This window comes from Citrus sinensis, chromosome 9 (genome assembly GCF_022201045.2).
Source record: "Citrus sinensis cultivar Valencia sweet orange chromosome 9, DVS_A1.0, whole genome shotgun sequence".
Lineage (NCBI taxonomy): Eukaryota > Viridiplantae > Streptophyta > Magnoliopsida > Sapindales > Rutaceae > Citrus > Citrus sinensis.
Window position 1 is genome coordinate 9,336,880 of NC_068564.1, and position 60,968 is coordinate 9,397,847.

The following is a 60,968-nucleotide window of genomic DNA, read 5'->3' on the forward strand; positions in this document are numbered from 1 at the left end:
AATATACCAATAAAGAGAGGTTATGCTTTATTGAGTTTCTACTAGAGGGCAGTGCATATCATTAGTGGATGTCTGTGTTAAGCCGATATGAGGGACATGAAGTTATTGCCTAAACAAACTTTTAGACAGAGTTCACTAACAAATTCTTTCCCATTATTTATCAAGAGTACAAGATGAATGAGTTTTTAACACTTCTACAAAGATCTATGCAATAGAGGAGTTTAAGCGTAAATTTTCTAAGCTATTGAAATTTGCTCCATTTGTCATGCTGAATGAGAGAAAAAAATGTAGAAGGCTCAAATAGGCCTTCGAGAGGATATATGGACTATAGTAAATCAGAATAAAATGCACAGATTTCGACACACTAGTTAGAGTTAATATAAGAATTAAGAGAAGTTGTAGAGATGCACGAAGGGCTGAGCTACAATAGCACAAATGACACCGTAACTGGCCAGTTGGCGACATAGTAGTAGAAATCAGAGGATAGAAATGGGTTACAAAGATTACTTAACTAGTCAGTAGTATAATCAAGTGACCAAAGTTTTCTAAAGGGAAGAGACACCACAGTAGCTATCAAAGTGGTGGCAGATCATAGTGTTGGTAGAGGCTATTGCCCTTAATGTAATATTTGTGGCAGATATCATGGGGGACAATGTTTGACCAGTTCTTCATGTTGCTTTCATTGTGGATAGCCAGAACACTTAAAGAAGGATTATCTGACCTTGACATCGAGTAGTAGTTTTGTGCCAGGTCAAGACCCTCATCACTTTCAGAGTGGTACTCATCAGTTTTGAAGAAAAGAGGTCCCTATAGAGGAGCATTCACATTTACCAACAGGGCTCAGTTTAGTGTAAGATAAAGGTGGCAAAGAGTTGAGATTCATTTATTCAATTTGATTCAGTACGAATTGAATGGGTTTGGATTTTAAAAAAATTGATTCATTCAATAAATTGGTGAATTCGATTCAATTTGCTAATTAAACGAATCAAATCTAGATTTGAGGATATTGATTCATTTATTCATTCAAGATTCATTTATTAAATGGGTCATGAACAAATTGAATACAATCCATTCATTTAATGTTTTTTATTATTTGTTTAATTAAATTACTTATTTATTGTTAAATATGTATGAAAAAAATTAAAGTTTGATTGCTTTTATAGTAGTTATAAATGATAATAAATTTGTATTTTGTAGGACGTTAAATTTATGGTCTTTTTATATTTCATTTTGCTTAATTTTTGTTTATTAATTATATTTTTATAAACGAATTCATATGTAATTCGATTTGTTATGGATACATTATAGGATAAATGAATAATAAACCAATCCACATTCGATTTGATTCATTTATTAATTCTGCTATATGAATTAAACGAATCGAATCGAATATTCATTTAATAAATGAATCGAATCCAAATCCTGAGATCTCAACTCGTTTAATAAACGAGTTAAATTTGAATTAGCTGAGTTTGACCTAATTCATTACCATTCAATTCAAATTTGATTCGTTTATTCATTTTACCATCATTAGTGTAAGAAAGACTGATGGTTGTCAATAGAGGAGTTAATTGTCTAAAGCACTTATACAAGCACTTATATCTGCTCTAACATAATAGGAGGCCCATGCCACTCTGGATGTTGTGATAGAAAGATAAGGTGACTAGATTGTACTTTAGTCGTAGTTATACTGGTTGGTGACTCTTTGTTGGCTAAGAGTATATCAGGAGATTGTACGATAAGAGTGGGTAATAATAACACGGTAGCAGACCTAATTGTATTAGACATTCATGATTTTGATGTTATATTGAGGATGGATTGGCTTGTGAACCTAATGCTATAGTAGACTATTTTCATAAAGAAATGACTTTCAAGAAATTTGGAGAATCTAATATTATTTTTTGTGGAGAACAAGAATCCTTCCTTCATGCGTGATATTTGTTATTTTTGCTAGATGATTACTCACAACTGCTTATTTAGTTTACATTGTTTACACCCAAATCAATGATGTGAAAGTAGAAGATATTCCTATAGTGAAAAAGTATCTGGATGTGTTTCCTAATGACATTTTTCGTTTGCCACTAGATAAAAATGTAGAGTTCACTATTGATTTCATTCTAGGCATAACCCTTATTTCTATAGCCCTATATAGGATGATCCATTAGAGCTATGAGAATAGAAAGTACAGTTACGAGAATTAGTTGATAAGGGCTTCTTCAAACCTAATGTATCTTCGTGGAGTGTACCAATATTATTTATGAAGAAAAGAGATAAGATTATGGATTATATATAGACTATAGGTAGCTAAACAAAGTCACTATCCACAATAAGTACCCACTTCCTAGGATTGATAGCCTATTTGACTTATTTCAAGGTGTGACAGTTTCTCGAAGATAGATTTGTGCTTGAGGTTACTCCCAGTTAAAGATTAGAGATCTAGATGTATCTAAAACTGCATTTAGGCCTTGTTATAGGCACTATGAGTTTCTATTGATGTCATTTGAATTTACTAATGCTCCGACATCATTTATAGATCTCATGAACATGATGCTTTATTTTTATTTGGATCAGCTTGTTATTGTAGTTATCGACTGTTGCTGATATATTCACGTAACAGAGAGGAATATACAGAGCACTTGAGGATTGTTTTACAAATCTTGAGGCATTGGTAGCTTTATGCTAAATTCAATAAATGTCAGTTTTGGCTGGACCAAGTTGCATTCTTGGGCCATGTGGTTTTGGTTGAGGATATTTACTAAATCCCTAGGAAATAGAAGCTGTAGTCGATTGAGAGTGCCCACTAATATAACAAACGTCAAGAGTTTTCTTGCTTTGGTAGGTTATTATCATATATTTGTTGACGGCTTTTTTAAAATAGCTTTACCTATAACAGAGTTGATAAGGAAGAAAGAAAGTTTTAATGGATAGCTGATTGTGAATAGAGTTCCCAAGAACTCAAGATAAAATTGACTTCAGCTCCAATTCTTACACTTTTCATCAGGTACTGAGTAATTCATAATTTATATTGATGTGTCGAGACAAGGATTAGGTTGTGTATTGGTGCCGCATGGAAAGGTAATTTCTTAGGCTTCTAATAATGAAAACAACATGAATTAAACTATCTAACACATGATCTAGAGCTCACAATAATGGTATTTACATTGGAGATTTATAGGCATTATTTACACAGATCACAAAAGCTTGAAGTACTTACCTACACGGAAGAAATTGAATTTGAGACAACGTTGGTGGGTTAAGTTGATTGCAGATTATAACTGTATCATTGATTATCATCTACACAAATCGAATATGGTAGCTGATGCTCTCAGTGGGAAGTCTTTGAGTTTGATATCACAAATGAAAATGTTGTATCTTCCGTTGTCGATTGATTTCAGATCTCTATGTGTAACGTATGCACTTTAATTTTTCTAATTAAGTGTATTATTTAATTTTTCCCCTTCGATATTAATTTTAGATTTGTCATGACATAAAATTAAGACAATTCAAAAACGATTCAATGGTTGTGTAGTTGGATTTTATTTCAACACGGGTCTGACATTAGCTTAATTAGTAGTAATCTTTTTAAAAAAAAAAGATGGTTTCTATAAATGGAAAGGAGGGAACTGGTTTCCAAAAGAGGAAAGAGAGAGGGGCACACGAGAGAGAAGGAGAGAGAGAGAAGTTGACCCGTTTAGCCCGACCCGACCGACGAGACTGACCCAGCTCCAACACCTGTTTCCGGCCACCGTTCCGGTCAAGGTTGGTACCGATTTGAAGCTTGAGCGACGCCGATCATATCCCTGCTGTCATCATCACCAGAAAACAGCCAGAACGCCGACAATCGAAGCTTGAAAGACTGCGACTCAACCCGTTTTTGTCGCCATCAATCTCGCCGGAATTAGGTTGCACCACCGGCTGGGTTCAACTCCTCACGTCACCAACTTTCATTTTCGACCAACTTCGCCACCCGAAACCTCTGTTTTGGTCGTGAACGACCGCTGAAAAGCTCATGGCTTTGGGAGCACAATCCGCCGCCATCGCCGCGCGTGGGAGGTCCCCACCGACACCATTGGACTCACCGAGGTCAGAACTATCAGACTTGAGGTTTCCATCGCCGTTGACTGAAGTCCGGTCACCGTTGACCTGTGAGGGCAATTCAATAATTTCACAAGACTTTAGGGTGAATTTGTAATTTATGAAAATGGTGGATAATTTGGTAATTTTTTATTAGGACAGAGAGGTAATTTGAGATTTCGAGGGTAATTTCATAAATTCAAAACTTGTGATTAATTTTGTTATCCGAATTGAGGACAATTTGGTAATTTAAGATATTGAGGATGATTTGTTAAATTATGATTCCAATGGTAATTCGGTAAATTTCAGTGTCAAGGGCATTTTGGTAATTTTTGGAGATAGGGGTAATTTTGAAATTTTATGTATCCGGGAGTTTGGTTTTGAGCTTTGTTTCGTACTGTTAGTCGTATTTCATGATACGGATAATAATTATGTCGTTTATTTAATTAGGAGGATTCGCGAGCGAGAATCAACCTGCGGACGTTGGTGATACCGAGTTTGGATATCGTCATTGTGAGTGGAATATACAAAACCTATTTTCATCGTATATTCTGATTTTACCATACAGTATAACATGTTTTGATAATAAGTATTTGATGCTTCGATTTAATGATTTTCTAGAAAATTAACTTTTATTCTGCGTGCTGATATTTATTATTATTGAAAATGAGTTTGATTAATGATTTTATTATCATTTTTTGAGTAAATGCATGATATTATAATTGAGTGAATTTGAGATATGTTGAATAAAAAGGAAATGAGATTTCAGATGTGATTATATATTTATGTACATGTGTATAAAAGGTTGTTTGGAAAATCATTGGACAATACCCTTCCCCTTCAGATACAGAGATACAGATAATATGAGATGAATATAATGATACAGATGATATGAGATGAGAGACCTTTGGGGCCCGTCTAAACACACACAGAGGCTTTGAGCCGTGTGTTTGGGCGCTTATGCCTTTTGGGGGCTTATGTATGCAGTATGATTATTACAGAGATACAGATGTTGAGATACATGAGATATGAGATGACATTTCCCCGTCTATCCGTTGTAGCTCCGGGGCATGATGGTTCCTTAATTGCCCGTCCGTCGAGGTCTGGATATGATGAGATTATTCCCCTGGGTACGTGTTTGGTGATAGTTTTTGGTATTCAATATTTGATATTATAAGTATTATGATTTCATTGATTTTATGCAAATTTATGTAATATTGTTATTTCAGTGCATGATTTGAATTAAATAAGTTTTTGTAAGTTCTTATGATATTTTGATGAAATTAATTTGGAAAAGATTAAATCATTTTAAATACATTTATTTTTCCAAAAACTACTATCCACTCACTGAGCTCACTGAATTTTATACTCACCTCGTTTTTATTATATCCCCCCCCCCCCCACAAGAGATTTACAGGTACATCAGTCGACCCAGCAACGATAATTAGATTGAAATTATGGTCACGTGATGGTGTTAGGAATCATGGATGTTTTGTTGGGACATTTTGAATTGTATAATTTATTACTTATTTGTGATTAAGGATAAATCATTATATTCTTAACATTATATGTTTGAAGGATACTGATATTTAAATTGAGGAAGTTGGTTGTGGAGGATGATTAAATATTGTATTTTTTTTGGAGTATTAATTGTATAAATTGCAGGTTTGGGGATGTTATAATTATATAGGAGACTCCGTCGAATTTTTGGTAGAATTCTTAGATATCAAAATTATTATTAATTCGATTAGGCGAGATTAGATAGATTCGTCCTGGGGATTCGAGGCGGGTTGTTTCACTATGAGTAGGCTTAGCAGTGGGTGAGTCTGGAGAAGTTTTAGATCATTTTCAAGATTTTTCCTTATTCACAGTAGGCTAATGGTACTAGATTAAATTTTAGAATAACTGTTAATCGACATACATATAGATATTACTAAGGGTTATTTAAATTTTAGAAAGATATGCTTCGAGCATGTGCCATGTAGTTTTGAGGTAATTAAGGTACATACCTGTCTTTGGAGTTTACTTATAATAATATTTATCAATTTAATATTCAGATGGAACCATTTAAGGCTCTATAAAGATAAAAATACAGGACTCCAATCCATTGGACTAAAGTTGAGGAAAGGTAGTGGTTAGGTCTAGAATTTTTTCAGAATACTAATAAGAAGATTAGTGTCATAAAAAAAGGCAGTGCAAAACAGACTGAAGATTTATGCAAATAAGCATCAAAGACTACTTGAGTTTATAGTGTATAATACAATTTTCTTATGGATTTCTTCTTGGAAAGGTATACATCGATTTGGAAACCATAAGAAGTTAAGTCTTGGTATATAAGCCTATACGAGATTAATCAAAATGTTGGTTTAGGTACTTGCCATTTGGCTTTACCTCTATAGTTATCACGAGTTCATGATGTTTTCAAGCTACAGAAGTATATTTCTTATCCTTCTCGTGTTTTAGATACAGAACCAATTTGAATTACAGTGGATTTGACTTATAGAGTGGAACTAGTTCAGATAGTTGATCAAAAACCAATCCAAATGACTTCAGAGTGTGAGGAATGGATGCAGTTGCAGTACCCATATTTATTTCAGTCAGGTATATAACTTTTAAGGATGAAACTTTTGTAAGCTGTTAGGAATTCTAACGTACAAATAATGCCACACATGGCTTGTTAAGTTGGAAGCAGCAAGCTGCTTATTTCAGTATGGCCTTATTGTTGCGGACCGCCCAATTCGCTAGCCCATTTGCCCACCATTTTGGGCTAGAGAGCCAACACAAGGGAAAGAGTGCTAGCTTGGTCAATTCCGGAAAGTTCTAGGCAACTTTAGCACATGTGAGCTTGTAAATACTCTAGAATTCTCTATACAATTCCACCACATGTAAATAGCTAGGAAGTGGTAGAATTCTCTAGAATCTCTAGAGATTGGCAAGCCTCCCCTATAAATATGGGATGGCATTAGGCATTTAAACAACAACAAGCATTGAGCAAGCAACTCAAGCATTGTAATCTCTCTTTTGTGCAACACAAGTTTTCTTATTCGGCTTCATTGCTCTCTTCTCTAGTTCGAGAAGCTCAGGGCTTACTTAGCAACATTCGGCAAAATTTTCTAAGTGCCGCATGGGTTTGCTGCGCAAAATACTTATCCCGTGACACTATGCTTGGTTCTCCTGCTATATATATATATATATATATATACACACACACATATATTGAGAGCTACTAACTAATAGCAACCACAGGAAAAGCTGAGATAGAAAATTTGAAAGAAAATGAAAGAAAGAATGGTCCCTTCCTCATTTAGCTAGCTACTCACCAGCCCTGCTCGCCAGCACTCTTTAGACTGCTTAGAATGGCGAGGCAAACAGAGTCAGGTTTCAAGGAAAACCTGATTTTGGTATCCTTATTTTATCACCCAAACGCAAATAATAGCAGCACTTAGCAAAGTAACATCAAATATAGACAGAATCCCAACAGGCTACAATCTTAAAATTGGTGAAGTCAAATTTGAGTTAATAGTTGAATTCAATCCATTAGTAACATAAGAACACAATCATTCCACTTCAAACTCAAATTCCCTGAGTTGAGTTGAGTAAAAGAATAATACCGAAGATTGCAAATTCTTGCCAAAAGTTAAATTCTGTGGGGGAACGATGATATCAATAGGTTATCAAACGAGGACCAAGCAAAAACGCCGTCGTTTTCGTCAAGTACGAGGTTGCCAGAAGTCATGAAGACAGGTAGAAGAGACATTGACGTTGAGTGTTAGTATCCCAAATGACAGAGCCGGAGCCGTTGATGAGGCGGATGAGGCCGGTGGGATGAAACTGAAAGGACTCAGATGAGTCGACGGGGGTTTTGCCGGCGGTCGAGACGGGAGCCCCTCCGGAATGAGTAATGACGGGAATGAAAGAAAGGGGCGTTTGTTTAGTTAATGAAAGTGAAAACGTGCTGTTCGGTAAAGGCCAAGATTGGTTAAAATTTGAAGCGTAAAGAGTTGAGTTTAATGGTATGTCAGCAAATGAAGTGATGATGTGAAGACTTAAAGATACAGAGAGCTGTATTAAAAGAAAAAGAACAGAAGATTTGAGGTCCATTTTGTAAAAATATTGCTTTTGTGGTTTAGTTTTTGGACATTTTAAGAGATTGGTGATTTGTTGATGAAAGTGAAGGAGTACGAGGAAGACTATCAAAGGAAACTTTCTGTCGGCTGATGGTCATGTGCGGAATAGCAGATTTTCTCTCTCCTGCAATCTCCTTCTCATTTGAACAATGGAGGATTTTACAGTTAACAGTTGACAGTTGATGAGTTGACACATTACTTAGTTTTATTGTATGATTCTCGTAGTTAAGTTTTGAACTTCAAAGCTTTAAAAATCTATCAGCATGCTACATGCACAGAATGTTATTCATGTCTGGTCAAATTGACGGAATAATTTTGGAACCTACTGATCTAGGGTGAAAAAAATGGTTCAAATGTTTATATTCAAAAGAAATTCAAGTTGAAAAAAAAAAAGAAAAAGAAGAAGAAGAAGAAAAAGGAAATACAAAAGAAATTACAACAGTTTCTTATTTTATGGTAGTTACCTAAAAAGTAAATATGGTACACTTCAGCCGTCAACTTAAGCTTTTTTTTTTTTTTTTTTTTTGTAAACCATCCGGTGTCTCACGACCGCAGTCAACTTAAGCTTTTGCCGCAGTGCACATGAGCCTAATAATGATACCAGAGCCGATTCAAGTAAGTGGCTCCTCGTAGTGGAAATTTATCATGAAAGGACTATGAGACCTGGCGGGGGCTTCTTTGAGACTGACTCGTGGACAATTATGGAGCTCGAACAGCTACTTGCAATGTATTTTATTCCATGAATGGTTGTGGCTTGAGCAGATTCCATTACAAGTAACATGAGCCACCTATACAGTACTCGAAATTGGAAAATTTACATATATGCTGCTGTTGCATATATTAAGTCGCTTATCATTCATTTTGCCTTGTTTTAAGGACACTAGAATCGATGAAAAAAAACATGCAACAAAGTTATGATTTAATACAATTTAGAATAAAAAGTACAAGGTAACTAAGAACACTTCCGACAAAAAAAAACCAGAATGACAAAAAAAATTTTGCTTCAAAGTAACCAAAATGCAGAATTTTGTTCCTTCATAGCCAAGTCAAAAAATTTACTAGCAATGCCTGGTTATCCACTGATTCCAAATGATTTCTCTTATCAGTATTCTCAACTCAATCTTAGTATTAATTTGCATAAATCAATACAATGTAATTTTCTGGCGCGGGATGGAACTGCAATAGGTTTACAAGAATTTCTAAAGATGAAAAAATATCCCTTCTTTGTTTCTTCCTATTTCTCGTTCTCAATATGCAGTTTTATTTCAGGGACTTTTACCGTCGAAAAAATATGTATCACTACCTACGCACCAAGTACTTGAAGTAATTGTGTAACAAATGACACAGCAACAACATGAGCTGGTATGAATTAAAGAGAGCTTGGTCTCCATTTACTGAACAGATCAATATGCCGAAGGAAAGCCTTTGTATGGATTGCTGAATGCAGCAACGTTGCCAGGACGCGAAAACACAATCTGCATTGCAGGGATTTTTTTTTTTTTTTTTTCATATCAATTTACAATTTCAAGGAGCATAACAATTTAGTTGCATATTGCAAAAGGCTAAGGCTTACCTGATAGTTTCCAAGTGTATAAGACCTAAAACCGGCAGCACAATAATCAAAGTAATATTCCCATGTTCGAATGAACTTGTCATTGAAGCCCAGAGCAAGAATTTTGCTGAGAAAAGATTAATCACGTCAGGATATATAAATTTATTTTGTGTTCTTTCATGTTATGTAGAGCGGAAATTCCATATAAGAGAACTAAAACATGACATGCCAAATACATTAATTTATATTATTATTATTGATACCTCTGTTTCTCCATGAAATTCTTTCGCCAACATCTGAGTGTTTGGTAGTAATGGATTCCTATATTTTCCACTTGCTCCACGCTGCATTAGCAGAAAGTTCGGTTAATTTTGGGGAGTCCACAAAGAGAAAAGGAAACATAATTGCGCATGAACATAAGACTAAATGTTAAACTGTGCTAACTGCTAAGTTATACCAGAGTCTGGATGCCACAGACATGGCGGATGTTATCCTGCTTAATGAAGGCAAGCATCCACCAGGGAAAATATATTCCTTTATAAAATCTGAACTTAGCCTGTACTCATTATAACGCTCATCCGGTATTGATATAAACTGAAAAGGTTACCATTAGAAAAAATTAGAGATATAGTGGCCAAACGCTGAATATCCAGGCAATTCAAACAAACTGGCCAAAAGACATTACTTGAAGAACAAGAAGCCCATCTTCCGCTAGCAGTGATTCGCAGCAACCAAAAAACTCCTCCATGAATTCATGACCAACAGCTTCTATCATCTCACTAAGAAAAGCCGTTGAAAAGCTTGTCACTTCGGCATGTACGTTGATGTCATATTCATAATTTGATGTGGTGAGAGTACTTACCAAGAAATAATTCTGTCATATTTGTTGGCTTTAGCCAGTTGACGATAGTCACAGAGATATAATCTGATGAGGTCCTGATAGCATTGATGGTTAAGGTTCTAAGTAATGTGATTCTGATAGTAACAAATTTCAACTAGTTTTGCCAGTTCTTTTTTTCTGATTACTTGAACGACATTCTCAAGATTGTTACCTGAAGGCCGGCTTCCTTCACTTTCATCTCTGCATATTTCAGTTGCTCCTCAGACAAGGTTATACCGGTGTACTTGCATCCAGTTCGCTTGACTATTTCAATGGCCAAGGTTCCCCACCCACATCCTATCTCAAGAACTTCTTGCCCCTTACTAACTCTTGCCTAGACAAGTTTAGGCACGTCAGGTTAAAAATTTATTTTAAAAAAAAAGCATTAAGTAGATTAAAATTTGATAAAACATTTAATAGTTTTGAATAGACTCACTTTCTCAATCAAAAGAGAAACTTTTCGCATTTGTGCAGCTTTCAAGTCTTCATCTTCGCTCTTTAAAGAAATGGACGCAAGCATCATCAATACATGGTAAGTCAATTTTTCATTGGAGGTGAAAGTACATATATATATAGGAAATGAAAGCCACGGAATACTGACAAAGAAGATCACTTCTCTAACCTTAAATACGGCACATGAGTAAGTCATTGACTCGTCCAAGAACAGAGAAAAAAGTTCATTGCTCTGGAATCAAAGATCAAATAAGAGTTCTGAGATTCCACTTGTAATACTACAAGGAACATGGGTTGTGAAAGAATTTACCAGATCATAATGACGAGAGATGTTCCTACGAGCTTGTGTGAGAGTATTTTGCCTTGAAATGTGCCGAAAGAAATACTTTGCAGACGCAATACCAGCAGTGAATAACATTGGTGACCACCAACCCCTGAAGCCGACAAAGAGTGAATTACTTAATATGTAATGAGATTGAAAAAACAAAAAAAAAACAACTATCAATATTATATTCCAAGAGTCCAAACAATCACAATATACCTCTTCTGTTTTAACTTGGAGACTGAAGAATCCAAATCTCTGTTGGCAATCAGAATCTGAAATTTAAATCAGCAAGGAAAAAATCTAGATGCAGATACTGATAAAACAAAGCTGGCTTTCGACTCAATCTTACCATAAATAGATTTAGAAGACCTTCATCTTTATCAACAAAAGAAAAATCTCCATTGATATATGCATCTGCAAGGCCTAAATCTGCCTGTGTCATAACCTGATAACCACTTCTAGCACTCATCAGTTTGTTTGAATTTTGTGCATTACAAATACATGAACAAGATTGTAAAACTAAAACCACGCTACTGTATGGCTTATAGTTTCCATAGAGAAATTTTCCAGTATTTCAATCTCTCTTAATATAATTTCAAACAAAAATTAAAATTGCGTTACCTTCCAGTAAAACTGGGGACTGTGAATTCTCAAAACAGTTTTTAAATGACAATTTTTCCGAGTTCCCTCAAAAGTAAATATGGTGCCTCCTTCCTCAAGCAAACTGTGAAGCCAGAAAGCACATTGTATCAGTATTTCTAAAATATGACACATTTTGTTATTTTATTTCTATGTTTGTGAGTTTGTAGAAGCGAAAACAGGCAAACTGACATGGGAATAAGAATGAACTCACATCATACTGCCTGTAGATATATACTGTCCAAGAAATCTAGCAACAAAAAGACGAGCCCCAGTTTCCTTCAGAGATGGTATCATGTGTCTTGGGTTGCTCGAAAGAGTACAACTTTTTCCGAGCACACCATGCGCCGCAGTCATGCCTGCCTACAAAAATGCACCATTCACTTGTAAGTCGTACATGACTTAATTGATAGATCCTATATTGTAATTGATAGATCCTATATTGACGTGATGAACAAGTAACTTGTAAACTCTCATTGGATTCTAAAATTTAATGAGTACTTCATTGCAGAAATGATATGTATGAGTAGTAAATTTAAGGGGCAGTAATTGCTACCTTTAGTCCATCCTCATGGAAGCCATAACCTGAAACAGATGCAAAAGAAATTACTGAGATGACCCAAAAGTGTTAAGCTCACCAGATATTCTAAGACATAGTACTATTGGAGAGAACGTAACGTCTGTGAACAATGGAGAGGAAAATGACGTGGCAATTAACATTGAAAAGTAACGTCTGCCATTCAAATTTAGCTGCTGTGTCGTAATATGAAGAAATGCTTCTAAATGTAACTAAATGTAATGAAAAAAGTTATTGATGGTGTCTAATCTCCATGCATTGAAATGCTCACCCTGATATGCTCCGCAAAACCAAATTCCTCTCTTCCCTTGAATATGGTCAAGCTCAAGCGAAGCTTTTGAAGCAGCAACAGAGGGAACTGGATGGCCTGTTGACCACTTGAGCAAAGTATGTTCTGGTACATGATCAGGATTCAGAGTTACAAGAAAAGGTAAACTCGTTTCACCAAGATTCTGCAAGGTTAAGATTTAGAGTGCAATTAATTCCCTCAGGAGACAGCCTATTAATTTGCAAAATTAACATTTCAGACTACACAGTGCAATCTTGTCGCCAAATCATTTAATGCACATCTCAATTATTTCAGGTTTTGCTCCATTCGTTGGAACAATTATATTGCATACCTGAAGCACATTAAGCCAGTATGTCAGACAAACTTTACTGTCAAAACTCTCAAGAAAGTTCCATGCACTCCATGCTGCTGGGTTTTGGGGCATAAATCTTTTATCACGATGAAGGAAAATATCACTGCCAATAGAAAGTAAATGAATGATCGCCCATTTCTATATAGTAGACTACAGAAATTCATCATTCTATCAATTTCACTATGAATACCAGTTCACTGTCTAAGTTGATTTGCCAAACACTGTAGACCTTTTACAATCACCCTTCAAATAAACTAGTACCAAATGGATGAATAATGAAAGGATGTTAATAACTAGTGGGAGACAGTACCTGTAGACATACTGGAATGCACCAAGTATCCTAGTTTCATCAAATGTTGCTTGGTTTCCAAGTATTTTTAAAGCATCTGGAGCATGAAGAGCCATTACACAGCTATTGTAAAATTCTCGGGAACCATCTCCACAGACTATAGTGCAACCTGCAAGAAATTATTATCAATGGCTACAATGATTTCATGTCTCTTCTTCTGCTGCTTTTGTATGTAGCATATCTCACAATAGATATAGTATCTGCAGAAAATGGATTTGTTTATACAATGAATTTAACTACATGCTAACCTTTATCAGCTGGCAAAACAGAACACACCTCAGAACTGGTTCTTATTTGACAGCCCCAGCTCTCAAGTTGTTTTCTGACCTGATTTTTTATTGAAACCAAATCAATGGCTAGAAATTATGAACTTTGCATACATCCATTGAACCTTAGCATGAAAAATCTTTCAGAAAAATAAATAAATAAATAAACAATTTGTAGCGCTAAAAGCACTAACAAATCACCTTATTGACATAAGAATGTGAACGCCATCTGACAGTAAGCCATTGTGGACGGCCAAAGAGCTGCATAAACAATCAAACCAAAATCATGAAACGATAGAAATACTGGGAAATTTAACTTTGGACAACATATTACTCCTGGAAGGACAATGTACCTGAAGCAGATGATGGTTGCGGCAAAATGACAGAACAGAGAAAGCAGAAAAGCTCGTTACACCTTCTGAAGGGCAGGACCATATTGAACCACATATTGGAATCTATAACATGACAGTATAATTACCGCTAGTAAGCAACAAAATCAATGATCACTACCATGGACCGTAAAAGCTAAAGGATATGACAGAGTACAATGCTTCAGCAATCTTACAAGATAAGCCTTCTGAAACAATTCGGAGTAGCCTCTTGAATTTACAAACTGCCCCAAGGTCTCACTGCGGTCAATGTCTGGGTTGCTTTCGAGCTCTTCAAGATAACTGAAATAACAATTCTGATAACCTTCGAGTTTGAAATTTAAAGAAACAAAATTTTGTTAAAAGTGAAGGGAGAAGAGCAAACCCGAGGACATCATCTTTGAACTTGATAATTTCCCGAAGCATTTGCCAAAAGTAAGGATTGAGAACATTTTTCTTCTGTGCAAACAAACTGGACAAGCCATTTCTGCTACCCCATTCACAGCCATGGCCTTTTTCTAAGCTCACTGAAAATGACATATCAGACATCTCCATATCAACCCCAAGACTCTCAAAGAACTCCATCATATTTGGATATGTTACCTGTCAGATCATTCAGAATCCACAATCAACAACTCGGCGTTACTTGTAACCACTATATTTCACGAATGAAATAGGCTCACAATCAAATGTGTTAAGCCGCAAGATCTTTTTTGGTGGGAGCCAGTTAATTGAACTATATTTTTCTATTATTTTTATAAATATGTTCACAATACAATATATTATACTTATATATCTTAGAACTTAGAAATGAATTGATATCTTAAATAACATATTTTGCCCGTCTCGATTTGTTGCCAAATGCTAAATTATAATTTTATTAATTAAAATATTCACTTATTAATAATTTTTTATTACTTTCAAATTTATGTTGTTAATTTATAGAGATTTTATCATAATTTTATTTAAACTAAATATAATAGGAAAAAAATATTAGGGGTTCTTAACAGTTAACAGGGATCGCATTGACAGCAATCCTGATTACAATGACAGAGAAACTTACAACGCAAGTATGTATAGCCAACTAATAGAATCATCACGATATGTGTATAAATGTCATAATTTTATTAGTTGGTTGTTTGCACAATGGAAATACAGGAGACTTTCCATGTAAAATGACCAACAGAGAACGTTCAAATTGAGCATTAGCAGTGGCAAGCTTGTTTAATATTGAGATGCGGTAGTTTTTAAGTTAAGTGGCAAAAAATTATAATTATGAAATAAAAGTAATAATATATAGTAAATATGATTTTTAAATAATAATTTTAATAAATATATTATAATTTTTTCATAATATAAAATATGAAATCAAATCATCTTAACTTTTAAATCACAATAGTAAGTGTTTACAAAATACTTTAATAAATAACTTGAAAGTTATAGTTGTCCAAATATCAATACCAAAAAGGGCATAGTGTCATGGTGCACCACAACCTCCTTCAGCATCAACCATCAATGATATAGATAATGGAGATCTAGTCACCGTTTGGTAATGAGTTTTCAGTAGAAACCACTATTGATTTGGGGTTTAGGCTTTCTTTTTATAATACTAAGTGCCTCTGACTTATTTAATGGTTATAAATGTTTATTTAATTGATTTATTTAATGGTTATAAGTGCTTATTTAATCCCATAAGCTCTTATCATAAATTTTTTTGTTGTTTGGTTTTTTTTAATAGAGCTTTTGAAGCTTAAATAAGCTATTTTGTCTCTATTAGTAAAAACTCAAATTTTGGGTTTTTCGGAGTAAAGGTTGAAAAGCTTTTTTAAATGTTAAAATATCTAAAATATCCTCATTTGATTTGATAATCTTATTTTATTCTTTTCATAACATAACTTTAAAAAACTTGCCTATTAAAGTAATTTCATAATTTTTTAATAAAAACTCTTAGTGCCTGCTTGGTATGACTTATTTAATGGCCATAGTGCTTATTTAATCCTATAAGCTCTTATCATAATTTTTTTTGTTTGATTATTTTTCTAATAGAGCTTTTGAAGCTTAAATAAGCTATTTTACCTTTACCAGTAAAAGCTCAAATTTTGAGTTTTTGGGAGTAGACATTGAAAAACTTTTTTTAAATATCAAAATATTTAAAATATTCTCGACTTATTTAACAATCTTATTTATTATTTTCATAATAGAACTTTAAAAAATTTGTCTATTAAAGTAATTTTATAAATTTTTAATAAAAATTCTTATGGACAACCAAACTACTAAATTTTTTTAGTAAAAACTCTATTTCAAAAGCTCTACTAAAAAAAAAACTCTACTTAAATAAGTTCTACTTGAAAAGTTATACCAAACAGAGCCTTATTGACAATCAAATAACTAAAATTTTATAGTAAAATCTCTATTTATAAAAGTTCTACTAACCAAAACTCTACTTAAATAAATTATACTTGACAAGATGTACCAAACAGATCCTAAGTTGACAAAACGAGCCCACCTCACTACTAAACATAGAGTTACAGTTCCTTAACACCCAGGGGTAAGTGATATGCCACAATTGCCTAGCATTGGCAAAAACAACAGATTTATTTTCCATTTTTTTGTTCTATATAAAAAAAATCCTTTAATTAAAAAAAAGAAAAGAAAATGTACGTAACAGCATTGAACCACTTACAGTGGACCACATTGCTCTTGTTGTCATCTAAACACTTAACTGATGAAATCAAGTAGTTAAGTTCTCTTTATGTATTATGAAGTTGATGGATTATAAGTACATTAGACAATTTTAAAGAGTGTCTTTTGTTTTTCATAGGACATAACACTCTTTTAATTTTACATAAAATTATTTCTAAGTTAATTGCAGTTAATTTTGGTCTTAAATGTACGTATTTAAATCAACACTAAAACTCACACAACCATTTTACATAAATGAGGAGAGAATTAAATTGTTATTAGAATATAACTTATTACTTGTTTAAAAAAAAAAATCAACACTAAAACTCTACCGGTCACGTGTTACCCGTTTCTTTCGTTTACCAAAATGAAAACGGAGGGAGAAAAATGCCTAAAGCAATAAAGTTCCCAGAGTGTAGCATGGACCTAAAAAGCTAATAATTAATTCTTTCGGTGGGATCACATCGGTACTCACGTTATCATCAACAATTTAATAGTAAAATGGTCCTCTCTCAAAAAGTCTCACCGGGGTCCATACGCCAATCACATAATCTTAAAAAATGTAATTTTCTTTTTTTTTTTTCAAATCCCAAGCCAAGAACAAAATGACAACACTCCGGTGGAGGAGCTTCACATAGCTTTCCTCAACTTGCAGCATAATTTTGATTTCAGACTTGAGAAGAATCTATATGGCTTTTGTTTGGGCTTGTCTTCTTAAATATGAATTTAGAGAAAAAGTGGAAGATTTATGGTCAGAGCTATTTTATATATATATACATATTCTTAAGTAATGTGGTTTAAGAAAGTGAAAAATTAAGTCTTTAATTATTTAAAAACATTCATATATATATATATATTCAGCATATTCACATTAAAAAGATTAAGGGTGACAAGAGTAGATTTCTCTCTCACAAATTTATGGATAAAATAGATATGTCTCTCTAAATGTAGAAAATTAAGTTGTGCCACAATAGAATTAATCTAAATGTAGAAATTTAGGTTATGCCGCTATAGAATTAATATAGATTAGTCCCAATAAATATTGATTGTAAATATATTAATGGAATTCTGATTCTAACATATTTATATTTCAAAAATAAAATCTGGACCACTCAATGGGTCGTTGCATCCATCGGTATCAACAGTTCAGAATTACGGATAAATTCTATGTGGATGCATGTGCTTCATACGTTCATAACACGACAGAAAATTGCAGAAGATTAGATACATAAGCAAAGTCGCTATTAATTCATCAGTTAATTAATTTCCTCCTCAAAAATCCTAAGATTTATAACATAATATATAATTGAAGTAACAAACAAGACGTACTAACTACTGCAATAATAATATATATATATATATATATATATATATATATATATATCCTTTGACATTAATTTCTTTTTCTGTTATTGCTATTCTTTCTTTCCCTAAAAGATTAAATTTTAAATTTCTCTATCATCAATAGCCTTTGTAGCCTACAAAAGGACATAAGGGATCCACGCCAAAGTTTCTCTATAATACGTAATAATGAAGAAGTTTTTCTATATGTCGGTAGACTTCTGCAGATCGTAAAAATATCGAATTAATAAAAAAAAAACTTGGAATTACATACTTAATTTGTTTTATAAAAAAAATTACATTTAATCTTTACTGAACGAGGTTATTATAGTGGTATATTTGAAGAAGATGAAAATGAAGAAAATTAAACTTACACGATTGAAGACCATGAAACCAAGGTCTAAGTCAACGCCGTCGAAGGTGACAGTCTTGGCATGGCCGCCGAGATAATCATCCTTCTCGTATAACACAACCTCGACGCCGGCTTTTGCGAGAACGTAAGCTGAAACCAGTCCACTAATCCCAGCTCCAATCACCGCCACTCTCATTTTTGTCGACATTTTGTTTACACCTTCCAAAAAAAATCTTTTATGTATTCTGCATTATTCACTCAAACATGAGTGTTGGTTGGTTGGTATAGGTGAACAAAAAAACAAAAGAAAAACTTTAAAGAGAAGATATTTTCAAAAAAAAAAATATTATCCACATCCTAAAATCTCTCAATGAGGATCTTTTTTTCCCCCCCAAAATTTCAATATAATATCTTAAGGCTATGGCTCTGACCTTGAGGCTTCTTCAAGGTGCGAGTGACTGAGAGATCCAAGATAACTCCAGAATAAAAATCAAATAACAAGTGGCATTGTGTTAGTCAATGATTATGCAGGCTGGCTAGCTAGTATTTTGCGGGATAGAAAAGAAAGCAAAGATTAAATAGAAAAGGAAGAAACAGAATGGGCTCAGCTAATTAGTCCTCTTCCGTTCTATATTAGACATTAGATTTACCCCCAGCCACCATTTATTTATAGCCTCTTAGATTCTTAAAAAAATAATAATTTACTTAGATTGCTGTAAACCTTTTACCCTTTTTCTTAAAATAAATTCGTATATATTACTATATTTGAGGGATTCTGTAAACAAAAAAGATAAACGTTAGAGAACAGTTTTACCCATAGGCAAAATATAAAAGATATAGACAAAGTATACTTGTTTTTATATTTTTTATTGTATGACACAGCTGAATAGTTTGGTAACCATGAACGTATGTGTTTGGGCTCAGCAACAGTCAGCTCTACTTCCAAATAGTAATAACAACACTAATGAAGTTGGGACGATGTGTTTACGCGTGATTCTCATACAATTTAACATGTGGCATCTGATAATAAATACATATGCCAGTTTATATTACTGCGACATCATATGGTACACTTCGATTGAAATACACACTTGTAAGCATACCATTATTAATTTTAAATATGCAGAGGATAATTTTTCTCCTATGCACATAAGGGACTTATTAGCTTCACATATGAGTAAGTTTTATTTTCGCTTCATTTTATTTTTATTTTTAAATGATTGAATTGAATGAGAAGTAACAATTAATTGATATATGTGACTTGTTGATAAAGTTTGAATTGTTTGAATTTTTAATATTTCCTAATGTTATGTCCCATGTGAGACACATGGATACGCCAGAGTAAAGGGCAAGAAGACAAATAAAAAATTAAAAACGAGCAAGATGTGATTAACAGAAAATTACGAGCTCTGACTTATCGGATATGATCATAAAAAAATGACCCAGATAAATTAATTAGTCATGTGAAAGGAGAGTTATTAGCATATCATTTTCTATTGAGAGAAGATCGTAATGAACTATCAAGCTTAATACAAAACTATTATTATATATATATATTTTTAAGAAGGTAAGAAAATGTGCAGAAGTACAAATACAACTGTTTTAAACAGTTGCGTTGTCGGAGTTGAACTCGAATGACTACCTAAACAAAGATACTACAAGTCTATAAGCCACCTACCGGGCCATTAAGAGTATATCTTTTGTAATTATTTTAAGAAAAAAAAATGTAACGACAAACGAAACATACATTATTGTGTATGGACGTCTGCTATGTCTTTATCCGAAATGTTAATTTTCTAAGCACATGACCATAAGATGACAATCACCGCAGTTTTGATTTACATTTAGTGGGTGGGTATTTATTTTTATGCGCCATGTAATTTAATAAAATCATTATTTAATGTATTATAAAGTCATATAATATAATTTAATAGTATTTATATTCATCAAAGAAGGACTCATATATCTATATATTCATCAAATTCATAAATACAGGCGATGTCATCACCTACTTGAAGTACAATCCCAATATTTACAATCTTTACTTCTCTATTATATTTGCTCAATATGTTCGCATATAATATTACTAATTTGTTCATCTTTAATTATTGCCATGAGTATTTCTTAATTCTTTTTTTTCCAAAAAAATAATAGAGAGTGGATTCAAGGGACATAATTTTAAACACTAATTTAAACACAATTAATCTAATCATTAAATTAAAAAAATGGACGGTTAACATTAGATGACATGACTTATTAATTTCACTACTATTTTTCTCTCTCTTTTCTTTAATGTTTAATTCTCTTTCTTCTTTTATTTTTAATTTTCTAGTTATCACTACTATAAATATATAAATGGAATAATTAAAACCATCAAAACTAATTTAATTACGTAATTATAAACTGCCATTTGTTTGAAAAATTCTCGTTTGCATAATCTAGCTTTTTTTTTCATTTTAATTTTTATTGTTATCGAGAAAAATAACTGAAAGACATTTTGATGAAAACTATTGTAGATTCAAAGAAATTCAAAGTACTGTCTTCTCAGTTGTTAAAAAGTAAAGAACTTGGTATAAATGAGTACAAAAAATTTCAAATACTTATTTTTTGTCCATCATCTTTTAGGATTTTTTTATAGCTTTTCGGTATAAATGTTCCACTTTCTTAAATACTGTAATTCTAATGTCATTAATCTTGTATGCACTAAGACGCTTTTCTTGGCTACTCAACAAGAATACATATCTTTGTTTTAGGATATTGACTTTATGGCTGTGTTCTAGAGCGTTCTCTTAGTATCTTAATAGTTCCTGAAAGCTTCTATAATATATAAAAATATTCTTTAAAAAACTTATTTTGAGTGAAATTATCCAAATTTTGTAATGACAATTGTAGTGGTTTAAAAATAAAGATAGATTAAACAAATATAAATAGATGAAAATTTTGGTTGAAATAGAAGAGAGAATGGAGATAGATATTAAAGAGGAGAGAGGAGAAAGTTAGAGTATTAATAATAATAATATTAATGAAGTTAATAACACAAATTCATTTAATCTTGACCTTTCATTTTTTTAATCTAATAATTAGAAATTTATATTTTTTAACTTGTGTAAAAAATTGTGTCCCTCAAACTTATCTTCATACATATCTATAGTATTTATAAGTCATGGTGTTATTTATTATTTTATGAAACATATCATATCTGTAAGCTTGTCGAAGGAAAGAAAATTGGAGATACATGGGTTGTTGAATTCGTCTCTATGCTTGATCGTTTTGGTGCTTCTTAACAATGTGTCCACAAGCTTTAGTCGGCAACGTGGTTCATGGGAGACCGGTGAAATGGAGAAAATTATTTGCGAAAGGAAAATTGAAACGTGTCCTCACCCTCATCGCTCTTTAGCTTTCCATTTTTCAAGTTTAAAAATTGATCCATTGAAGTAAACGTTTAACAAAGTCTTTATTTATAAAAAGTATATATGGTAAATGATAGTATTTCATATAAAACAGAATCATCACATTTAACAATTCATATCTTAATTTGACCAATCCTCAAGTGACAATTAGTACATAAGGCCCAAAATTTTATAAAGGTTATCTGTCCAGAATTTAGCGTTATCTCCAAAGGACAATTATTAGAAACCTCCCCTGAGGTTTGGCATATTATCAGTTTGATAGGTTGTATTTGTTTATTCTCAATCACTTCCTCTGCCGTTTGCACACATTTAGTATAAGTTGGGATGGTGAGGATAAAATCGTAAAAGAACCCGTTAATGATATGATTTATATTATTTTTAGTTTTATCTTTACTTTTATTAGTGTTGGTATCCTTTAATTTATTTTCTTTTTATAGTTCTTTTATTAGTCAATAGAATTTAATTTGGAGCATTTATTTTCTCTTTTCTTTATTTTTATAAATTTCTTTTTTGATTATTGTTTTTGCGTGATTGCATGCATCATCGTAGATATCTATTATGTGATTTAGAACTTATAGTGAAATTGAGAGAGAACGTTTCATTAAAAAAAAAGTTGCATGAAAAGAAAAAGTTGAACAAATTAAGGAAAATATAATTGAAGATAAAATAGTTACAGAACCATAAGAAAAGCCTTTTAAAGATAATTTTAGTGCATTACCTAATCTAAGCACCTCATGCGTTGGATATCCGGATGTTGTTGTTAGGAGTTTTAAAATAAACTCCAATGTCCTTAATTGTCTCCCATCTTTTTATGGCTTAGATAACAAAGATCCCTATAATCATTTAAATGATTTTGATGCTATGTGCTAAACTTTGAAATATGAAAACTTTTCTATTGATAGTGTTAAGCTTCGTTTATTTACTTTCTCATTGAAAGATAGAGCTAGATCATGATTCAACACATTGCCAACTAATAACATTACATCTTAAGACATAATGGTTGAAATTTTTTTTAATAAATATTTTCCTGTTTATTAGACTAATCACATGGAGATTTCAGAGTTTATGCAAAAAGAGGATGAACAATTCTTTAAGGCATGGGAGAAATTTAAAGGCTTACTCTTGTAATGTCTTCATCATGGGTTTGAAAAATGGCATCAATGCCAACATCTTCTAGACGGATTATCGCCACATATTCAAGAGTGGTTCATGGCAGCTAATAGAAGCGAAATTATGTCCAAGAGTGCAATAGAAATTTGTGACTTCTTTCAAAGATAAGCTAATAATTCCTAGTACAGGAGTCACTCTTTAAGAAATACTAGAAGAATAAGAGGATTAAATGAATTCTTTAGTGGTGAATCTAATTATGATATTAAAGGGATCAAAGTTATGGTTGAAAGACTTTCTCGTCAGTTCGTGGTCGAAGGACTTTTTCATCAGTTCGCCTCATTTGCAGGTGTTAATTCTATTGGACCACAAGCTTACAGCCAGTCTGAACAGGATTGTTACCTTGATTAAATCAAATTTATTAATATGATAAGAAGGCAACTTGTCTATAATCCTTACTCCAACACCTATAATTCAGGAGGAGGGATCACCTCAACCTTTTATGGTTACAAGGTTTCCAATAGAATGAGACAGCAGCTCAAGCTCCTCAACCTTCTCAGCCTGCCTTTAGATAGTTTAACCAGAGCTTCTCATAGCCTAAACCATGGGAAGAAGCAATCCAAAAGTTATCAAAATCTACAAAGGATGCTATGACAGGATTGAGGAATGAGGTAAAGGCCACTCAAAATCCACAAGCACAACAAATGCAATCCATATCTAACCTTGAGAGGATGATGGAACAATTATATATATATATATATATATATATATATATATATATATTCTTAAGAACTTATGAGAAACTAATTTTGATTGATTTGTTACATAGCACAAGAAGATGAAATTATAGCATGATACGAGTCAAACATCAATTCATTATTTTCTAAAACAACAATGCAAATTACGGTGGTACTGCACTTTGCCATCTTTTAATAATATTTATATTCTTAAGGACTTGGGAGAAACTAATTTTGATTGATCTGTTACATAGCACGAGAAGACAAAATTATTGCATGGTATGCAAGCATTTTAAATGAAATAGTTATTGCAGTTCCTTAGTTTTAGTTAGTAATCAGAAATTTCAAACATGAATATCACTAAAGAGAGTTTACTCATCATTGAGTAATAAATTCTTAATATGGCAATTTAAATTGTATACATGTGTTCATGTGTATGTTAAAATGTAAGGAGAATGTTACCCTGTTCCTCTTTAAAATAGTTTCTACTGTTTGGGCTCCTTGTAAATGTTTTGGCAAATAATTAATACAATGGGCCCTAGATTATATTATGAGCACTGATATTTAGCTATCATGGTGAGACACCATGGCAACAGAAACAATAGATTGGTGTTCCTATGCTAGTATGCTGCCGTTTCAATGTCCTTTTTTCTTTTTCCAAAAAAATAAAATAATAAGTAAAACGACAATATGAAGACATTATTTCAGATTTTCAGTCAATATTACGGTGGGTACGGTTTGGTTTGATTCAACTTTTTATCAAACTGAATTAAACTAGATAAATTCTATTAGAATTATGTGTGACTGTTCAACTTTTCAGTTTTTAACTTTTAAAATCATAATTTTATCTGATTATTCGAATTTTCAATTTGATTTTTATTTATTCAATTAAACTGGTTAGTTTTTTTTTTTCTATTAAATTTTAATCAAATCGAACAGTGGGTTCAAGTTCATTTAAATGCGCACCCCTAATCCCTGTGGTATCTCTATGTTGGCTGTGTACTCTCCAGTAATTATTATGTTTTGGTTTTCTCGGAGACGTGCCAGCTAGGGATGGCAATTTAACCCGGATTCGGTCCGGACCTGGACGAATTTGGAAAATTTGGATCGGGTTCAACCCGCACCGGAGTAAATTAAATCCGGTATCCGGATTCAAAATTACCAACCCGGAAGTTTCCGGGTCCAGATCCGAATTTGGGTAAACTTGCATATCCGGAATCCGGACCCGGATAAGTTTATTTTGATACTAATTTTTAAATTATTTTGATATAAATAGAAAAATTAAAAAATCAACCCTAATGCCCATATTCACAGCCATGGCCGCCAAACCAAATCCAAACATTTCCTCTCTCTCTTCAGCCCTTCCTTTCACCAAATCGCCGTCGTCACTCATCATCGTTTCACCACCTTCACTGTGTTCGTGTTCATTTTCATTATCAGCCATCGTTCATCCAGCTATGTCACGGGTTTTGGCTGCCGTTTGTCCACCTTCGCGAATCGGGATCTCGGTTTTGGCTGCTGCACTTCTAACCCCAATTGTTTTGCATCTAGAAACCTAAAATTTGTTGTGATTTACTCTCACATGTTCATTTGCTATTTGGAAAAAAAAAAAAAAAAAAACTTCAGCCGCCATTTATGCTCTCCCCTTTTCTTGACCTAACCCCACAAAGCCCAATTTGTCATCATCATCATCAAGACATCATGATTATGTTTGATAATTGAATTTGTGTGCTCCGGTATCTTGGGTTTTATTTCTTTTTTTTTTAATTTTCCATTATTGGTGTTAATAGATTACGGATTAGAAAGGAATTCACTGAAGAAAGAGGAAGAAAGAAATGGAAAGAAAGAGCAAGAAAGAGATGGAAAGCTGCTTCTCTTTAGCAATCATCCGGGTTATAAACCCAGATTTTTCAGGGTTTAACCCGGGCCGAACCCGGAAGAAAAATATCCGAGTTTACATCCGGATCCGGTATTAAAAATTATGATTCGGGTTCGGAACCGGGAAGGCGAAACCCAGACCCGGACCCGGATTTTGTCATCCCTAGTGCCAGCTATATATGCTTACTTTTAACTACATGGGTTCATCGGCAATATAAGACAATTTCTTTTGCCGTCGTATTTGTCAAAATAATTTAATGCGCTTTTGTTTTCGTGTCAAAATAAAACTTTGATGCCTTGAATATTGCATAAATTGTTCGGTTATCAAGCGGTTAATGAATCAACTCAATTAATTATTCATCCTTCCTTATTTTAGCACATTTCACTTGCTTCAATCACCGCCTTCTGAATATTATTTACATGCTTCCTTCAAAAGAAATGTATCTTGGTTCAATCAACGATTTCTGAATATTATTCCCCGGTTTAATTATTGGAGAGAAAATATATGATCAATTGATCACAACAATAATTTTTGGAGAAAAAGTAGGAGGAGAGAAGAAGAAAATATAATTATAATACATATAGAACCTTGTTTGGAATTAAAATTAGGGGTGGGCACGGTTCGGTTCGGTTCGGTTCGAAATTAAGTAGAACCGATTTAAATCGGTTATTTTATTAAAAGAACCGAATAAGAACCGAACTCAAACGGTTCTTTTCGGATCGGTTCGGTTCGGTTCGGTTTTTTCGGTTCTGGGCCTATTGGGCCAATTTTTAATTTTTAATTTTTTAGCCCATTGGACCTCATGAATGTAATAATTTTTTTCAACAATTAATTTATCCTAATTTTATTACAAATATTAACAATAAATACAAAGTATTCAAAACACATTTTATCACTAATATCTTACTAACTATTAATAAGATACTCCCAAAATATGAAATATTAAAATTTCAAAATATATAACCAAACTCCAATACTCCATCTATATAAACATAATCATAATGTTATAAAGAGAAATAACACATGTTTGATTTGAATAAAATCATGTTTGATTTGAATAAAATTATTAACACATGTTTGATTTGAATAAAATTATTAACACATGTTTGATTTGAATAAAATCAAAAAATAATTCGGTTTTTCGGTTCGGTTTTTCGGTTCAGCTAAGTGAACCGAATACCGAACCGACATTTCGGTTTTTTTTACAAACGGTATATTCGGTTTTTTTAAAAAATAAAAACCGAACCGAATTAGAAAAAACCGTCGGTTCGGTTCGGTTTTTTTAACACTACGGTTTTTTTGCCCACCCCTAATTAAAATTGAAATTCAATAAATTGTTTATTTTATAACTTTTTATAAAAAGATAATGTTTGATAAATTTTTGTAAAAGTTGTTTGTTTTATTTTTTGTTTATTTTGACAGTAGCTTTTAAAACTTTAAGGGTTGCTTTTTATAAGCAACTTATGAAACAGGCCACCACACCTTTCTAAAGTTTATATTATAATCTTAATAATTTTAAAAAAAAAACAATTATGCTTATATTTTCATAAACCCTAATAATTATAAATTATTAGATATCATATTACCACACAACTAATGTATGTTCTCTCCAGAATCAAAATTTTGATTTAGTAATTTCATATTTTTTGTATTTTACTTTCATTTTCTATTATTAGAATCATTAAGACTTGTATATGATTATGTAAATTTTCCTTGAATTATGAATAATTTCACATGAAAAGTAACCATGACCTTGTACAGTTTTATGTGAATTTTTTTAAAAAGACACATTTAAACAATTTATTTAGCATACTCAAAAAATAAAAGATAATTTAAACTTATGTCTATTTTACTCACTATATAATAAAAAAAAACTTTCATAACAAAGTTTACCAAATTCATGTACTCTGTTTTTCAAGCTCACAACAATTGCAATAATACTATTTATCTAACACTAAACAGCTTTTATAATCAATAACTTACTTTATCCACACAATAAAATAACTTATTTAATCAGCCATTGCAATCCCAAATTGACAATCTCATCTATTAAACTTGTTGTTATAAAAAGATTCAATCGCTCAGATTTCATTCATAATTTTGTGTAAAAGGAGGTGTACCGAACAAATCCCTACACAAATTGCTATTTGAAGGTTGTTAGGAACTTTTCAAATGGTAATAATAAACCAACTAATCTTCCATTAGGGTTTATTTATTGTTGATCAATTTCAATTCATAAAATATTTGTCAATATTCTGTACTTTATTTTAATTTTTTACGTCGGGATAGTAGCTCATTAAGTGCTTATCATACTAATTCAGTAATTTGGAGCTGCAGATAGACACTTATGGCGGAGTAGAGATAGCTCCAAAAGGATAGTGAACATATATATATATATATTTTATTGTATATTGACATGATATTGATCTAGTGTTAAAAATATATATATTAATTGAATTAAATTAAAGTCTATTCTTGGTAAAAGTTTTCAAATCCCATGTAATCAAATTAACAAATGAAGCAAAGAACCTTCGGATGAAAAAAAAAAAAAAAGAAGCTTAGTTAGTTGAAAAAAAATGCTTAGTTAGTGAAGACATTAATAAATATAGGCAAATATGCATGTTTCATCCTTGTGAATCCATCAAGTTTCATGTTGGTTCTTTTTCATGCCAATGAATCTACCATGATTCATGCTTTTTTTTGTTTTATTTTACTATTATTATAAGTTTCATGGTGATTGGCTATGAAGAAGATAGAGGGAAATAATAAGAGTAATTGAGATTTGAGATAATTTTCATGAAAAAAAAAACTTCATTTAAAAAATTGAGAGGGAGTTTGCTTCTTATTTTTTCCCCATAAAAAAATGCGTCCACACCAAAATGTGGGCTATTTATGAGGTTCTCAATTTTTTATCAGCCCAAGTTCTAAAGCCCATTGAAACGCGTTTTCCAAACTACAATTTTACTATTTAACAATGAAAGCCTCGATGATATAATCTTCGATTACGTGTCGTCCTTTTTTTCCTTTTTTCTCCTGCGGTCCAGTGACATGTATTTACTATTACACCCTTTTCCAATTGAAGCCTCAATATCATCAAGAAATTTTCAACATTTTTCGTTGCGAATTTGGTATGTATATATGCAGGCAGGTGGCAGCGGGTATCCGAGGGTATTTTGAAATATATTATATATTTTTTTATTACTAATATTAGTAAAGTTAATAATTAAATTTGAAGGCGTGAGTTCGAGTCCCACGAGATTTATTTTTATCTTTTATTCTAAAAGTATAGATTAAGGTCCCGTTTGGGATTGCTTTTGGAAGGGTTAAAAGTGATTTTAAAAATTTAAAAGTTAATTTTGGTGTTTGGTAAAAAAAAAATCAAAATTACTTTTGCTAGAATCAGCTCCTCCTACAGCTGATTTTGAAAAGCAAAGAAAGAGTAACTTTTAGATTCTGATTTTGAGAATCAATTTTATCCTTTAATATAATTTCATAAATATTCTTACAATTATTACTTAAACCCGAAATTATTCTTATTTAAATTGGAAATACAATTAATATTTTAATAAATTTTCATTATAATTAACGTTTTCTCCATAAGAATAGTTTGTGTAACTAAAGATACATGGCACAAAACTATAGAAAGTGCTACGTTTATGCTGCTTGGCAAGAAATTAATACGCCAATTCCACATTTTTATAAAAAACAAATTGTTTGATTCAATGAGATATTGTACGTGTACATTTTTATATGTATAAGTAAATTTCATCCTACATTATGTACATTTTAGTCATTTATTTTCTTACACCAGTTTAACAATAAGATTTACCAAACACTCATAACTGCTTTCAAAATTCACAATACTTTTGAAAATAAAATTTACCAAACACTTAACTGATTATCTTCACAGCTGATTATTTCTACAACACAGCTAACAACAATTATTTTAAAAGCTGCAACACTACCAAACTGGCCCTAAGTGCAGATTTCCCACCAAATATACTAGATGATCGGTTGATTTATAAGATTGTAGTATAATTAAACTTCGGTGAAAAGTTTGTCTAGGGGTTTGCCCTCTTCTTTCCATATTTCACACATAAGCATTTGTGAGATGTCACTTTTGTTTATGTTAAGTCCATATTAACTATGAAATATGATTCATACTTATCAATATTGCTGGTTCTGGTTTAGAAGAGGTTAATTGACAATATTCAATATAGTTGTCAATCTTCTAATTTTTATTAGAGGAAATAATAGTTGCTTTTGTTTATGGATTGAGCTTCCATAACCATCAATTTTAGCTACCAGTTCCGTAGATATGTTACACGATTCACTGACCATTTCACCTGAGCTTTTTTTCCAGATAGTTGGCTTTCTTGGATCATGTGCAATCTCCACTTTCATTAATTTCCGTTCATTGAGTAAACATAAGATTAGTTTGTAGAAGTAGAAACCCAAAATCCAATACAGTACAGATCTATTACACGCAGAGCTTAATATTGTTGGACAATTAGCATTAAATTAATACATTTATTGAGTTGCTACATCATTTGGAAAAAAAAAACTTAAAAACTTCAAACAAGGAGATAATACAACTACATACATGCATGATAGAATCTTGTGGGAATACGATTGTCGACAATAAAGTAGAAAGAGAACGTCATCCACTTTTCAATAAGATAAGGATTCACATACAAGACTCCAATGATGGACAAGATTTAAATTCCTTAGGAATTGCTTTTCTTTAGCAAACAGAGCAGAAAACCAGAGGTTTTGTATTGAAATGAAACTTGAATAATAATGTTTACCGGCCATTGTCTATACATACATAAAAGAACAAAAATGATAGCTAGCTAAGGATAACAATTTCAGATAAAACAAAACAATCCGTGAATCATTAGCCAATAATATAATGCTTCCAGAATCTTCATCCATTCATCCCATGTGCTGATATTCCTCTGTGTAATTATTTTGCCACCTCATTGAGTTTTGTTAACATATATGTTTCCATGATATTGATTTTGATGATAACAAACAAGATTAAGAATGATTAATTTTTTAAGCCCAAATTATTTAATATTCTTTTTAAATAAAATCATTATTTTTACATTATAAAGGTTTTATATTTAATGGAAAAATGATTTTATGAAATTGATTGTTTTTATTCTTTTTAAATAAATCATTATTTTCACATTATAAATGTTTCATATTTAATGGAAAAATGATTTTATGAAATTGGTTGTTTTTCAAAGTTTATGGTTTAATTGAAAGAATTTTGAAAACTTTAAAATAAACAAGTAGTGCTTGAAATTTCGGATTTGGACCTATTTGAAACTATTTAAATGTTTTTGGGCTATTTTATAATTTCATAAAGTTTGGGCGAAGTCATAATTTCAGAAAGTTGTGGGATTGAGAAAGCATTATTTAAAATTCTGAAATTGGACCTATTTGCAAACTTTTATAACGTTTTGGTCCATACTATAGTTTTATAAAGTTTTGGGGTCAAACTATAAATTTCGAGAAATATTTTACTGTAGCAGTTACTGTAGCAAGCGGCTTACCGGATACTGATAAACGGCAGGCCGAATTCGGGGCAGTAAGCACCAGAACGAAAACAGCTTACCGGATTCCGAATCCGGCAAGCCGGTTAGGCAAAATTTTGAATTTTGCCTTAACGGTAACATAAATCCGGCTTACCGGATTCCATAAAACGGCAAACCGGATAGCCCAGAATGTGAGTAACGGCTAGTTTTCGAGCTCAAGCTATAAGAACTCAAATCCAACTTATTTTGAAGCTCTCCAACAATCTCCAACAAGCAAGAACAAGTGCACACAACATATATTGAGCTTCAACTTCGTGAATCATCATTCATTAAATCATCTTTGTTCTTCAATTTGTATATCCACTCTTAAAGAGAGATTTATTGTTGTATTTATCATTTCTCATCAATTTGTGAGTGTACAAGTGTGGGAAACACTTGGGGTGAAGAGATTGGGGATATAATCTCTTGTTGTAAAGGTTCATTGATACCTTGGAAGTCAATTGTAAACATTTGAAGCCTTGGGAGGCTTGGATAGTGAAATCCTCAAGCCGGGTGAGCTTGGAGGCGTGGACGTAGGCGGGGATAGCCGAACCACGTAAAAATTCTTGTGTTCGTTTTCTCTTCCCTTACTCTTTTAATATTGTGTTTCATTGAATTTATTGTTTTCGAATTGATTAAGGCATTAGATTGAATTGTTGTGTGGTTTGCTTAGGATAATTTTTAAAATTCCAATTCACCCCCCCTCTTGGGTTGCCTAGCTAGTATTTCAAGTTTGTCTCATTTCTTTCATTAGCTGGTAAATAGGTGAAGCTCAGGTGGCATGCCAATGTGTCACTGAGATCAGCTGTTGACTGGTCATGGTCATGGCTGCTATTTTCAACACCCTCTCTCAAACACAAGGTTTTGTCAAATACCTTGAGTTTTCAACACCCTCTCTCAAACACAAGGTTTTGTCAAATACCTTGAGTTTACTTTTGAAGCAGCTGAATTTGTAATAAGGTAATGGCTTAGTTAGAACATCGGCTATTTGATCTCTGCCTGCAACAAAGCTAATTTCCATTTCACCTCTAGCTACCTTGTCCCTGATAAAGTGTAGGTCTATCTCAAAATGCTTAGTTTTTGAGTGAAAGACTGGATTGGTGGCTATTGCAGCTGCACTTGTGCTATCACTTAAGATTGTTGGTGTTCTTTGTATCTCTATTTTTAGTTCACTTAGTAAGGAGCTAATCCATGTAAGTTCCGTAGTACAAAGGGTCATTGCTCTGTATTCTGATTCAGCTGTAGATCTAGCAACTAAACCTTGCTTTCTTGAACTCCAAGCAATGAGATTTCCACCCAGAAATACACAATAGCCACTGATAGACCTCCTATAATCCAAATCATTTGCCCAATCTGCATCTGTGTAAGCTGTTAGATCAAAGTACTCTGACTTTTTGAATTTCAGACACATGTTTATGGTGTTTTTGAGATACCTTAATATTCTTTTGCATGCTATCCAGTGAGGTTGCCTAGGATCAGACATGTATTGGCTAAGCTTGTTCACTGAATAAGCAAGCTCAGTTCTTGTGAGTATTGCATACTGCAGGCTACCTATAACACTTCGATACAGTGTGGGATCATGAAACTTTTCTCCTTCATTCTTCTTCAGCTTTTCTGTAGTACTGAAAGGTGATTCAATTCCTTTACAATTACTCATTTCTGTTTTGGCAAGCAAATCTTGTATATACTTGGTTTGAGACAGTAGAATAGCATTTTGATTTTTGTTCACCTGAATCCCTAGAAAAAAGTTTAGCTTTTCTAAATCCTTTGAGGCAAAGGTCCTATTTAAATTACTGACCAGCTCTTCAATACTGCCACTGTTGTCACCAGTAATAATGATGTCGTCGACATAAATAAGCAGTATAACTATCTCAGATTTAGTTCTTCTGTAGAATAATGAGGTATCACACTTGGAGTTTTCAAATCCCCAAGAGTTTAAGGCACCCTTTAGTTTGTCAAACTATGCCTTGGGGGCTTGTCTCAAACCATACAATGCTTTCTTTAATCTGCATATGTGATTCGGCTTGCTTTTGTCCGCAAAAGGTTCAAGCTGTAGCATGTAAACCATTTCTATCAACTCACCATTCAAGAAGGCATTGTTTATATCTACCTGCCTCAGCATCCAGTCATTGTTTACTGCCAAAGTAAGGATGATTCTGATTGTTGCAGCCTTAACAACTGGGCTGAAAGTCTTTGTGAAATCAATCCATGGAATCTGCAAAAACCCCTTCACTACTAATCTGGCCTTATATTTTTTTATGGTTCCATCTAGATTCTCTTTAACTCTGTACACCCATTTATTTCCAATCAGCCTAGAACTTGAGTCATTTAGTACCAAGGTCCATGTTTCATTTTTTATCAAGGCATTGTATTCATCTTCCATTGCTTTTTTCCAGTTTGGTTCTTTTAAAGCTTCTGAGGTGTTTGAGGGTAATGATGTCTGTGGTTGAGTAGAGATTTGGTACAATTTTAGTTTAAAGATCCCTGCCTTAGATCTTGTTACCATAGGATGTGATGGTGCATCTCCTTTTGTGTTGGGTGCTGTGATAAGGGATGAAGGTTGGTCATTTGCTTGAGGCTGGTGATTTGAATGAGGTGAGGATAATTGATTATTTAATATCATATCAGTGTTCAAATTCTGTTATGTCTTACCTTAGTCAAGGTTCTGGGATTGTTATGAAGTTTCAGGAGCTTCAAAAGAGTGGCTTTGATCGGCTGCTGACTGAGTGTTTTGAGGAGTATCAAGGGAGAATGACACGACCTGAAATTTTTCTAAAAGAGTAATGAAATCACTCTGACTTGTGGACTTTTGTCTACTGAACTTGGAGTCATTAGAAAAAGGAAATGAGCTTTCATTGAATTTGACACTTGCAGATATATATATTCTACCTGAGTGATGCATGCAAACATATCCCTTGTGAGTTATGCTTATCCCTAGTAGTGTGCATTTGGCAGTATGGAAATCAAACTTGTGTTTGTTATATGGTCTCAAAAATGGATAGCATTCACACCCAAATACTTTGATTTATGAGTAATTTGGTTTGTAATGGTAAAGCAGTTCAAAGGGGGTTTTATTTCCAATAACAGGTGAGGCTAATCTGTTGATAATGTAGGTGGCATAAGTGAAAGCTTCTTGCCAGAATTTTAATGGCATTTTAGCTTGTGCTAGCAATGTGAGCCCAGTTTCTATCGCATGTTTGTGTTTTCTCTCAACCTTGCCATTTTGTTCATGTAGATATGGACATGATTGTCTCAATGCTATGCCCTCTTTGTCATGGTTTGAATGGTTTAAACTCTCCTCCCATGTCTGTCTGTAATGCTTTAATTTTCAGATTCAATTGGTTTTCAATTTGACTTTTGAAGGTGATGAATGTATTTTGAGCTTGGGATTTTGTTGTCAAGGGAAACAGCCAGGTGTATCTTGTCATGTCATCCACAAAAGATATGTAATATCTATATCCATGACTTAAGGGAAGTGGTGCTAGTCCCAATAAGTCAGCATGAATCAATTCTAAAGCCTTGCTGGTTTTAGTTTCTGTGCTTTTGAAGTTTTGTTTAGATTGTTTTCCATACTGACATGCACAACAAAATGAAGGAACAAAATTCTTATTTAATTTGAACTGATTACAAGACAACAAGGTGCTTTTCAGAGCAGACTCATTTGGGTGCCCTAGTCTGAGATGCTAGAGATCAATGTCTTTGAAAGCATCATTGCTTGATCTATAAATTTAAGAGGACTCAACACAAACATTTGCTAACTTAACACTACTCAAATTAAACGACAGCATAGACATTGGATTGCTGATGCAATTTATTGACTTAGGCATGAAAGAAAAAGATAAAACAGCAGCATAAGGAGTTTTGTTCCCACTCAGGTGAGTAGGCAAGCACAATAGCTCATAAAGCCCCTCTCTAGCCACTTATTTCACCAGAATTTTCCCTTGTCTCTTGTCCTTGATAAAACACATAGATTTTTGAAATTTAATATCAATATCATTATCATGCAATAATCTGGAAATGCTAATGAGATTTTTAGTGATGCTTGGCACATATAATATGTCATTCAAGGCAATGTGTTTATGTGGATTTGAAGTGGAAAGTACAAAGTTACCAACATGAGAGATCAAGAGTTTTTCACCATTTCCAACAGTTAACTTTTCATTACCTTGATACTCAGAGTTGATGTTTATGTTGCCAAGGGCATTTGTCACATGGTTTGTGGCACCACTGTCCAAGTACCAGGCTCCACTGCTTTGGCCATCAGTTGCAGCCACATATGCACCTCTTGGTTATTTCTTTTGGCTTGGTTGTGGCACATAATTCTTTTTGAATCTGTGCCAGCAATTAGTAGCTGTATGTCCCATTTTCCAGTAAATTTGACAAGGCCCCTTTGGATTTGAACCATCATCATCACTCACAACTTTGCCTTTCCCTTTGTCATGAGAGTTCTGATTTCCTTGACCATTACCAGAACCATTGCCAGGGGTTCTAAAAACTATGCCAGGTTGGTATTGATTTCCAGCCCTATTCTGGTTGTTCTAATTCCTTTTCCCATTTCTCATTTGTGCATAGTTTGCCTCTATAGTCCCTGAGCTTAGGTTATGTTCAGTTCTGTTTTCTTGGCTGAGAAGCATGCCATAGACTTCAGAATGTGAGGGACTTTCCTGCATTGAATTTATGCTAGCAATAACTAAATCATATTCTGATCCCAAACCAGCAAATACACACATGATAAAGTCATCATCACTTATATTACTCTCTGCAGCCCTAAGTGCATTTAATATAGACTTCATTCTAGAGTAATACTCATGAATGGTTAGTGAGCCTTTTTTGGTGGTCTGGATTTGTGTTCTGAGATGTAAGATTCTAGCTCTAGTTCTTGCACCGAATTGATTGGAAAGAGTTGTCCACACCTCAAAAGAGGTGGAACAATCCACCACAGTGCCTAAAACTTCCTCACTAAGTAAAGATAACAACCAATTTAGGAGGATGTGGTCCTGCTTCTTCCAGACTTGGTATTCTGGGTTAGGTGTGGTAATTATTATTTGATCTTGTCCAAGGTTTATGAAGACTCTAGGAAGACAGATATGGCTGCTATTTATGAACTCCTCAAGCTCATTTACTCTAATGCTGGAAATCACTTGTGATCTCCAGAGCATGAAATTGTTTTGATTTAGCTTAATGGGAATTGTGAATACATATGTGCTGCTGGTGATGTGTTGAGTGGGTGAAGGTGTGTTGTGACTCGAATTTTGTTCAATGTTTTGAGGGGTGTTTTGATTCTCATTTTGATTCAAGTTGCCCATCTGATTATTTTGGTTCACATTTGCTTGTGTGTTGTTGCTGCTTGCCATAGCTTTAAAGATGGCTCTGATACCAACTTAAATTCCTTAGGAATTGCTTTTTTTTAGTAAGCAGAGCAGAAAACCAGAGGGTTTGTATTGAAATGAAACTTGAATAATAATGTTTACAGGCCATCATCTATATATACATAAAAGAACAAAAATGATAGCTAGCTCAAGATAACAATTTCAGATAAAACAAAACAATCCGTGAATCATTAGCCAATGATATAATGCTTCCAGAATCTTCATCCATTTATCCCATGTGCTGATATTCCTCTGTGTACTGTTTTGCCACCTCATTGAGTTTGTCTCATTTCTTTCATTAGCTAGTAAATAGGTGTAGCTCAGGTGGCATGCCAATGTGTCACTGAGGTCAGCTGTTGACTGGTCATGGTCATGGCTGCTATTTTCAACAACAAGATCACAATTACATAAGATGATGTAAAAGTGATATAAAAATTGTCCATGTCAATTAAGCTATTATCATTTTCTTCATTTGAAGCTTCTGGCACAGTTGCAGCATCACAATCAGGCAATGGTTTCCCACAAAGAAGAGGATTTCCTTAATATCTATCTTCTTTAAAAGTTGTAAATTGTGCAGTCCACTCAGGGACCTTGCTTGATAAGTTATTGTCAGCCACATTGAAACAGCCAATGCATTTAACTCAACGAGCTGGGGAGGGATTTTCCCATTCAAGTTGTTGTATGAAACATCCAAGCTCTTGACTTAATTCAAGTTTGAAAAAGTCACTGGGATTACTCCCGTCAAATTGTTATGGGACAAGTTTAGTGCACGAACTCTGGTCAATTTACCAATTTGTGGAGGAATCTCACCTACCAATTTATTGCAAGAAAGATCAATCCCATACATTTTGTTAAGAGGTTTTCCCTTGTATGAGTAAGATGTCTCCTTGGTTGTGAACATTAGACTTTCCACCTTATCCATTGTTGAAGACCCAACCGAATAAGTACCTCTAACATCACGATTTAAAGTTGAAGTTGATGAACCATCGTTATAGCCATTATTATGAAGCGAAGTGTTATCTAAGCAACTAGGAATTTCACCAAAAAGATTGTTATTAGAAAGATCTATCAACTGCGGCTCCTTCAACCAGCACGATTGAATTGGCACTTCACCTTCAAGATTATTATTAGCCAAGATAAGGTACCTCAAATAAGTAAGCCTTCCAATCAATATGGAATGTAACCACCAAAGCTATTATACCTAAGATCTAATGTCAAAATACGAGATTTATTTAAGAATGAACGATATTTTAGTGGTCTATGTAACATGTTTTTGGACAGGTGAACTTCCTGGATAAAGGAATGACCAGAATAAGATTGTAAAATCCCAGATATATTGTTCTCTGAAAGGTCTAAAATTTTAAGATAATTAAGCTGACAAAACTTTAATGGAATTGGACCTCGAAGGTGATTTCTGGCCATCATAATATCATCTAATGATGAAAGATTACCCAACTATGCTGGAACGTTACTATAGAGATTGTTATCACTCATATACAACCCTTTTAAATGGGAGCAATTAGACAAACTTTTTGGAATCGTTCCGGTGAAATAATTGGCGTCCAAGTGTAAACTTACCAACTTTCTCAAATAAATTTTTTAGAGAATATATGACCGAGCAGACTGTTTTTCGACAACACAAGATATTCCAAGTTGAAGCAACCTATGGCCAAGTGTTTAGGGATTTCACCAGTTAATTGGTTGTGAGATAAGTCCAGAAATTTTAACGAGTTCAAATCTCCAATCGAAGAGGGAATACTACCATCAAATTCATTTCTAGACAAATTTAAATACATCAGTCTTGGGAAATATACTCCAATTTCCAATGGAATGTTTCCTTGGAAGAATTTTTTGGACACATATAACGTAGCCAAATGCCAATGAGATTGAATTGGCATCCGAAAAGGCCCTCATAAAGAATTATTGCGTGGAACAAGTGTTCTCAACTTTGTGTTATTTTCTAACCAATTTGGAAATTCTCCCCTCAAGTAATTGTCAGAGAAATCAACATACTCCAAGACATGGTGATTGTGAAGGAATTTGGGAAATGTAGCATGGATACCAGAACCAGATAATTCAACGTACTCTAATTGAAATTTTGGGGCCATAGAATGTGATGATTCGGGTTCTACATATATTTTATTGATTCCGCTAATGATAGCTTTGAGTTTTGAGCGATTAAAAATGGTTCAAGTGAAAATGGGATTTGAAAGTGATTATATGAAAGAACCAGATATTCGATTGATGTTATTAGATGTAGGAGGGGAGATGAGGAGATATTTCTAGTAAGTTGATTGAGATAGAGATCTAATACTTTAAGGGATGTAATATTTTCCAAGCACCAAGGTAACGTGCCTCTTAAGTCATTTGCCCCCATGTGTAGCTCTTGTAGATTCCGCAATCTAAATAGGCCTGAAATAGAATTCATTTATTCTTCAGTATATAACAGCAATTAAAAATTAAATACACAATTATCATCAACATATTAAATAACAACACCGTATTGTAGTGAACACTGTATTACTTTTTACTTAAAGAAAAAATTATCTAATTATTAAAAGAAAAGAATTGTAATCGAACCAATGTCACAAAAACCTTCGATACTTTAAAATTTACCTTCATCATAATCACCTAGAGCACCATCGACTATACCATTTTGGATGCTTAAACGTTTTAGCAAAGTGAAAGCTACAATGCTTTCTAGAAGGCTAATATGTAGAGAAGAATCGTCCAATGTCTAAGTCTTCCAAGTTGGTGAAACTGTCCAACGTTTCTATTGAAATTTTTTTTTTATATCTATTTAGTCCTTTCTTAAATGAGGTTAATCAAATGATAAACAAATTAAAAGATTGAAAAACATAAATTTTAATATACTAAAGACAAAACACATGACATTATTAGATTGCATGTGAGTGTATATGTTTTTTAATCTTTTAATTTTAGTCCTTATAACCAACTCACCTTGACCATTCACAGTTCCTGTGAAATTACTAAACTTAAGGGAAATAGTCTTGAGGGATGGGAATGATCCCACTGCCTTTAAAAACTTGCTTCCATCTCTAATTGTGACACCATCTAGAACAAGTACATACAACTTCCTCAAACTTTTGTAATCTGTTTAGGAAAATTCATAACTAAAATCTAGAATTGAATTCAAACACAAGAATATTACATAATGTCTTTAGTGAACTGGTATCAAAGTGATCTTACTAACTGTTATATGTTATAACATTCATATTATTTTCAAAATACACAACCAAATTAACCATTTTGTGGATCTGATTTTTTAGCCTTCCCTCACAAAATGACGAATTAAATGTTCTAGAAATATAATTGAATCTTTCATTGTTATAATCTGATCAAAAAAATAAAGCCTCTTCAAGAGAGAACCAAACCAAGAAAGCAGAAATTGAATGAAACCAGGACCAAGAGCAAGCAAGAACTAAAGAAAGAAAGAAAAATAACAAGGTCATATAACGTGGTTCAGCAACAAGATGCCTACATCCACGATTGAAATAAGTTTTGCTTTGAAACTTTATTAGAAAGAGATGAGTTACATAAGATTCTTGAGATTAAATCTTCCCTACTTAGATTTTTCGATCTCCCTCACTAAGACTCTCAAAATCAATCATTAAGTTTCCCTATCTGCCAACTCGAATTCCTCTTATATATCTAGAAAAAGGAATAAGTTATTATACATAATAACAACTTTAACAGTAGATGGTCCCCACTAATGCCAACTCAGGACGCCACCTTATTCACTCTTAATAGAATATAACTACTTCAGGCTTCACAGTTTTCTACCTAGTTTTATTCTGTTAAAGTTCCATCTAGACATTTATTTAACAATCATAGCTTGACTCAAAAGCTAACCACACCATCAAATTTAAAGAGGCTTTGAACTTGACTGATGGCAGGGGCTTTGTTAGAATGTTTGCAACATTATGTTCAAATGGAATTTTAACTACATTCACCACTTCTTGAGCAATTTCATCTTTAATGAAGTGTAGCCTGATATCAACATGTTTTGTTCTCTCATATAATTTGGGGTTCTTACTTAATTGTATAGCACTAGAGCTATCATAACTAATAGAGACATATCCTTGCTCAAGTCTTAATTTTGTCCTAACCCCTTCAACCAGATTGCCTCCTTCACGGCTTCTGAGAGAACTATGTACTTTGCCACAGTTGTTGATAAAACAACTATTGACTGTAGGGATGCTTTCCAACTTACTGCGACACCACACAAGGTGAAAATATAAACAGTAATTGACCTTCTCTTGTCCAAATCACTTGCTAAATCTGAATATAGGTATCTTATTACATGATTTGAGGCTCTATTAGTTCTTCCATATAAAATACCATGTCCAATAGTGCGCTTAAGGTATCTTAACATCTTGATAGCATGCCAATGATGTTTGCCTACTTACTATTCTAATTCCATATGCTAGGTCAGGCCTAGAGCACACCATAGCATATATGATACATCCTACTGCACTTGAATAAGGTATTTTCTTCATGAACTCAACCTCAGCATCATCTTTTGGCTCTTGTTGTTTAGAGAGTTTGAAGTGAGCACCCAATGGAGTAGAGATTGGCTTAGAGTCCTTCATTTTAAACCTGTTGAGTACTTTCTCCACATATTCTGTCTGGGATAGGAATAATGTTCTTGAATCCCTATCTCTAATCATATGCATTCCAAGTATTCTAGTTGCTGGACTTAAATCCTTCATTTCGAGTTCAGAGCTCAACTTATCCTTAAGCATCTCTAGTTCTTCTCTTTGTTTGCATGCCATGAGCATGTCATTAATATAGAGAAGAAGGTAGATGGAATTTCTAGAGGATAGGGTCCTATAAAACACACAACTATCATATTGGCTTCTACTATATCCATGTGTGATCATGAACTCATCAAACCTTAAGTACCATTGCCTAGGTGATTGTTTAACCAATATAAGCTCTTCTTAAGCAAACATGCCATGTTTTCAATTCCAGCTTCAATGAACCCCTCTAGTTGTGCCATTATTATATCTTCATTGAGGTTGCCATGTAGAAAGGCAGCCTTATCGTTTATTTGATCCAATTCCAGGTCATAGTAAGCTGCAATTGACAATAAAATCCTTATTGAGTTGTACTTGACCATTGGTGAAAAGACTTCAATAAAGTCCACTCATTCTCTTTGTGTAAACCCCTTTGCTACAAGCCTTTCCTTGTACCTAGCTGGTTCATCACCTGAAATTCCATCATTTACTTTGTAAATCCATTTACAACCCACCAGTTTCTTGTCAGCAGGCTTCTTCACTAAAATCCAGATGTTATTCTTCTTCAGGGAGGCTTACTAAGATCCAGATGTTATTATTCTTCAGGGAGGCTATCTCTTCTTCCATGATTGTTATCCATTTTGACTTATGTTTGCTTTTCATGGCCAGTTTAAAGTTTTTTTGTTTCTTCACCAATTACATTATCAGCAACTACCAAAGCATAGATATGAGATCAGCAACACTATATCTTTTTGGTATTATGATGGTTCTTCCTTGTCCCTTGTAGGCTCATAGCCTTCTAGCTCTGAATATGTTTAGTTTCTCTGCTTTTTTTCTTCTTTGAATTCTTGAGTACCAGTTGACTCCACCTTCAGCTTAGAATCCTTTTTTACATTTAGATTTGGAGCAGTGATCTTAGTTTCAACTTTTGTTATCAATGCCTCCTCATTAAACACAACATTTCTACTAATAAAAGTTCTGGTAGGTTTCTTATCAATACTCCAAATCTTATACCTTTTAATGCCTTCAAGTTAACCTATAAAGTAACCTTTAACAGCCCTTTGTTCAAGCTTTCCTTGACTTATATGGGCATAAGCAGGACAACCAAAGATTTTTATATTACTTAAGTCAAGTGATTTGCCAAACCAGACCTCTTGTGAAGTTTTAAACTCCAAAGCTAATGATGGACTTTTATTAATCAAATATGCAGCAGTAGAGACAACTTCAGCTCAAAAGTGCTTGGAGAGACTAGAGTTAAACAACATGCATCTAACCTTCCAAATCAAAGTTCTGTTCATCATTTCAGCAAGGCTATTTTGTTGTGGTGTGTTCCTCATTGTCTTGTGCCTCACAATGCCATGGTTCTTACAGAATCCATCAAAATCATTGCTGCAATATTCTAGGCCATTATTTATTCTTAGTCTCTTTACTTTCCTCCCAATTTGGTTTTCCTTCAGGCCTATCTAGGGCTTCACTTTTTTACTTTAACACATAAACCCAAAACTTTCCAGAGAAGTCATTAATAAAGGTAATAAAGTATATTGCCTACCATGAGATGGAACCTGAGAAGGCCCCCAAATATATAAATGAACATAATCCAGGGTTTTTTTGGTTTCATGTTTACCTAAGTTGAATTTCCATTTAGTCGCTTTACCGAAGTATATTGCCATACCATGAGATGGAACATGAGAAGGCCCCCAAATATCTAAATGAACATAATCCAGGGTTTGTTTAGTTTTATGTTTACCTGAGTTGAATTTCTATCTTGTGGCTTTACTAAACACACACTTTTCACATAACTCCAGATGGGAAATGTGATCATGACCAAATAAACCTTATTTTTCTAGTTCTTTTATACCTCACTACAAGAAAACAAGTAACAGATGATGAGAAATAACTGTTATAAAAGGGGGTGCATGACAGACAGTTCATCCGTTATCTATATCACTGTCATTAATTTATGACAGAATATTTTCCGTCATGAATTCATAATGTTATTTCACAGTCATATATCTGTCACACAATATTTTAATATAAAAATAATTAAATTTAAATTTATTTAAATTTTTGCTCCTTTTTTAAAGTTTTCATGGAAAATTTAATTGTCATTTGTAAATTTATTATTTAATTTTGGAGAAATGTTTTATGACAGACTTTATGATTGATATTTCCCGTCATAAAGTTATATTTAAAAAAAATTATATTATGATTATAATTTAGTTGTGAATTCTGGTTAACAAGTTAAATTAATTAATAAAAATGGATATCATCAAAAAAACTAAAAACAATTAATATTAATTAACATCCATTAAATTCAACAAATTAATTTCAAAATAAATACATCTAGTATCCATGTCATCACCACCAATAGATAATAAAACATCCCAAATTAAAAAGGAGCAAACCAAAATATAAATCAATAGTTAAATTCCAATTAAACTTCAAGAAAAATTCAAATTAGAGTGCATGAATAGGACTGCTGCTTGAATTCATTCCAGAGCTGCCAGAGGCTGGATTAGCATAGAAGGCTGACTGCCTAGACGACCCTTCATCAAGTTTCAATGAGAGAGAAGATGGACCATTCTGACCAATAGATTCTCCCAAACTCAGTTTCGACATGCCAACCAGTTCATCAACATTTATAGGACTCTTTGAATGTACTGATGTAGGCTTCAGCACTTCATGTGTTTCCTTCTGTGTTGGCTCTGTATTGTATGCCGACCAATATGGATAAGTAAATGGAAAGAATTGTGAGACATAAGCAGCATGATACATCATTGGGATACAGGACTATGAGTTTTCCGGCTTTGGAGGGGCCGGCTCTCCATCATTGGAGTTGGTAGAATCCATTGATTCACATTCTTCATCCAAAGCAGGAGAAGCAGGCAATGGGTTGTTGCTTTGCGTTTCACCCTGCGTATGGTTGGCAGAAAACAAGTCCTGTGATGCAGCTGGCGTGTCGAGTGGCTGCACATAAGTGACACACACCAAGAATAGTTAACAAACATTAGGGGAATGGCTTTAAAAGCATAAAAAATTGCAAAAATGAGCATGCATTAACAGTCAAGCCCAGGTGAAGAAACCAACTTCTGCTTTGACAGATCCAACAAATAACAAAATGCACATGGTGACAGATCCCCATAAATTAGCCAAAAGACAATTTCTCATCTGAAGTAATTTACTATTACTATTGTCCAGAAATAGTGGAATTTTTTACCACCAGACTTTTAACTGTCAAAAAACATGCACATGCATTTGCAGAAGATTTGAGGTCAAAAAACCAATAAAAAATAAGGTTTCAGAGAGAGTACTAACTTCATCTGCAACAATATCAAATAGGCTGGATCGTCTTTTTCTCCTAGACACATTGCTTTGCCTGATAAAATATTTCTGAGCATGGCTGGCAACTTGAGTAGGTGTTCTAGATACAACATAATTGCGTGCAATTCCACTCCAATCACCTTTCCCCAGCTTCTGCAAACCAACTAAAAACATCATATACTCCTCTTCAGTCCATGGAACACATGCAGAACAAAATTATAAGCTATTCAGAAGAAAAACAGGACATTCAAAGCAGATAACATACAATTGTATGATCCTAATGGGCTCCCACAATACCTCTGGAATCTAAAGGTAATCCAGAGCATCATGCTCCCATCTTAAACATTTTTTGTACTGAACAATCAGTTTTTTAATTCCATTCTTCTATCTTAAACAGCATATAAGTGATCAATAGACAATAAACCTAAATTGGCATAGCTGACTAAAAGATGCTCTCATCAGAATTTTGACATGGTAACACGAATTAATAGCATAAAATTCAATTAAAATCATATTCCTTTCTGGTTGGAACAAAGATGCTAGTCCTTAATTTTCTCCTAACCCGTCTCTAATTCCAGTTCAATAACAAATTCCGTACTGTGTCATTATCCAAGAAATTAAACAGTAACAACACCCAAGTAAACATAAAACTACAAAACCACCATCACGCTAGTTGCTAGCTATCCAGAGATGAGCGTGAATGACCTTTGAAATCGATTTTTCAAGCTCCTCCAGGCCCGAACTCTATGACCTAATTTCATTATTATACTAGAATATTTTAACACCAAAATTACAGTGAAGACAACTGGAAAAACATCGAAATTAAGCTTAAAATTACACGGATATCAAAGTAGCAGGTAAACAACAGAAAACACAAAAAAATGAATAAATAAATAATTCAACCTTTCTTGAGACCATGCATCTCCACAGAAAAAATCTGAAAAACTCACCCAGAAGTCGAGTACTACAATCCCAATACTCCTCAAGAACTAGGACCAATAATTCAACCTCTCTTACCCTGCAACATAAAAGATATTGCTCTAAAGCATTCATAATAGAAGAGATAAACTAAAGAGAGGTAGGGGAAAAAAGAAACACATTACAGAGACCCCAAATAGCAGAGTCCGGATACTCTACATAAACTACGAACATTCCAACATCATTGCAACAAAAATTTGCAAAAAAGAATTGTGAAAGATATAATAAAAATGACATACCAAGCTCCATGTAGATAGAATAGGTAAATGAAAGAAATGAAAAGCCAAAGAATGGACATCCTTCTTGCTTTCAAATTAAAAAATGTTCTAAACGTATTGGCGAGCATGGCAAAAAGAGCGAACACCATAGTCAGAATAGTTAAATTCGATCGAAAATTTCTCCATTGAGCATCGGAGACATCCTAAAATGTAATACATAAATAATAATTATTCATCAATCCAAGTAAGAACGTTAATCGTTGACATGCAAAAGATAAAGAATAAGGTTTAATTACATTGAGACTTTGAGGAGAAAAGAGCCAACCAGGGCGTAAACCATAGAGTTTGCTTAAATGATCTGATACAAATTGCGTTGAATTGATTGTTATGGTAAACAACATAAAACACACAGAAAGTCAAAGTAATTGAGTAAGCAAATACTATGAGAGATTTGAAGGAAGCGACGGAGAATGAAAACATAAAAGGCAATTGCATACGGTATCAAAACATAAATGGAATATATCCACATCATTAAGTTTTTCAGTTCTTCCAAAGCATTACATTACATAGTAGACAAAAAACAGATAAACGACCTTACAGCATAGGCATATTAATTAGATGTCCAAGTTAAGCCACCGGAGGACGAAGTACATGATCCTGTGATGTATCAACAGCAGCAGGAGGCATGAATTGCCACATTGCAACGCCAGGGTAATCAATGAAAGGCACCAGCTTGTTACTAGCAACCTGGCTTTGGGCAGCAAATGCAGCCGACATTGAAGAGGGATGAGGCAAAAACCCTGATGGAGCACTCATCGCTTTGACTTGCTGTTCCAACTTCTCTTTATCAGCCTTTAGCCTCTGCTTCTCATCACGGAGCTCATTCTTCTCAGCCTATATTGATAAACAGCAACTAAGTTGCACATGATCATCCAAACCCTACATAAACATCTCTACTTTTCGGATCAGGTATAATACAGCGAAATCTCCAAATAGATGCAGAAAATTTTAAAACATCTGATTAAAGCCAGGACGCACCTTCAATTCTTTAATCTTTTCTTGCAAATCCTCAGTCGATTGCTTCAGTTTCTGGGCTTCAGTTCTTAACTGCTCCATCATTCGAACAACATCGCTCAAAATAGTAGCCTTGTCCGTCTTGGGTGGTCTTCCGGGCTCCAACATAGAACCCAATTCCAGAAACCTTCAGATCATGCCCAAATAAATGTGAGAATTTGAAGTCAGAAAACAGTTAATTAGGGAAGAAAACGAATGATATCATGCCTCTCATTCAACCGTAATAAATTTCAACAACGTGTTAACACAAATAGCAAATATAGATAAAGTAAATCCTATCACCAAATGATACGAAATATAAGTAATCTAAAATGTGGATCAAATTGAAAAGTAATAAAAAATTATACGAGCGCTGCAAGATGTGGCAGCACAACAAGAAAACAGTAATAGATTACGGATAATTTATGATAAATTATAAATATATCATATAATTGGGCAAACCTTAGATGCAATTGGCACCGTATCATAGTTGCATCTAACCGTTGGATGTCAGTGGATCCCACTAATTTAACTACATTCAATGGTTAGATGCAACTGTGGCACGGTGCCACAGTTGCACCGTAGCATGATCCAACCATATAATTATAACAAAATTATGAACAAAATTATGATGGACTTATGATAAAAATATTTATTATCATAAATTTATGATAATTTTATGATAAAATTATTTTTTATCATAAAATTACAATAGAATTATGATAAAAATTTATTCTATTAAAAAAATATGATAGAAAAATAATTTTGACCACGTTTGACCTAAATTTGATGTATTATTTTATTTAAAAAATAAAAGATGTGTTTTAATAATTAAAAAAAATACCACCAAAACGCTACCGTTTTAGCAACTTAAAGCTTTTTTTCTTTTTTCTAAGTGTTAAACGTTATAACGCTACTTAGAAATCAAAATCCCTAAACGCTACTTCTCTTCCTCCTTCTCGCCATTCACAAACCCTGTGTCTGAAACCCTTATTCTTGCCGTCCTTCTACTGTTCACAACTGTCGCTGCCATCATACTTGATTTCTTCTTGCTTAGTTTCACTTTGGCCTCTAATACGATCTGTCTCCTTCACTTTGTTTCACTCTATCTCCTTGGCTTTTAGATCGGAATGGACGTTGACTCCTCCCTCCTCCCTGCCACCACCACTGTCCGTTCCTCCTCCTCCTCGGGTGGTTGCACTGATATTCTTGGCCGGAGTAACACCCCTTCCTTCTCTTATTTCAAAGACTGGAAGTTTAATTACGGAGCCGATCTAAAAGCCAAGGTGAGCCTTTTTCTTGTCATTTTCGTTTGGTTTGATTCATACCCTTTATGGGTTTGTGAAGATTAAATCTTTGATGGGTTTCTTTTTTGTTTTTTGTATTTATTATAAAGTAGACACATTATTTTGTTTTTGTTTTTTTTTTCCTTTTTATTTTTCTTTGTCTGGCATAAGTTATTTTCCTAAATTTTTGGACGATTGTAATTAGTGGGTCTATTTCAGTTTTTAGATCTTGCTTCTTGAATATTCAAAGTTGTGTTTTCTTTCTTTTTTGTTTTGGTTGAAGAAATTTGATTATGTTTCACTTCTGTGATTAAGTTAAGTTTCTTCTATTAGCTTTATTTACTCCATAATTTCTTTTTTACTAAGTATTTGCAAATGAATATTCTATTTTACTTTCACTATTTTATTTCATTTTTGCTCTTTTTAACGTTTAGTCAATTATTCTCATATATGGAGTTTTAAACGTTGGTATGTGCTTAAGCATTAAATGCAGATGTGGAATGGAAGTGTGCTGATGTACAACATATTTTAATGATATACCTCATACATGAAACATAATTTTCTAAGGAAATTCTTAAATTTACTTGTAGAATGAGTTATGATTCATAAATCTGGAGTACGTAGTAATTGATGTCCCTGAATGTAATGGAATTCAATAGAAATTATACTGTAGGCTGAGGAGTTTCAAAATTAGGCTGTGATCAATTACGTTACTCTGTTTTTTTTCCCACTCAATAGAGAAATTTAGAATTTGTTTCTTTTGGATCATTTTAAATTTGCTAAATTTCAGGTATTGGCACCAATTCATGTACTCTTCTTCCTATTGGTTTGACCTTGTCTAGATATGTATTACAACAAGCACTTTTGCTAGCCTTGAATAGACCATATGCAGGATCACAAGGTTATTGGTATTTCTAATTTTTTTCCTTTTTGTGGAGGGGAAGGCTACCTCTCCTGCTGTATCCAAAGTCTTTGAGTCAATTTCGGTGAGATCTGCTTCCTCAATTACTTGTAATAATTAGGACTTTTCACTTTTATTTTTCAAATATCCATAGCCATGAACTATAACTTATATGTTTGCAGGGGGTAAATGTTATATACAGAACAAGAGAACTAGAGGAACAACAAGTCAAAAGGTCAGTGTATACTGATATTCGATTTAAATGGTCAATGTTGATAGAGATTATTTATTTTTATTTTTAATTATGCATAGTTTTATCCAATTTCTAATTGTTTCAACTAAGATGCAACACACTTTGTTTTGAGTTTCTTATGTGCATACACAGAGTTTTAAAACTGTGATGTAAATGTGAAGAGTTTATGGCATTGGGTTGGGGGTGAGGGGTTTAAATTTTGTTGCAAGGTCATTCAGTTTTGTTTGTTTATTACCTGAGATAGCTGCTGTAAGATGTACCTAGCAATATTGATATGGTAATCTTCCTTAATTATGTGAGTGGATCAGTACTTATTAGACGAATAAAATCTCATTAGTATATTTTGGTGCAAAAAGAATTTCACACTCTTTATTTTGATAGTCCCTTTGCATTGTCACGTTGACATGAACTATAATCATGCAATATAATTTGTTTCAGGAGAGTAGCATTGAGTGAGATGATATCAGGGAGCCTTTCATTGAGGTAGGATCTCTCTTTTGGTTGCTTCCCATGCTTCTGGCTAGGTAAACCGATAAATCAATGTAATATCAGTCATTGTAGGCTTGTTTATTAAAGGCTTCACAAGTTTTTTCTAATATGATTATCATCTGGAACTTTTCTAGACACTCTTGGATGGTTGCATCTTAACACGAGCACACAACATTCCTAATTGTTGATTTATCACGTTGTCACATGTCTCGATGTTTAAGAAGAACTATGACCATCTTCCTAAAGATGTTTACTTTGGAAACTATAGGGAAGCAGCCCGCAATAATCTGCAGTTGCAGCATAAAAACAGTACTAGGTATATGGCTGGAATTACAATGCTGTTGGAAGATGGTGGGTTGCTAGGTATGAGTTAGAGTGTTGATGGGTATGTGGTGGTTGGAGTATTGCCACTGGAAGAGGGTAGTATTGCTGCTGGAAGTCTTGCTATTGGAGTATTTCCATTAATCTTTGGGAGTTTTGCTGGCTAACTTGGCTTGGTGGCTGGAATTTGAATTGCTTTTCTTGGAGTTTAATTGGAATTTAACAATTGTTTTATTTTTTTTTATGGTTCTTTTTAATTTGAGATGTTTTATTATGTATTGGTGGTGATGACATTGGATATATAATAGATGTATTTATTTTGAAATTAATTTGTTGGATTGAATGGATGTTAATTAATATTAATTGTTTTTAGTTTTTTTGACAATATTCATTTTTATTAATTAATTAAATTTGTAAACAAGAATTCATAAAGAAATTATAATCATAATATAATTTTTTTAAAAATATATAGCTTTATGATGGGAAATACCCATCATAAAGTCTGTAATAAAAAATGTCTTGCCAAAATTGAATAATAAATTTACAAATGACAATTTAATTTACCATCAAAAATTTAAAAAAAATTTAAATTTTGAATTAATTATTTTTTCACATTAAAATATTATGTGACAATTATATGATTATAACATGCCATCATGAATTCATGATGGAAAATATTCAGTTATAAATTAATAACAGTGACAGAGACGATGAACTGTCTGTCATACACCACTTTTATGACAGTTATTTTCCGTCATCTATTTCCTGTTTTCTTGTAGTGGAGGATCCTTTTGCAGGTCCTTGAGTTCCTTTAAATTACGCTTTGAAGCCATGACTCTTCAAGGGATCATTAAAATTAAAGCTACGACGAACCTTAAGACCTGCAAAACTATAAACATATCCATATACAGCTTCTTAATTAGACTATCCAAGCTTGTAAAACAACAAATTATTTGATCTACTGCATCTGAATTAAAAAGTTTAAATCAAAATTTCGAAAATACTAAAAACATAATGACGCAAATTGACCTTGCGCGGCAGAGAACAGGATCGTAGGGCAATAGCTTCGAGAAAGCGAAACATTGAAGCAGATCTACGTCTTCAAGTCGCCCCGCCTCGCTCCTCTAACAACCCCTTGCTTTGTTCTTCAATACAAATATCATCGAGAAAGAACGTTCGGTGTTATAATGGATTCACATAAGCAAAAACGAACAAGCTAACCCTAAATAGCGTGAACAAATCAAAGCTTGAAATTATGAAAACACAATCGAAATCACGGCATAATGGATTCACATAAGTGACGAGAAACAACATGCAAATGAGAAATTGGACCTGAGGAGTGGCTAAGAGGCCGAGATGGTAGAGAGACTGTTGTTGAAGAAGCGCTTGCTGCACTAGTGCTTGTTGCTGCTGCTGATGCTGCTTCAACCTCCGGTACTGCATTTTCTATCAGAATCGAAGGATTTGTAAACTGTTTGTCGAAGGATTTGTAAATTGTTTGGTTCCTGAGAAAATTTTGTTAAGGTTTCTCGAGAAAATGAAAGAAAAGAAAAAAAATGAAGAAAATGAGAGAGTGACGAGAGAAGCAGCGTTTTATTTTCTAAGTGTTTATGACTGTATTCGTTTAACACTTAGGAAAAAAATGAAGAAAAAAAGTTTAAAGTACTCAAAACGGTACACTTTTGCTGGCATTTTCTTTTTTTTAATTATTAAAATGCACCTTTTGTTTTTTAAATAAAATAATATATAAAATTTGGGTCAAATATAGTCAAAGTAATTTTTCTTGTTGGGATTATATGCTCTTTTAAAGCATATTAATTTATTTTCTGATTAATAAAATATTTGAGATATTTTCAATTGCATAAATATATATTGAATAAGGTCCGTTTAATCATACTATATGTATTTATGTGATCATTGTTGAGTGTTAGAAAATGCATATTTATAAAGGAGAAAATCGTCATTTTACATTTCAAGCCTTACTAACAACCCTTACTTTTATGTATTTAAGATTCTTGTAATTTAATTATGTGTGTTTTATTTTAATTAAGTATTTTATATATTTTAGGGGCATCATAGTCATTTTACAATGAACGAGAGATCAGACGGTAAAACGAACATCACTTTTGAACTCAGGACGGTCGAAAACCTTAGGAGGAGCATAAAATGAAAAATTACACTGTTCACATGTATGATACTGTTCACGACACTGTTCACATAGACAGATCGATGACGTGGCATTGACCGATGATGTGGCATTGACTGATGAGGTGTCACAATCCTGTTGGACTAAAATTCTTATGCACCGTTGATCGATGACGTGGCAGCATATCAGTGGACCAAAAATCTCGTGTACGGTACATGCATTACACACGATTATTTTCAACCAAACCGCATCACTGTTCAACCCGAGTCAAACCGTGTTACTGTTCACCCACGTGGTCAAACCGCGTACTGTTGACTGATGACGTGGTGCAATCCTGAGCATCCAAACTGTTTTTAATCCGATGGCCACGATTTACTCAATGTATTTATAAAAAGGGGGCCTCCCCCCTAATTTGATATCTCTGAATCCATTTTTGGGCTCCATTTTCTGTAATTCTTTCTCCATCTTGTATTTTCTATGTATTTTAATAAATTTCCATTTTGCCCCTAGTTCAATTATGAGTAGCTAATTTTCTTTCAAGCTTGGGTTGAAGGTGAAGTCTCAACATGTGTCATGGGCTTTATTTGGTAAATTTATTTTCTCTTCCCCTCTAGTTTTTGTGGATGTTTTGACTTCTCGTCGATAAATAATAATAATTTTGTCTAGATACCGCTTTGGTTTCACCGGCTCTCTAGTACAAGGTTATTATTATTTGGCACAATAAGCCCTTAGCACCATATTGATTAGAGTGTGGTTCATGAGGTGTGGATTCCCCCCTCATGATTTAATTGGTATTAATAAAGAATATTTAGCCCATGGTGCATGTTGATACGGATCCAAATACCCAAGTACGTCAATTTACTAAATTTCTATTCAATTTATTCTCGCCATTTAAATTCCAATTTTAGGATAATCTAAGTCATTTTCACCACAAATCCAACCACCCTCATACAAAATTAATTCTACATATAATTAAAATTCACCTCCTCGTGGGATCGACACTCGTCACCATTAATCTATTCTACAATAGATTCGTGCACTTGCGAGTTCAATAAAATTTGCACAACAATCATCATATGGATTCACAGAAGATATAAATACAAGTTATCTTATGATTAAATAAATTTAGTTCGCAGTTGATAAATAGAGTTGGACACTCTATTTATGTTTAGACTGTAGTAAATTCACTGAATGATTTGTCTTAATCATATATGAATTTACTGATGTAGTTCGACTACATTGAGCTGGATCACATATGAGATTTAATTAACCTTGAAATGACTGTCAGACTTATTAAATCTCATAGGCATTGATTTTACTGTAATCTTAATCTTGAGTTAGTTATGATTTCATGATTATAATTGCTATTCCATTTGAGTTACCAATGGGCACGACACACAATTATGGTCAAGAATACTCGATATCTTAGTGGGAGCAATTATGAGTATTGGAGTTATAAATTAACAATATAGAATTTGTACAACACATCTCTTGATAGGTTTTCGGCACTTGATCATAGAATTCTCTGGCCAGAGTGTGTCAACATATTTAGTATGCTGAAAATGATCATTAGAGAAAACCAGTAAGTATCAAGGAATAAGATGTAATTAAATCGATTGGACAATTGAGATATCAATTTAATTAACGATGTGGTACAAAGGATTATGCAGTAAAGAAATCAATGTGGCTTGAGATGAATTATTATTCGAGCATACAATTATGGAGGTCAGTTCCAATCTTTTAGTAGAGTAGATTTGGAATTAAATAATTGGGCTAGTTTAATTATAGGTCTAATTATTATAGCCACTGTTGTATGTTCCCAAATGATCCCCGGGTTAGCTCATTTAATTGACTGCACCACTACTGGATTAATAAGCAAGATAGCTAGCTATTTGGGTCAAAAGTCTAAATATATTATTTAGTGGGAGGTTCCATTAATATGCTTGAGTGTAAGGGGCCTTGTGTTATTTTACAAGGTGGGCCCCTATAACACAAGAATAGGTAACGTGACTTTTGTTTTAATTATTTTTTAATTTAAATAAAAAGGGATTTAATAGAATTAATAAATAAATAAATATGAAGCCTAGGGTTTCCACTAAATAGAAATATAAAAGGGCTTATTTTCTCCCAAAAGAAATAGGCAGCCACTTTATACAGATCAGAGAAAAAGATTTTTCTCTCTGTTATTGAGAGAAAAATTTTCTCGTGCTAGTTGCTTTGGTAGTGATAAAGGCGCCCACACGTCAAGTGCAGATCAAACCTGAGTCATAACTTAGAAGATCATTGGTAACAGTTCGTGATCTAACAAGTGTGGTGGTGACGGCTCGTGATCTAATAGGCGTGGTGGTGATGGATCGTGATCTGGGAGCCTAAATCACTTCAGCGGAAAAAGCCAAATCAAATTTTCAAGGTACGATTTCTAGATTACGTATTCCTATATATTGTATGAGATCGATCCTAAAAGTTTTATAAAAATTTAAAAAACAGATTTTTCTCCAACATTTCTATCATAATTTCTTGATATATTAAATTGTATCACGATTCTATCATAAGTTCATGATAAATGATAATCCTATCATAAAGCCATCATAAATTCATGATAGAAAATATTTCTATCACAAGACCATCATTAATTTATGATAGATTGAAAATTATGTCACAAATCTATCATAATTTTATGATATACCGTGAATCTGTCATAAATTGTCTGTCATTTATTAGCAGTTTTCTTGTAGTGCCTATCTCACTTGTATGTCCAAGTCTCATATGTCAAAGTTTGGTTTTATCACTACTTATACTAGTATTTACTCTCAACTGAGGCAATGATCCAATCAAAACATACAGACCATTCCTTCTAATTCCCTTTATAATAACATCACCCTTGTACAAGACCTATATCGCCCATTTTCTACCTTAATGTTGCAACCCAATTGATCAATCATCCCTAGGGAAGTTAAATTTCTTTTCAAGTCTAGAACATACCTTATTTCAGTCCCCTAGTTACCCTATCAAACATCTTGATACTAATAGTACTAATTCTTGGAACCTTACAAGCAAGGTTGTTTCCTAAAAAGACTTTGCCACCATTTATACTCTCAAATGTCATGAAGAATTCTCTATTTGGACATATATGAAAAAAAAAAAACATCTAGAGTCTAGAATCCACTCGCCAGTGGGTGTTTCTCAGCAGCAATAAGAACATATGTACCTTCAGTATTTCCCTCATTTTCAGATGCAATAGCAGTTTTACCATTTGACTCCTCCTGCAGCTTTTCAAGTTTCTTCTTCTCAAAGCAATATTTGATGTAATGTCCTTTTTTATGACAGAAGTAACATTTTTTTTCATATTAGCTTTATCCTTTTAATTATTATTCTTTTTATCTTTATTAGCTTTCTTCTCTAGTCTAAACTTGGCAATTAGACCCTCACCTTGGTTCTAATCCCTGTCTTCTGTTCTTTTCTTCAAATCCGTTGATTCTAGAGCATTCTTGATATCCTTTAGAGTAAGTGTTTGTCTGCCATATAGCAAAATATCTACAAAGTGTTCATATGAATCTGGTAATGAACTTAAAAGAATAAGTGCTCTGTCCTCATCTTCCAAGACAATATTTGCATTTTCAAGATCCAAGATCAGTTTATTAAACTTATCCAAATGATCTTTCATATTGGTCCCTATCTTCATCAAGAATATATAGAGCTTCTTCTTCGTTTACAATCTCTTAGCTAAAGATTTATTCAAGTGTAGTTCCTCAAGTTTTGCCCATAATCCAGATGCATATCTTTCTTTTATCACCTCTCTTAGCACTTTATCTGAAAGATGCAAAATAATGGTGTTATATGCTTTGTTGTTGATGGTCTTCCTATCTCCAGTAAAACTAGATGAGCCTTCTTCCTTTTCTTTCTTAGCCTTTTGATCATCATCGTACTCAACGGCACTATCAAGCCCCTGTTGAATGAGGATTGCATGCATCTTAAGGCTCCACAAGTGGAAATCATTCTCCCCATTGAATTTTTCAAGATCAAATCTAGTGGTAGCCATTGTAGAGCCAAGAACAACAAACTACTAATGATGTGATACCAGTTTGTTATAATTTAATTAAAAAAAAAAAACAAAGCCTCTTCTAGAGACTAAGAAAGCAGAAATTGAATGAAACCAGGACCAAGAGCAAGCAAGAACTAAAGAAAGAAAGAAAAATAACAAGGTCATATAACGTGGTTCGGAAAAGAGATGCCTACATCCACAGTTGAAATCAACTTTGCTTTGAAACTTTATTAGAAAGAGATGAGTTACAAAAGATTCTTAAGACTATAGGGATTAAATCTTCCATACTAAGATTTTTTTGTCTCCCTCATTGCGACTCTCAAAATCAATCACTAAGTTTCCCTATCTGCCAGCTCGAATTCCTCTTATATATATCTAAAAAAAGGAATAAGTTGTTATACATAATAACAACTTTAACAGCAGATGGTCCCCACTGATGCCAGCTCAGCGCGCCACCTCATTCACTTTTAACAAAATATAACTACTTCAAGCTTCACATTCATTTAATTACCTTTTAGACGATCACTAAAATCTTCAATTTGATTCAGGCCCATGTCCAACACCTTTAAATTGCTCAAGCAATCCAGTTTTACGTATATGGCATATGCCAAGACTTAAATAGAGTTAATGAAGGAAGCAGTATGGCATTACAAATATCTGATTCCAGTGACAGACTAATTAATGAAGCTTATTTTTTCTTCTAGTAGACCTTAAAAGAGATGAAGCTTAATTACCCTTAATATCAATACTTTCTTTCAATATATTAGAACGCAATAACAATGTTCTTAGTGATGAAAGACTAGTTAGAGATAAGAATATGCTATTGTTAAACAGGTTACCGCTTAAATTAAGAAACTTCAAGTTGCTTAACCCTGATAACCTCTCTAGACCTCGTAAAACAAATCATATAGACTTGTGTTAATTATTTCAAAATTAAACTTTTTAAAAAATTTTCAAAATTTTGGAACTGATAAAACTTATTAAGTACCTCCATTCTTAACAAAACTGACTATGTTGTTGTTTTCTAAGTTAAGAGACTCAAGTTGTTCAAAGAGGGTAAGCAAGGAAGCATTTAGATGCCGCACTGTCGGATACCAAAATGATATTCCATTACTAAGCTATGGTGCTTTCACTTTGCCTGAGGAGATGTTGCACTCAACTCCTTCCCACTTGCAACAATCTAAATGATTCTCATTATCCATCTAGTTTTCAAGATTGAAAGGATCATCAAAGAAATTATATTTAAGTCATAAGAGAGCAGATCTCTCATGCCCCTAACATCCCTCAGTACTCCAACACCCTTCTAATATTATTGTTAACAAGAAGCAAACTGACATCATCACCATTTTTGAACCGCTTGTTCTCTTTATAATCAAATACACATGCACACTCTCTCTTTCTCTACAACGAATAAGGGAGGGCTCTATGCTATTTATAACATAACTAAGAGTTTTCACTCTCAACTTTCAGCTTTTAATTGACTTTGTAAGTCCTTGATGCTTTTTTTTCTCTTCCTTTCTTTTCATTTTTGCTATTTACTGATTATTAATAGATTTTATTGTTAATTTTTAACCTATGAATTTAAGAACTTAATCAATAGAAATGAGATGCGACATAAATGAATATCCCAATAAGTAAACATAATATTATTAGCTAGTAACTAAGATGAAGGGTTTTTACTTTTCCTTTTCTCCAAGATTCTACTTAGGAAAATAATTAACACATATGGTATTTTATCCAATCAATCTAATTATGTCATATAACTTGCTAACTCAATTTGTACAAGTATTTGTGACTGTGTCATTTATGTTATTTTATTTTGTGACTTTGAATCAAGCTCAGTCTAGAAATAACCACCTCTCATTTCTCTTATTTTTTTGTGGTTAAATTTTCTTCTCCCACTTCTTTTATTTTATTTATTCTTTTTTTTTTCAGACTAATGAGTAACGACTCTCGTATGTCAAAATTTTATCTTAATAGTTAAAAATTACTAAGCTCGTATCAACGTTAAGGAATTACGTACAAAGAGCTACAACACTTAAAAACTTTTTCCTGAACAATAATTAATTTTGGATTTGATCAAATTAACCATACTAGTTAATATTATCTTAATAATAAAAACTCTCAATTTCTATCATAACAAAATTTTCTCTTCTTTTGTCACTTACATAAAAAATAATAGTAGTAGTAATAATAATAATAATAATAAATTCTAGTGGATGTCGGTTAGGTCAAAAAGTCAAGTATATATGATGTGAATAGAAAATAATTTCTCGAAAGAAGATAACGTGGCTTAACCAACTCTTAAATAAAGCTATTTTTTCATCCAAAAAAACATCAAATTTTTCTTAATCTTGGAAGTCACGGACCGCAATTTACGCGATCGTGTTATTGACTGGCAATCCAATCAATTGAAAAGAAGTATTGACGTTAAAGATACGGGTTAGCAGATACGGTTTTGGCTACAATGCCGTTGGCAGTGTAGCCGGCACCATGCCGGGCTCTCAAAAAGAGGTATGCTGCAGGAGCACCTAAGACTTTTCCGATGACTAGTTTAGGTTTACTTTTCATCTCTCGAGTAGTGAGACATTAATGGAACTCCAAGCCACAAATTCTCTACGGTTGCAACCTAGTTATTTTAATCTTTTTGTAGTTGTGTTGTGTGTTTTAGCTTTACATAGGGATGGCAATTGTACCCGCAAACCCGCAAACCCGCCCAAACCCACCCGCCAAAATCCGCCCGTTGCGGGTAATTTTATCCGTTGCGGGCGGGTTTAGTATTATAAATTAAAACCCGCACATGGATGCGGGTGGGTTTGGTATTAACCTTATACCCGGTGGATACCCGCATGGATATCCACCAAACCCGCAATAATTTTTTTCAAATATTTTTAATTTAATTTAAATATAAAAATATATAAAGAAAATAATGTAATTAATCAAATTACCAAATAGCCAAAGGCTCAAAGTTGTGTATGTGTGTATATGGCTCATCTCTTATTCTAAAATCATAACCTAAAGAAAACTAAAGGCATTTCCCTTCGAATTAGTATTTGAAAATATTAATCTTAATTATTATTATAGGCATTGTGTTAGATGGGTGCTTATGGTGGTGAATAAAATAAATATATTCTCTTTGATCTTGTTTTAAATGATAATATGAAATGTAATTATTATTTTTAGATATTAATTTGTCTTTTTTAAATAGATTTGTATAATTTATACTTAAATTTGAGAATTTGTGTTGAATTGATGTGGAAATTTTAATTTTTCATTTATATTGTTTAAATATAAAATTGAATATGTTATATGGAATTTGAGGTTATTATTATAAATTTATATATTAAATATTTGTGATTTTAAATACGGAAACCCGCAAAAAATCCGCCGGATACCATTGCGGGTTTGGTAATTGTTAAAACCCGCTGCGGGTGGGTTTTTTTAAAAAAATTAAAACCCGCTGCGGGTTGCGGGTGGGTTTGGTAATTTAAATTTTGTGCGGGTTTGGGTTTGGTAATGGCAAACCCGCTGCGGGCGGTGCCCATTGCCATCCCTAGCTTTACACTAATATTTACTCCTTTTTTTTTTTTAGAATATGCCTATGTTTACTATGTCACCTTGAGTAATGAATATTTTTTAATGAGATCTCTATTATTTTATCAAAAATTTTTTCATTTGCGATATAAATCATTAAAAAAAAAAGAGAGTTAATCCAAAGAAAATTATCTTTGCACCGCTTTTATTTTGCATATATACATCTAACTATATCAAAATTTTGACATGTTCTTTACACCTCTTTTTTTTTAAGTTTATATCAATAAACCACTCTGACACTAAAAAATAACTATATTTACCCCTAAATGTATTAAAAAGGCTATTTTATTCCACAAAATTTTGAAAAATAAAAAAATATAAGTACAAGATTACCCCTAAATTTAATAAAATAAATCTAAATTCAATATATTAATTTTTTATAATTACAATTTCATTTAAAAGTTATCATGATAATTTTTAATTATATTTTGATTTAATTTGTATAGGGAAGTTTCTTAATACTAATTATAGGGAATTTTATAATAATTATAGGAAACTTTTCTCGTCATGTCAATTTTTGTAAACTTTCTTATACCTAATTTAATTACAAAAATTAAATGAAACTATAATTACAAGATATTAATTTTTATAATTATAATTTCACTTGAAAATTATAATCTTGAAATTTGAGATTATTTGTTTTATTGAATTTAGTGGTATTTTTGTAATTATAGTTTTTTTAATTTTGTAGAATAAAATAGTTTTTTAATTTATTTAGTGTTAAAATAGTTATTTTTAGTTCAAAATGGTTTATTAATACAAGTTTAGAAACATAAATTGTGTAAAGAATACGTCAAAATTTTGTAGTAGTTAGATGTACATATGAAAAAAACAAAGGTGGTGTAGAGATAATTTCCCTAATTTAAATGATAATTTCCCTAATCTAAATATTCAGT

The 60,968-nt window shown here is 33.1% G+C and overlaps 4 protein-coding genes, 1 non-coding gene and 1 pseudogene across 17 annotated transcripts; 1 reads left to right on the forward strand and 5 right to left on the reverse strand.

Moving 5' to 3' along the window:
* Positions 1-9,284: 9,284 nt before the first annotated feature.
* LOC102615883 (uncharacterized) lies at positions 9,285-19,266 on the reverse strand. Of its 2 annotated transcripts, none has more exons than XM_052433140.1 (25): positions 19,058-19,266; positions 18,649-18,845; positions 14,637-14,854; positions 14,449-14,554; positions 14,237-14,338; positions 14,085-14,144; positions 13,866-13,944; positions 13,579-13,726; positions 13,248-13,371; positions 12,899-13,079; positions 12,607-12,635; positions 12,265-12,413; positions 12,033-12,135; positions 11,761-11,856; positions 11,628-11,683; positions 11,397-11,520; positions 11,256-11,318; positions 11,070-11,129; positions 10,806-10,967; positions 10,616-10,689; positions 10,439-10,532; positions 10,211-10,347; positions 10,017-10,097; positions 9,775-9,880; positions 9,285-9,676 (listed from the first exon to the last, which is right to left on the reverse strand). In XM_052433140.1, exons 2-25 carry the CDS (start codon positions 18,832-18,834, stop codon positions 9,605-9,607), a joined length of 2,610 nt encoding a protein of 869 aa, XP_052289100.1. In that variant the 5' UTR covers positions 18,835-18,845; positions 19,058-19,266; the 3' UTR covers positions 9,285-9,604. The 2 variants fall into 2 exon arrangements, with proteins under 2 accessions (XP_052289100.1, XP_006493505.2); XM_006493442.4 differs by having other exon boundaries at positions 18,649-18,871.
* A 3,811-nt stretch (positions 19,267-23,077) lies between these two features.
* On the reverse strand, positions 23,078-23,181 carry LOC112496273 (small nucleolar RNA R71). The gene has a single exon (XR_003062783.2). It is a non-coding gene; the product is annotated as a small nucleolar RNA R71 (small nucleolar RNA).
* A 14,232-nt stretch (positions 23,182-37,413) lies between these two features.
* Positions 37,414-41,506, reverse strand: LOC127899845 (receptor-like protein 15). The gene is made up of 3 exons (XM_052433979.1): positions 41,197-41,506; positions 39,672-39,824; positions 37,414-37,823 (listed from the first exon to the last, which is right to left on the reverse strand). Exons 1-3 carry the CDS (start codon positions 41,504-41,506, stop codon positions 37,414-37,416), a joined length of 873 nt encoding a protein of 290 aa, XP_052289939.1.
* A 2,252-nt stretch (positions 41,507-43,758) lies between these two features.
* Positions 43,759-46,730, reverse strand: LOC102614904 (transcription factor KUA1-like; annotated as a pseudogene).
* LOC127899974 (transcription factor ILR3-like) lies at positions 46,482-47,390 on the reverse strand. The gene is made up of 2 exons (XM_052434163.1): positions 47,026-47,390; positions 46,482-46,881 (listed from the first exon to the last, which is right to left on the reverse strand). The coding sequence occupies exons 1-2, from the start codon at positions 47,167-47,169 to the stop codon at positions 46,615-46,617; spliced, it is 411 nt and encodes a 136-aa protein (XP_052290123.1). The 5' UTR covers positions 47,170-47,390; the 3' UTR covers positions 46,482-46,614.
* A 545-nt stretch (positions 47,391-47,935) lies between these two features.
* On the forward strand, positions 47,936-50,615 carry LOC102629859 (glycosyltransferase-like At3g57200). Of its 12 annotated transcripts, none has more exons than XR_008051781.1 (5): positions 47,937-48,326; positions 49,117-49,312; positions 49,410-49,462; positions 49,919-50,004; positions 50,238-50,615. XR_008051781.1 is itself a non-coding variant. In XM_052433735.1 (5 exons), the coding sequence occupies exons 1-4, from the start codon at positions 48,171-48,173 to the stop codon at positions 49,965-49,967; spliced, it is 363 nt and encodes a 120-aa protein (XP_052289695.1). In that variant the 5' UTR covers positions 47,937-48,170; the 3' UTR covers positions 49,968-50,004; positions 50,238-50,615. The 12 variants fall into 12 exon arrangements, 7 of the variants coding, with proteins under 7 accessions (XP_052289693.1, XP_052289695.1, XP_052289696.1 ...); XR_008051782.1 differs by having other exon boundaries at positions 49,169-49,312; XR_008051784.1 differs by having other exon boundaries at positions 49,296-49,312.
* Positions 50,616-60,968: the final 10,353 nt, after the last annotated feature.

Bases quoted from the DNA above. Each gene is read 5' to 3' on its own strand.
- LOC127899974 (XM_052434163.1), bottom strand. From the start codon at position 47,169: ATGTTGGAGCCCGGAAGACCACCCAAGACGGACAAGGCTACTATTTTG. The intron at 46,882-47,025 runs GTGCGTCCTGGC...TTATCAATATAG, and splicing joins AAAAGATTAAAGAATTGAAG to GCTGAGAAGAATGAGCTCCG.
- LOC127899845 (XM_052433979.1), bottom strand. From the start codon at position 41,506: ATGGCATGCAAACAAAGAGAAGAACTAGAGATGCTTAAGGATAAGTTG. The intron at 39,825-41,196 runs GTATCATATATG...TTTCCTAAACAG, and splicing joins TTATTCAAGTGCAGTAGGAT to ATTACAAAAGTTTGAGGAAG. The intron at 37,824-39,671 runs GTGAGTTGGTTA...ATAATCTTGAAG, and splicing joins AGGAACTGTGAATGGTCAAG to GTGAAGTGCCAATTCAATCG.
- LOC102629859 (XM_052433732.1), top strand. From the start codon at position 48,171: ATGGACGTTGACTCCTCCCTCCTCCCTGCCACCACCACTGTCCGTTCC. The intron at 49,463-49,918 runs GTCAGTGTATAC...AATTTGTTTCAG, and splicing joins GAGGAACAACAAGTCAAAAG to GAGAGTAGCATTGAGTGAGA. The intron at 49,964-50,237 runs GTAGGATCTCTC...TGGAAACTATAG, and splicing joins TCAGGGAGCCTTTCATTGAG to GGAAGCAGCCCGCAATAATC.
- LOC102615883 (XM_052433140.1), bottom strand. From the start codon at position 18,834: ATGTCGACAAAAATGAGAGTGGCGGTGATTGGAGCTGGGATTAGTGGA. The intron at 13,945-14,084 runs GTGATTTGTTAG...ATAAAAAATCAG, and splicing joins CACATTCTTATGTCAATAAG to GTCAGAAAACAACTTGAGAG. The intron at 11,521-11,627 runs GTATATTGTGAT...TGTCGGCTTCAG, and splicing joins TCCAAGTTAAAACAGAAGAG to GGGTTGGTGGTCACCAATGT.